This window comes from Rattus norvegicus, chromosome 7 (assembly GCF_021556685.1).
Source record: "Rattus norvegicus strain SHRSP/BbbUtx chromosome 7, alternate assembly SHRSP_T2T, whole genome shotgun sequence".
NCBI classification, from domain to species: domain Eukaryota; kingdom Metazoa; phylum Chordata; class Mammalia; order Rodentia; family Muridae; genus Rattus; species Rattus norvegicus.
Window position 1 is genome coordinate 64,030,748 of NC_141540.1, and position 72,089 is coordinate 64,102,836.

Genomic DNA, 72,089 nt, shown 5'->3' on the forward strand with positions numbered 1-72,089 from the left:
GGCTGGGCCCTTCCACAGCGTTCAGTAATTAGGAAGATGCCCTCGCAGACTTGCTTGTGAGCCGATTTGATTAAAACATTTCCTCAATTGAGGGTCCCCTTTCCCAGATGTCAACCTGAACAACAGTAAAGATAGAAGAGAAAAGACAATCTATGGAGACCTCAGTCTGTGTCCTTCCAAGCTGAGAGTAGAATGAGACAAAAGATAAGACTGAATACCTAGACGCCTTGCTCTATAGGACTTGGAGGTCTCCTCATACAAGTCTGAAGAGAGAGAGAGCCCCACAAAATGTTTATACCTCAAGAGAAGGGGCACAGGGTCATACCATCATTTCTAGAGAAAGCTGCACTTGGTCCTGATGGCTTGCTGTCCATTCCATTAATGGACAGCCTGCAGCCACAGGCCAATAGTCACAAAACGAAGTGAACAGGTTATATAGCTGGGGTTGTGGGCTAACATAGTTTTGCTCTGATTATTTTTAATATTTCGAATACATAAGTCAAATACATTGTGGTGGTTTGAATGAGAAATGAACTTCTATAGGCTCTGATATTTGAGCACTAGTTCCCCAGTGGGTGGCACTCTTTGGGGGTGGTGGTACAGCCTCCCTGAGAGGAGCATGTTTGCGTTTTGTGTGCTTTGTGTTTGTAGTCAATGATGAGATCTCTCATCTTCCTGCTCAGACCCCTTGCTGCCAAGCCTTCCTGACCATTTCTTTCTTTTCTATTTTTAATATTTATATTTAATTTAACGCTATAATATGAGTGTTCACCTGAACGTATATGTGGATGAGCACCACTTGTGTGTCCGGTGTCCATGGAAACCAGAAAAGGGCTTCAGATTCCCTGGAACTGAAATTATGGGCAGGTGTGAGCCACTTGGGAGCGAAGGGAGCAGAACCCAGGTCCCCTATAAGAGCAGTGAATGCTCTTAACCACCAAGCCATCCCTCCAGTGCCACCATTTCATTCTAGAAAGAAAAGAGATGAACAAATACGGACAACAGAGGCAACAACACAGCACCACCAGTGTTTTTTCTAAGAGAAAAGGGGCCACTGACATTTCTCACTCGTCATTCAAAGAACTGCCAGAACCACCAAAACATCCCCACCCGCCTTGAAAGCTGACAGTGCTGGCCAATATCACAGGAAGTGGAGTGAGCAGATTTGCCAAGTTCCAGTCCAGAAAACAGCTTTTAATCAGCTAATGTGCAATACGCCATTCAACTACCCGAAAACATACAGCAGTAAGATCTACAGAGTTCTGCTTAAGCATTCATCAGACTACCAATTGGCATATATATATATATACATATATATATGTATATATATGTATATATGTATAATGTGTGTGTGTGTGTGTGTGTGTGTGTGTGTGTGTGTGTGTGTGTGTGTATCATATATCATACCATGTTCACCAGCCAGGCTAGGAAATCATCGAATAAAACACTCAGAGGGGTCTTGCCTCTGTTAACGGGCGATAGATTAAAACTTACAGGAAGATAAATCATGAAATAAAAGACATCACCGTTGTCTTAATTTCTTTTCCTGTTCCCTCACAAAGGCAACTTTAGGGAAAGGGGGTTTATTTCGGCTCACAGCTCCAAAGGGAAGAAGTGACCACAGGCACCCTGGAACGGGCAGGAAGCTGGCTAGGTGCTGCATCCACGCTCGGGAAGTAGAGAGTAAACAGGAAATCAAGCCTTCCTATAAACCTGGAGGCCTAACCCCAGTGACACACTTCTTCCAGTAAGGTTCTACCACCCAAAGGTCCCACAACATTCCCCAGTGGCCCCAACACTTGGGGACCAACTGCTCTCGTATGCTGAGCCTATAAAGAATTCAAAGGACAACACTCTACAAGAATGCTGCATAAAATATCCTGAGAACTGAGCAAGCAGTTCTTGAAGACAGATTGTGATAAGCTCTAGGTGTGTAAAATCAAAGCACGCACATGTGTGCTGGCAAAGAGCCAGTATATCATAGGAAGGCAGGAAGTGGAAAAATAAAAATAACCCCAGTGAAGGGAGAAAGAAGAGGGGAAGGGAAGCAAATTACGTGTGGAATAAACAGAGAAAAACAGTAATGGCTTTTAGCCCATTGATAATCATGTTAGAAATAATTACGTAGTCTTTGAAACTGAGATTTGCAGGACTGTGTTAATAACAGCAAAACATACTAAGAAGCACACTTTACGCACAGCACAGTCACAAGCTAAATGGGAAATGTTGGAAAATACACACTGAAGTGTGTCCTTCCGACGACGCTGGGTTGAAACCCCAACTCTGGGTGGAGCATATTTGCATAGAGGCCATTAGTGGTAGATGAGGCTAGAAAGGGGGAGCTTTCTGCAGTATAAGGAGTATCCTTGTGAGAGGAGAGAGGTGCGCCCCTGCTTCTTTCCCTCCTTCTCCCTCTTCTATTCCCCTCCCCGTCTTTCTCCATCCTCTTTCTCCCTTTCCTTCTCACTCTCCCTCCTTTCTCTCTTTGTTACAATGGAGAAAGCTGTTTGAGAGCACAGCAAGAAGGCAGCCAGCGGCAAGCCAAGAAGAAAGGCTTCCCAAACACTGACTCGCACCTCACTCTCAGACTCCTGGTCTCCAGGACTAGGAGGAAAATCGATTCCTATTGTTCTGGCCACTGAACCAACCCTACTTAGTTATGAACTCCAAATATAAAATACATACAAGGCCAAACACAAGGAAGATGACTGGATATAAACGCATCAGACAAAGAATATATCATAATAAATAATATCATCTGGGGAAAAACAAACAAATTCCATAAAGAGAAAGAAGTCAATTGATTGCAAGTACATTACAACCTTAAGTGCTTATGTCCTGGTAGCATTCAATATACGTGAATTAAAGTTCACAAAACTGCAAAATGAGTAAACTAAATGGGTGAACTATTGACAGTCTCAATTACCAATAGAACAATAAAAAGAAAATTAAGAGACAGAAAGCAAAACCATCTGTGAACATGACCTAATTTGTATTTATAACACACTCCACCAGCCACAGCTGTCTACACATTCTTCATGTGTACATGGAATGTTTACCAAGATAGTCCGTGTTCTGGGCCATGAAACATGTCTTAATAAATACAAATGCACTGCAGTTCAAAAAAGTACATGTTCTATTATTCAGATTAAATTAGGATAAATAACAAAAAACGCCTTTCTGGAAAATACTCATAGTTCTGATTACCACACAAATAAATTTAAAAAGCTCAGAAGGAATATTGGAGAGTCCTTCGAATTAACTGAAAGTTCAAAAAGAACTGATCAAATCTTTGTGATGCCACTGAGGGATTGTGGTAGTTTAGGGGAAACTGAGAATAGTAGATGTCTTTATTGGGGAGGGGTGTGTGTGTGTGTGTAAAAGAGAGAGAGGGGGGATTTCAAGCCAATGACCTAGGCTGCCTCTTAAGAAGGCAGGGAAATTCATTGTAAAAACATCAGCAGAAGACGTTATAAAGATCAGAAGGAGGCTCAGTTAAATGTGGCTTTGAAGAACAATAGAGAAATCAGTTGGATCAGGGGTGAACAGAGAGCAGTACAATGGTGAGCCTTCAGACAGGCTGCTAGGTGTGCAGAGGTAGAAATAACCAACGTCAGGGAGTAAATGTAATTTCACTAAAGCTTTATAGACATTTACTGGGTAATAAAACATAAGAAATTTTAGACCAAAGTTAGATGGAATTAAATATTTTCTGAAAAGTGTAAACTACAAAAGTTCACTGAAGAAGAGGAAGAGGAAAAGGAAGAAAAATTAGGAGAGAGAGAGAGAGAGGAGACACCGATGACCTTACACCTATGATAGCTGAGTGTCTAGAAGGAAAACACCCTATAAAGGAAAAACCAAAACTGGAGTTTCATAGTAATTCTAGCAATTACTTAGAGAAGAAAAAATAACAATTTATACAAAGTTTCAAAATATTTAAGAGAAAAATTATTTTCTGACTCACTATATGTGGCTAGTATTAACTTCACCCTAGATGCATGCTTTTATATCAATTAATCAGTGGCATTAAAAAAAGAGCTACAAACTAATATCTGTCATGACACAATATTATATTGTTGCTTATAACAACAATATTTTAAGAAATGACATCCAGTATCACATAAAACGTCTGATACACAATTATGGGGGCTTATACAAAGGACATAGAGTTGGTTTAACACTCAAATATAGACATAATTCATCATATTAAAAAATTAAAAAGAAAAAATCATGATTATGTTAGGAGGCCTAGCGGGGGAAAACCCTGACAAAATCAGTAACAATTCCTAATTGAAAATGGAATTTACTTGCCGATTTGACACAGCCTGAGGTTATCTGAGAAGAGAGCCTCTGCTAAGAAATTAGCGAGATCGTACTGGCCTGTGGGCAGGTCTGTGGCGGATTGTCTCGATTGTTAATTGATGTAGATGGCCCCACCTCTGCTGTGCTGTCAATCTTCCCTGGGCTGGTTGGTAATCCTGGGCTGTAAGAAAGCTTGCTAAAATAAGCAGGACAGAAAGCCATCAAGCATCATTCCTCCTTGGTTTTGCGCACTTCCTCAGCTGCGAGTGAGTTCCTGGTTAAAGGTGATGCTGTGTGGAGCGGCAAGCAGGCCTGCCTCTAAGGCCCTGCTTGCGTTTCTATCCTGATTTCCCTCCATGATGGAAACTCCTCGGTGACTGGACCTGAACGCGTAAGCCAAATACATCCTTCCCTCCCTCAAAGTTGCATTGCTCATGTTTTAGCACAGCGGTAGGAGGGAAGCTAGAACATCCACTCACAGAATACATGAAACCTGCAGACAACACTTAACCGTGAAGAGTGCTCTCTTCTTGGGGGCACAAAAAGGAGTAAGACAGAATGCTCATTCTCAAAGCTTGAAAGACATCACATTGAAGATTCTTGCCAGTGCAAGCAGACAAGAAAAAGAAATGTAAGATATACAGAGTGAATAATGTAGAAAAAAACATAATGTGTATGTATTACTATATATATATGTATGTATGTATGTATGTATGTATATATGTATATCTGGAAAGGAATATAAATAAAGAAAACACTTTGGAACAGAATTATGGAAGATTTAGTGTGTAAACCCAATAATTACTCAATACAATTACTGAGACAAACTTAAGACCTAAATAAATGAAAGTCATGTACTTTGTTCATGACTGGGAAAACTCCACACTGGTAAGTTATTGGTTCTTTGAATTAGCCTACAAATCTAATGCACTCATCAAAGCAAGAAGCTGGTTCTAATATTCTTATGGAACTGCAAAAGATGCAGTGTGGCCAAAAGAACGTTGCAAAGAACAAAGTTGAAAGGCTTAACACAGTATGTCTTCCATAAGTCTTATAGGACTGGCAAACACTGTAATGTTTGTATCAAGACGAACAGGGAATCAGAATACAGGGTCCATGCACTAATCCATATGTATTTGAACAGCAGATATTTGACGAAAGTACAAAAAAAGTTTGGTGACGAAATGGCAGTCGTTCACCAGATGGAGCTGGAACAATGGCTCGTGCCTGCTGTGATGGTTCATATTAATTATCACTTCGACAGAATGTAGAATTACCAAGGAGAGAAGCCTTCAGGCACATTAGTGGAGAAGTAGCTCCATTGAGGTTAGTGTCCAAGGATGTCTATGAGCAATTCCTTGCTCATGCTCGTTGACGTGGGAACATTTATCTTAATTGCAGGTAGAATGATTCTTTGGTCAGGGGATTCTGTTCTGTATGAATTGGGGAAAGTGGGCTGGCAACTCGGATGAACTTTTTGTTCTCTGCTTTTGGTCGGTGGACATGATGTGACCAACGGCTTCAAGCTCCCGCCACCTTGATTTCCAAGCCATGACGTACTGTGCTCTTGAACTGCAGGACATGATAGACCCTTTCTCTTTAAGTTTCTTTGCCGGGGTATTTTGTCCTGACAACAGGAAAAGAAACCAAGACACCTGTTAAAAAATACGAACAAGATTTTTGTCCAATATTTAACCACGTGTAAGGATTAACTTGGAATTGGTCACAGATATAAACAAACCTAAAGCCATAAAACCCAGGAGGAGAATCTCTGTAATCATAGCAAAGATTATTTGAACAAGAGACCAAATTACAATTCATAAGGGGAGGGGCTAGGGTAAAGAAAAAAAACATTTTCTTCAAAAGATATTGTTAAGAGAACAAGCAATCCAGACTGAGAGGAAGTATTCATAAATCATATATTTGATCAAGGACTTGCATGCAGAATATGTAAAAGCAATAAACTTAGCTAATAGGAAAACATCCATTCAATTTTATAAAAATGCCCAAAGACCTAATTAGATATTTTTCCATAAAATATACAAATAACAAAAACATAAAAATATGATCAATAAAGATAGACACTAGGAAAATACCAATCAAAATAAGAAAGATATCTTATACATTATATCACATATATGATATATATTAACATATATGTGACCAAATCTCACCATGCACCTCTGGCTAGTCTGAGGTTGGCCATGTAGACCAAGCCAGCCTCCTACTCATAGAGTTCCAACTCCCTCTGCCTCCTTGGTAGGACAAGAAAGTGAAAAAGTGATGTATATACACACACATATGTATATATGTATACATATATATATATATTTAAATACTTCAAACGTTTACAGTTTTCATGTGTCAGTTATACCGTGATGAATTTGGAAATGATAAATATACTAATATAGGAAAGTAAAGTAGAAATACACTCAAAAGAAACTTACCTACTTCTCCTGAGTTCTGTTCGGTAGCAATAGCTGCTTTAAGTTTTCTCTCTGTAAAATTTCTTCTGAAGATTGCCTCAGTAGTCTGAGCATAATGACACATATTTCTTGATATGATATGTAGGGGTGTGTGTGTGTGTGTGTGTGTGTGTGTGTGTGTGTGTGTAGATTTTTGTCAAACTACTGTGTCCTTTTCCCAAATTCTACTCATTGAAATCTTAATATTGAGTTTTTTTCCTTCATCACCATCAAAAATATTCACATATCTCCTTCTACATACCAGGCATTATTATTCTATGATATATATTCTTTTATTTTCAGAATAACATGGTGAGAAACTTAGGATAAGAACCAAGGTATTAGAAAGCAATTTGTCCAAGTTGAAGTTGGAGTAAAATTTCAAATGGACGGATTCTTGCTGCAAAGAATTACACTCTCTATAAGCAAGGGTGCTGTGCTGCATCAACACCATGCTTTTATGATGAAAGCATTTAAGTAATGCACCAAGACCCTTACCTAGCCCTTCTAATGCAGACATACAGTTTCCCAGTTCCCTTCATGTTTGGCTACATTTCCTTCTCTCCAATCTTGTATCCCAGCATGCTATGATTTGATTTATAACTGCAATTAGTATTTGAGATATTGACTATAAATTTATTTTTACATTTTTAAAAACGATTCTTCAGTAGAGCCTCTGTAGGGAGCTACCTGTCACATAACAGCAGGCCTACTGAGCCTACAGAGAAGGTGTATCTTTACCAGGGTCTCCACTAATATAAGTAACAAGGGTCTGAGGGTTAGGAGGAACCATCTCATAAGGACCCTTGCCTCATCACACGGTCACTCAGCTCATGAGTCATTCATTTGCAGGAAAAACCCATGTCCTCCTGAAAGGAATTCTTCACCAAGCCAACAACTTCCAGTTACAACTTGGATGGGTGTCTCCTGTGTCTGTCTCAAGAGTTACCTCTCAGTACAAAGCTGAGAAAGATGCACTCCTCCTTGGGGCTGGTAGCTTCCTCTTGGATTCCCTCTCTGTTTATCTGGAACCATTCTTTCAGATCTAGTTTGTGGGTGGTCGATGTTCAGAGTTCTTGCATATTAAAAAAAAATGCCTCCTTGACTGATGGCTCTGCTAGGGAGAGAGCCTTGTGCTCAAAACCAGTCGGTTTCCAGCAGACACACTTCCTGCATCTTCTTCCTTTACTCCTACCATCGCTGATGCTCCAGCCAGTGGCAATCAGATTCTCATTTCCTGTCCATTACTTGCTCTGAGATTTCAGAATCTCCCCTTTAACCTCATTGTCTAAAATGTCAAGAGAGCATCTCTTGAGTCTGTTTTGTTTGTTTATCCTGCTTTGAATTTTCTGGTCTCTGCCACTGTGAAATCTGTTTTCTTCACGTCTGGAAATTGGTCTCTTCTTTTATTTGTTTTGTCTATTTGGATATTTCTAATATCATTTTTTCTTTTATCTTTGCTTTTTTTTTTTTCCTTCCTGGGCTGCCTCTTAAATTTCTAATTTGGACAATTAGCTCTGTGTTTTAAGGAGTCCATTTGGTTTCTATTGTTCTGTTTCTTGGCAGCCAGCTCTCACTCTGCAAATGCTTTCCACTGAAACGTTGTTGTTTCTGAAGGTACTGGATACAGTTACTTCAAAGACAGTTTCTATACCCGAATTACTTATTTGCTCCAAGGTGTGTGTGTGTGTGTGTGTGTGTGTGTGTGTGTGTGTGTGTGTGTGTGTCTTTTCTTAACCAGATCTGATCTTATTTTTCCCTCTGACTTTTTTAAATGATCAATGACTTTTGATTTCTACATCAACTGGGGAGGGCCAGCTTGTTCAACACAGCTAATGACTTTGTTGTGCGGGGGTCTTTCCTTTACTTACAAGGATACTTATCAGCAGCAGCCTTGGCTTCAGATCAGCCAAATGAGAGTGGAATAGGTTGCCCCTGCTCCAACCTCTCCTAATTTGTTGTTGTTGTTGTTGTGTGTGTGTTTTTTTTTTTTTTTTTGCAAAAATGGGGATGGGTTTGTTCAGGTGACATTCAGGATGAAGGTTCCTCCTCTTGAAGGCACAAGGCACGGGGAAAGGGTTGTGGACTGTGACTCACAGCTCTCTCAGTTGAATCCCTTCCAACCCTCCACTTCTCCAATGTTTGATCCTCTCCCCCCGCCCCCAGGTCCACTGCCAGGAAAAATAGCCTGAGCCCCTACTGCAGACTTCATTTCTGCTTTTAAGACATTTGTCATCCCCAAAAGAGGAGTTAGAGAAAGGACTGAAGTAGCTGAAGGGGTTTGCAACTTCATAAGAAGAATAAAATCAACCAAGCATATGACTCAGAGCTCCCAGACCTAACCCACCGTCCCAAGAGTACATTGGGAGGACCCACGGCTCCAGCATCTGTAGCAGAGGACGGCCTTGTCGGCATCGATGGGAGGAGAGACCCAGGGTCCTGTCAAGGCTCAATGCCCCAGTGTAGGGTGATGTCTGGGCCGGGAGGTGGGAGGGAGTGGGTGGATGGGTGTGGGAGCCCCCTCATAGAAGCAGGGGGGATGGGATAAGGGGTTTCTGGAAGGGAAACCTGGAAAGGGGATAACATTTAAAATGTAAATAAAAAATCCAATAAGGGGCTGGGGATTTAGCTCAGTGGTAGAGCGCTTGCCTAGGAAGCGCAAGGCCCTGGGTTCGGTCCCCAGCTCCAAAAAAAAAGAACCAAAAAAAAAAAAAATCCAATAAAAGAAAAAAAAAAGACATTTGTCTACCTCTCTAGTTCCCCAATGTCCCTGCTCTGAAACCCCTGTGTTGTCTTCATTCTGTGAGCCGGGTATGTGTATGGGGTGGGGTTGTTTTATATGTATCTGTCTGTCACCTCTAGCAAGGGTTCCCACTGTATCTCTGGACTTCTCTATGGCTGCTTCCTTACTTTTAGGGAATATACATATACACATGTGTGTGTGTGTGTGTGTGTGTGTGTGTGTGTGTGTGTGCTTTGCTTCTTCATTGAGTCACAGAGTCATGTGAACAACTTCTTGATGTTTCTTCTTCTAGTCAGATTTTCAAATACTGAGACCTAGTTTGATATTCTCCTGACTTTTCAAAGTTAAATATTCTTATTGTGGGCGCACTGGAAATTCAGTTCTATCTTTCCAGTAATTTTCTTCTGGATTTCTTCTGACTTTATAAAAGAGTTCAAAGCCATGTTGGGTGGCTACCTACCTACCACATCAGGCATCCGCAGAGTGCAGTTACTCTGACTCCTCAGTCCTGTACCAAGAAACCTAACTTTGTGTCTGCTGTAGCTGCTATGACAACTGTTCAATGATGATGGCTTTAAAAAGCTGTGAAACTGGGAGAAAGTAGACTTGTGGTCCAAGAACTCCCGGGATACTGGCGTGGATGGCTTCTAGTTTGTACACAGTTACATGTATCACCTGAACAAATGCTATCCAGACCTCTTAGATGTCTGCCCCTACCGCAGACTTCCCTCGTCCGTCTGATGTAACAAGTCATTTGTTTAACTGATGACAATGTGCACTGAGGACTAAGTTTGGGACACATTATTCTCACGTTGATAGAAACAAGCATCGAACTAACCTGATATTTCTTCAGCTGTGTAAAGGGCAACATCAAGGCTCCTGCTTATTCCTCAGGATCAAAAATGAACACTTTCAACAGCCACCTCAGAGTGCCATAAAGTTAAGAATAGGCAATACTTAGAAATTACTGAAAATGGAGAAGGTCGAGCATATTAGCCTGACACCTACTCCATTAGAGCAGGCAGTTTTAAAAATTAAGGAGGACAGCATCAGACAAAACTAATGTTATAATCATCAATTATCACAAAGATTTTCCTGTTGTTTGTAGTCCCTTAGAATATTCTCTGCCTCTGGTAAAAAGCAGACTTGTTACCAGTATGAAATAGGGTTCTTACAATCATGTGTAGATGTATTCTTTAAAAGCATAGACTGTGTGTGTGTGTGTGTGTGTGTGTGTGTGTGTATGTGTGTGTGTGTGTGTGTGTGTGTGTGTGTGTAAGAATGAAGAAATCTTTACAAACTACTCAGCAATGATTTGACACTATACTGGAAAAACCTTCCCTGTCCATTCTCATGGGCCTTGTGTGGGTAAAAGCTACCTGTTCAAACCTGTTGCTGTACCACCACCACCACCACCACCACCACCACCACCACCACCACCACCACCACCACCACCACCACCACCCCAGACTTTGGTTCAGAATAGTAGACTCACATTCAGTCCACATGTGTACTAACTTTTAGATACAAGACTCCTAGTATCTTTTCCACTCTCTGGGCACAGGGACTATGTCATTAACACTCCTGAACTGTTAGCCATGAGGACCCAGAGACAAAAACGTTAGCCGGAATCTATGAGGCCATCTCAGGAAAATTACTTCATTGTGCCAATCGCATTTTCTCCAGTCAACCAAGGAATGAAATACCCCAGTTTCTATAGGCATGTGGTGGTTGGCATGCCCAAGAGTGGGTGAGCCTTCAGGGTCTCCTCCCTTGACACTGGCTCTGTGTGGATCAATGCTCTTCCCAGCTAGCTATTCTCAGCTCACAGAGTGCTGTGCACCTTCACACTTCCTTCTCTGCCTGACACTGGCCCTGACCTGTCCTTAGTCGCTGGGGACCTCCTATTCCATTTTCAGGGCTCAGTTCCAGCACCGTTTCCTAGGGGAAGCCTTCTATGGGGCAATTCTAGCTCCGCGAAGGTGTAGTTACAATTTAAGAAAAAAGAACTGGGAAGTGTCGGGCTCTTGCTTTATAGGAGCATCTGGTTAGGTGAGCCTCCTGAGCCTTGTCTTTGTCTCTCTGTAAAACATCCGGTTGGTCTTGCAGCGCTTTCCTGAGCAACAACTGCAGTGGGGACTTCATGATCCCTCAACGGAGAGGTGAGCACGTGACCAGCCCTTGCTGAGTACCCTTCCCCAGCCTTCCGCTCCTTCCTCACGTCTTCTGAAAGGCAAAAACTTAGCTCGTAAATAGATTGACAACAGTCCATACTGTGAAACATGCGGATAACCATTTCAAATGAAAAGCAGGGTTATATAAACAAAAGTGTGCTTTAGGGTTTCTTCATTCTCAAAGATCCTTCCCGTGGGATCTAAAATAATTAGGGATCCACTTGAAGTGTGAGTAAACGGTAAGTCAAAAGGTCCTGAGGAGAAGAATGTACTGCATTGCAACCTATAAATGTGACAGAGGTCAATGTTGTGTCCTTAGTAATCACTGAGTTTCCAGCATCTACTTTCCAAAACTCTCAGGTAGGCCCGAAACAACAGTTCACCGACAATCGTGTATCAAATGTCATCATGATTTGCTGTTTTCCTTCAACATTTTGCAAACATTCATCACCCTCATAGTATCCTCAGTTAAGTCACATGTTTGAGTTTCTGGGACCACGTGCAGAAATCTTTGTCCTTACAGCAGAACCATGCTGTGGTGCTGGGTGTTTCCTTCTTGCTGATCGGTTATGAACATGAGGCTAAGGAATATGGGGTTCTGCTGTACAAGCCAGCAGTTTTTATGCCTTTCCAAGTGATTTTTATTCCCCACAAGGCAACATTAATTTTGGTCAAGTTTTCAGTCTGTTTTGAGAAGTTTGGGTATTACCAATGCCTTACTCCTCACGAACCAAGTATTTATGAAAACCGTGATGAGGAAGCACAGAATCTGGAGTAGAGAGAACCTGGGTACCAACTCCTTCTCTTCCACTTACTGGTGAGTTAGTTACATCCTCTGTCTATGGACTGAATGTGTGTCTCCCCTGCCTGCCCCTCCCACTTCCTATAGCAAAGTTCTCACACCCTGTGATGGGGTTAACACTGGACATCTCTGAAAGAAAAACCGATGTAGGCACTGTCAGGGGCAAAGGCTTCTCTAGTCCCTCTCCTACGTTCTCCATCACCCTTTTCAATGCCTCTCCATTTCTTAATGCTCCCAAAGAACCCTCTCCCTGTCTTTGGTGTATGAAGGCATAGCAAGAAGGTCGGCTGTTTGAAAGCAAGACGAATCGGCACCCTATTCTGTCAATGCCTTGGTCTCCAACTCCCTATCCCTAACATAAACGCCCCAGCTACCCATCCTTGGCATAAGCTCAGTCTACGCGGTAGCTTCCTTATCTGTAAAACAGTGGTAACAATCTTCCCTGCACTGGGAAACTACTGGTGGCAGTGCCCGACATCTAATTAGTCTTTCTAATTGCTAGGAACGAGCAGTGTTAAGTCGTATCCCTACAAGGCAATAAAGGAAGACAGGCTCTCAGCAAATATTTAGTAGATGAATAATGCAAAACCATACTAGGGCAAGGCCAGAAATACGGATTTTGGAACCCAGGTGGTTTCTATGAATGACTGATGTCAGAGAACAAAAATTTAAACATTCTTATGATTAAGCCCCAACAACATACTCATTTGCCCAAAGGCAGAAATCAAAAGAAATAATGTGTTCAACTGCCTAATGTCACAAAGCCTTCAGTGAAAGGAAGCCAAGGAGCTCTCTGCACAAATGTTCCTTTTGCAACTTGGCTGCAGTACCAACTGCTTCTTTTGTTTCTTTTTCTTAAATAAGCTTATGAACTTTGTTTAATTATTGTCCAAATACACTAGACTCCGGTGAGGTCATGTTTGGAAATATACATACCCTCCTTTACGTGACTCAAACCCACAGGAAACTCTTGTTGCCGATCAGCCAAACTGTGCTCAAAATCAATTCCGTGTGATGTAAAACTTGGGGGGAACGTCTGAGTTGGATAGTTGTCTTAGGTGGCCCTTATAGATAATAAGTGTACAGTGAATGGTTTGGGGGACACTATCATTAAGACCAATGACAGAGCCAAGCACTTCCAACCAATGGGAAAAGTAGTAACGCTACAAATAATAATAACAACCACCACCCTTAGGAACATAATTGTAATATTTACAACTGATCGCAAGGACATAATTATCTGCTTGTGTTTGTTTGTCTTCTTGCTTGAGACAGGATCCTGCTTTGTAGCCCATGCTGGTCTTGAACTCACAGCAACCTGAATACTTAGATTGTGCGCAAACACACACACACACACACACACACACACACACACACACACACACACACACCCAACACACACACTATCATGCCTGGCTTAAGAACATTGTTTTCTTGGAATCCAGTTTCAAATACGGTATTTTGAAGGTCCTTTAAAAGTATGATCCACGAAAGAGGCATTTAAAAAACAACTGTATTCTTTTTTTCAGATTAAATACAAACAACTGGCTCAATCAACACTAGCAGAGAGGGCTGATGACTTGAAGAGAGCTGGGGGTGGGGGCAGGGCGGGGTTCAGGATCACGAGGCTGCGTACTCTCTTGCCTTACTTTCCCAGAGGTGATGACATAAGTTCTAGGAACTCTGCATCCTTGGAAAGTTGATCCGTAGTAAGAAAAGGCTCTCCGGAGGTCATCACAGACAACAACATGTCTTTATCGACTGATAGAAACTGACTATGACTGGAGAGGCTAGGAGCTCAGGGAGAAAGGCGAGACCAAGTCTCCAGAGCACGTAAGGGAAGCCGGATGCGGTGGCACAAGCATGTAATCCCAGTACTCGGGAGGCTGAGCAGGGGGCTGTTTTGAGTTTTAATCCATCTGAACCATAGTGTCATTAGCTTAGGACAGCATGAGGTACAGGGTAAGATTCGATCTCAAACCACACACTAGACATCCCCGAACAAGCCACAACCCCCTAACCCAGTAAGATGTGTCTTAGTCTTAGGGTTTCCATTACTGTGAAGAGACACCATGACCAAGGCAACTCTTATAAAGGACAACATTTAATTGGGGCTGGCTTACGGGTTCAGAAGTTCAGTCCATTATCATCAAAGTAGGAAGTATGGCAGCATTCAGGGAGACATGGCACAGGAGGAGCTGAGAGTTCTACATTTTGACCAGACTGCAGCCTGGAGAGACTGTCTTCCAGGCAGCTAGGAGAAGGGTCCCAAAACCCACCCCAGAGGAACACAGTTCTTCCAACAAGGCCACACCTACTCCAACAAGGCCACACCTACTCCAACAAGGCCACACCTACTCCAACAAGGCTCCACCTCCTGAAAGTGCCATCCTCTGGACCAAGCATATTCAAACCACCACTCTGTGCTATGCACACAGTGTGCATGTGCCAAGCAACACACATTCACTACACAGCACAGCACAGCACAGCACAGCACAGCACAGCACAGCACAGCACAGCACAGCACAGCACAGCACACAGTTCCCTTGTCTGGATGTCATGGCTGCTGTTGAGACTCGGACTTTAACTATACTCCTTTTGTATGCCAGTTTTGCATTATCTTCATTTTTATCCTATTCAAATGGAGAAGTAAGTTTATACTTTGAATAATGTTCCATTTTGGCAAAGAGAGTAAAATAAACTGAAAGTGTGGCGTGCCATGCCCTTTGGCCCTGGTTCCTCTGTGTGGTCTCGCAGCAGCTCAGGTGGTGGCAGACAGTGTTCAGATCTGGTACCTTACTGATGGCCTCATTAGCTTATTTCACTTAATTTTTAAGGAGCAAATGAATCATCAATACAGGCTCATATTCCAAAGCTCCCCTTGGAGCCAGTGTACCCATGTGAAGGCCCAACAGGCTAAAATCTATTTCCTATTGACGCGTCTCAAGTCAATGACTCCAAATGGAAAGGTTTTTAAACAGCACAAGTTTATTATCCTACAGTTCTATAGGTTAAAGTTTGACACTGGTCTCCCTGGGTTTAATGGTTAATCCCCCATGAATGGGTTGGGAAATGTCTTAGGGTTTCTACTCCTGCACAAACATCACGGCCAAGAAGCAAGCTGGGGAGGAAAGGGTTTATTCAGCTCACACTTCCACATTGCTGTTCATCACCAAAGGAAGTCAGGACTGGAACTCAGGCAGGTCAGGAAGCAGGAGCTGATGCAGAGGCCATGGAGGGATGTTACTTACTGGCTCAGCTTGCTTTCTTATAGAACCCAAGACTACCAGCCCAGGGACGGCACCACCCACAATGGGCTCCTCAGCACCCCTGATCACTCATTGAGAAAATGCCTTACAGCTGGATCTCACGGAGGCATTTCCTCAAGGGAGGCTCCTTTCTCTGAGTTAGCTCCAGCTTGTGTCAAGTTGACACACAGAACCAGCCAGTACAGGAGACACCTATAAAATTAGTGCAGCATACTTCCAAGTTTGTTTCTAAGGATGTTTCCAAGAAGGACATTTAGTTCATTTAACTGAGTAGAGAAGGCTCTCCTTGAATATAGGCAGCTTCATCTGATGGGCTTGGACAAAAGAGAAGGGGGCATGACTCCTCTAGACTCGAAGTACCCTCTGAAGCTGCCCTCCTGGGCATTCATCAGACTCCACACTCTTCAGCCTTTGACTGTGAGTCTCATACCAGCAAATCTGTGTGAGGCAACTAGGCCCCTTGCTCAGTCCTGGGTCAGTCATTGCTTCCTGATGTTCCGAGGCCTCTATTTTTTTTTTAGACTGAGCTGCTTTTGGTTTTTTGGCTCCTCACCCTCTACATTGCAATAGTAGACTACGTAGCCTCAGACCCTGCAAGTCAACCTAATAACAGCCTAATTATATATGCGTTCAGTTGGATCTGCTTCTCCAGAGAACCCTGTAGGCTCTTAGATGGGGACTGAGGTGTCAGCAGACATGGATCCCTTCTGCCTCCTTCTACCTTTATAGACCTCCCCACTCCACCTGATTCTCTGCCCTCATCCCACCCACCAGTGTAATCTACTGTTGTGAGCTTTAATCTCAGCTCTGGCTGGCATAAGAAAACGCCTGGTGGCTCAAATGAGAGATATGTGCTTCATCATGTTTCTGCAGGTTGGTTTCAGTGGGGCTTCCCTCCTCTGCAGATAGCAGCCACTGCATGATCCTCATGGGGGTTTCCTGTGCTTGCCTGCTCTGGTGGGGAGCCTCTGCACGTGATAATGCCAGCCATGCTGTGTTAGCACGTCGCTCCTTTCAGTAGAGGGCCTGTCTCCAAGTGCAGCCACATGAGGGATTCAACAGGGGAAGTTGATGGGTTCAGTCTGTACGACGCATAACCTAATAATTCCCCCAGGTTGTAGAGGCCAAGAAGGACTTGGTAATAAGGTGTCATTAGTAGAACCCGGGTGAATGCTGCTGGGGTCAAACGAGGAAATGATGGTGAGACTGACCTTGGTGGGGCGATTAGAAAGAGGAAAGACGCTGTCTGGGATGGTTGCACTCTGCTCCCACCCACCCCCCAAGTGATGATAATGGAAGCTTGAACCCCTTCCAAGAGGAGAGCAAACCTTCTCTGGCTTAGGCTCAGGGGACGATCAATAGCAGCACTTACTCAGAGTAAATGGTGGAAGTGGCCACAGGGGCCAGGCCCTCTGGACCACAGGGCTATGACAGTTGCACTCCTGTAATGACTCACAGGAATCCAGAGATTAATCTGAATACTAATAAATGGTGTATGCTGAGCAGATGCTGGTCAGGGGGCCTGAGGGTCAAGCACTTTAGACCGGGTTTGAAATCCACATTGCAAGACAGCACGATGCGTGAAGGAGACAAGAACCAAGTTCAGTGTGCTGTTGGTTACAGAGGAGTGTGCCCAGCAAAAGTCCAGAGGGAGGAAAAAGTCAGAGGCAGGAAAAGCTTTTATCTTTATACTCAGTTCTTATCATCTGTGAAGGTCGTTGGGTTAATGGGCTTATTATTCACCATTTGTGATAGGACACAGAAGGAGGGGCCTGAGTCGACTTGAAGGCCTTACTGTTTTCAAGAGGAGAAAATAACTCAGGGTGTAGGAGATGCAGAAGCCCGGGCTGAAGGGAGACAGCAAGAATCTGAAACATGAGAACGACTCAGATGCAGCCTCTGTCCACCTCTCACCGCGAGGCTCTGCTTGCTGCCAGCCACTCACAAGACAAGCTACTGAAAATGTAAAAGGAAGGAGCTTATGATGAAAGGAAATGCTCTTTGTCCTTCCCCTGCTGTGCCAGATATACAAATATGCAGGCAAATGTAATAGTAGAGAATTAATCCATTATACTGAGATGAATACATTATGTTCCTGGCATTATGTTGGCTCCTAAAGAAAAAAGGGGTGGGGGAGCAATCTACTTAATTAAACCTTAACTAACAGCTAATATTAGCAATGTCCTGAACACATTCCAGGTGTCAAGACTAGAATCCAAGCAATAATTCTGAAATACAAAACTGCAGACACCTCTACAACCAGCCACTGTTTTGCCCAGCACAGACATTGCTAATCAGTCACAGCACTGTTTCCTACAGAACCCTAAGTAATTACCAATGAAAGATTCTAGGTAGCCACTGCCAAGCATCCAAAGGTTGGCTTTAGAAAGAATATCTATTGCCTTTGCAGCAAATATAATTTCTAATGTTTAACTTCTCCCTGACCTCATTTCCTCCAAACACTCATGATCCTCAGTTACAAACAGGAGTATCAATAACATGACAGTGATGCTAAGGCAGTAGAAAACACTCAACAAAACTCAGAAAAGTAGTATTCACACCTGTTATTTATCTATTTCCTCCAGTAGTATTCCGTCCTGGAAGGAAGGGGAATGTTTATAAGACCCAAAAAGGCTAAGGAAACTTACAAAGTTCAGGAAGTACATGGAACTTACCAGATTCATAAAGCCCCTCCTCAGTATTACATAAGCAGTAAACAGTTGTTATGAACGTGCTGTCCCAAGTCTGCTTCTCCCCCTCAGAGTAACCAGGCCGGATGCACATTATACCAGGTCTGACTGGAGAGAGAGAAGTTTATCCGGGTGCAGGCAGGATCTTGGTCAGCAGTGAGTGGGATGATAAGGAACACATACACCTGGGAACAGCTTCAGAGAAATGGTTCAGTTTAATGGGGGGGTGGGAGGGATCAAAGGCTATTTAAGCCTTCGTGGAGTAAGTAGAGGCTACCATAGTGAGTGTACATCACTGGCCTGGGCCAGGGTGTTGAGAATACTTCATTTGCATGAGGAAGTAGTCCAGATATTGCAGGACATGAATTGACAAGGGGAAAGGAAGTTTAACCTGGCTACCTGCCACGTGATCTCGTCTAGTGAGCCAAGGGCTATGTGCGGCAAAGCATGCAGGCCTCGGGCAGGTGGGGCCCAGGTGGAGGGCGAGAGGAGAAGCAGTCCTACTCCTGCTGATGTCAGGATGAGAATTCCAGGGTTTGGACATGCCTTGACTCTTGCTCCCTGGCCCAACACTGGCAGAGGAGACTGTCCTGTGGAGCGGGTTGTGAGCTAAGCAGAGAGATCCTGAGTTGCAGTTTCTGTAAGCAGTCTCTCACATGGGTCTAGTCTTCCGGGTCTAGTCTGTCTTCAGGTTAGTCATGCTCTTATAAGTACCTCTCGCTCATGTGTCTGCAAGTAACCCCAATAAATGCCTTGGCTCACCCAGCTGGACCTGTGACTCATTCTTCGGTCCATTGTCGGTGTTCCAGGTCGCAGAAAGTGGATTGACGGTGTATACAGATCGGTGTGTCTCAACAGGACCCGAAGAATGCAGCTTCACCATAACCAAAGTCCACACGTACTACCTGCTGTTACTTTATTGCCTTCTGCATACTTTAATTTGAAATAATGCAGTGTGTTTTTTTTTAAAAAAGTATACGATTAAAATGTGAATACTCATATTCTAAGTATGAAATGGAAGAAAACTAAAATGGAAAACAGATACTATGTTAGTTACTTCTCCTACTGCTGTAACCAACGGCATCACAAGGAGCAACTTAAGGGAGGAACCATTTACCTTGGGTCAGTTTGAGGGTGCGGTTCGTCAAGCAGAGAGAACATGGGGTCAGGAACATGAATGGGCCAAACTGTATGCAGCAAAAAATGACTGCTACCACTCAGCCTATTCCCTTTGATCCAGCCCAGGATCTCAGCCCTTGGAATAGTGCCACCTACCTGGTAAAGAGGTCTTCTCATCCAAATCAGCAATTCTGCAAACTCCTTCACAGACAGACTTGGACCTTTGTTCCCACAGTGGTTCTGAATCCCATCGAGGTGACAATCAAGGTTAAACATCAGAACTACTCATCCTAACGGCATCCCTTTGGTGAGGACAGTTCTCTGCCTCCACCTTTGGGCAAGTTTTGTGTCTTATTTTAGTTGTAGTGTGTGTTGTCATTTGGAGGTTTGTTTGTTTTTTTTTTTAAACCTGTTTGCTTCTAATTGCATAAAAACATAATTTATTTATAGTTTATTAAGCATAATTTATTAAGCAATCCCCAGTTGATGTATACAACTTTTTCCCAGGTTTTTGCTACTAGATAGGATTATTCTGTACAGAAATTGCGTGAACATTATAGATTTCTTGGTGACACATTCCTGAGGCCAATTGGCAGGCAAACTCATCCACGAACTCTTAAAGCTCAAGGGCAAACTGTCAAGGTGCTTTCCAGAAGGTTCTGCTAATTATACCCCCTGAAGCATCTAATGAGTACATTGTACCACGTGTTTTTGGAAACATTGATCATGGCTGTTTTACTGATTACCGATAGTGCACTGATGAAAAAGAAACCCGTTGTTTCTATTTACTTTGCTGTGATTCACAAGGAAGGTTCTCGATTGATTTGCTTCTCGTGTAACTTTTAAGAACCGGCTTTTGTCTAGTTTTTTTAATTTCTTGCCGTTTCTCTTACGGACTTGAAATGCCCTTGCTAGGTTTAATTGCATCCATGGAACTTGAACAGGCTTCTCAAGCTCTTAAGGTAAAAGCCTCCAAGGCTGTCCTGTGAATACTTGGTCTATTCCCCACCTCACTTCATTTTGTAAGAAAAACCCATGGTCTAGAAATGTTTTTTCCGATCAAGTTCATCATAGAAGCCGGGCACACATGATGCTCTGCCTCCGTGAAACGTCACCACTTGCAAGTGGTTCTCTTCTAAGCTTTCTGCATGAGAACTCAGAATGGCTGTTTAAATGACTACATGTTTATTGTGCCAATTGCTTCCTGGTGTGATCACAAAAACCTCAGCGTCCTCAGCATGGTCCATGTAGTCCTGTGCACACACTGGCCTCTCTCCCAAACCTTCTTGTTTCGGATCATCCAGGGCTCAAGAGGCACATGAGGTTCTCAACCTGTGGGTCATGACCCCTTTGAAGTCACATGTCAGGTACTGTGTGTTTCAGATATTTACCTTACAATTCATAACGGCAGCACCATTATAGTTATTAAGTAGCAACAGAATAATTTTATGGCTGGGGTCACCACAGCATGAGGGACTGTAGCAAAGGGTCTCAGTATGCAGAAGGTTGAGAACCAGTGCCGTAAAGCATCTTCTCCCAGAGGACCTTTATCGTGCCGTAAAGCATCTTTCTCCCAGAGGAGCTTTACGTTGCCGTAAAGCATCTTCTACCAAAGAAGCTTTACCTTCCTCCCAGTAATTATCCTTTCACCGGACATCTAGTCACTTGCTGTCCTGTGCTTTGAATAATTGACAGCTAACATTCTAATGATTACCCATTGATCACCCACCTTCAAGGCTAAACTGTAACCTCCAGAGACCCCTTGTGCTATGTGTCAGTATGTGCACAGAAGACATGATGGGAGGAAACTGAGAGGATGCTGCTGCCTTTCTCCTCTCATCATCACTAACCACACAGTGCAATGAGATCTTCCCGGGGAGAGGGAAGCGCCAGGTTCGGCTTCAGGGTAGTAGAACCTTGCCCAACTTCATGCCTCCCAGCCACACGGCACCTGTGAAATGTCTGGGACACAGTGCAGCTGAGGAAACCCTGCCATGATGATATGCACCTTCCCAAGAGGTATATGCTACACTCTCTCACTCTGCCTAGGCTAGCCCCAAAATTACACTGTCGCTCCACACAAGTTGGACAATGAACAAACCCTACTCACCTCCATGAGAACAATTCTCTTCTCTCAAAATGACCCTTAGCTCTGTATCCATCTGAATTCCATTGAGACCTGGCTGAAATGCCCCTTTGAAGCTTTTTATCCAGTACTAACATAAATAACCTTCTAAAGAAACAAACTCCTCCCGGTCAGTGTTATTATTGTTGTTTTAATAGACCAAGCACAGCAAGTACATGTACCATGCCCCATCTTTCAAGTGCCGTTATCAAATCTTATTTGAAATTTCTCTTTCCATGGTTTCAGTTACCGGATGTCCATGGCAGTCGGAAAATATTAAATGACAAATTTCAGGAATAAGTAATTAAAACTTTTAAACTGTCACCACTCTGAGTAGAATCTCATACTATACCACCTGGGCCATTGATACATCCCATATGTCCAGGGTATACATGTGCTACACATTAAACACCCTTCAGAGGTAGCCGTCTTGGTTATCAGGTCAGTCTGCACACTCACAAGGCTTGTGTTCGAGTGACATCAATTTTTGCAATAATGGCCTCAAAGAGCCAAAGTACTGATCCCCACCTGCCTTTAGTTAGGGTCTTATTGCTGTGAAGAGACACCATGACCAATGTAAGTTTTATAAAGGACAACATTTAATTGGGGCTGGCTTACAGGTTCAGTCCATTATCATCAAGGCAGGAGGATGGCAGCATCCAGTCAGGCATGGTGCAGGAGGTGCTGAGTTCTACATCTTCGCCTGCAGGAAACCAGGAACAGACTGAGCATCCTCAAGTAGGTAGGAGGAGGGTCTCCAAGCCCACCCTGCCACTTCCTCCAACATGCCACCTTCTTTTTTTTTCTTATAAAAGAAAACATTTAATTGGGGCATTGCTTACAGTTTCAAAGGCTTAGTTCACTAGCATCATTGTGGGGAATACGGGAACATGCATGGCACTGGAGCAGTAGTTGAGCGCTACTTTTTTTTTTGCTGCAGAACTATTTATTTATTTATTTATTTATTTATTTATTTATTTATTAACTTGAGTATTTCTTATTTACATTTTGAATGTTATTCCCTTTCCCGGTTTCTGGGCCAACATTCCCCTAACCTCTCCCCCTTCCCTTCTATATGGGTGTTCCCCTCCCCATTCTACCCCCATTACCGCCCTCCCCCCAACAATCACGTTCACTGGGGGTTCAGTCTTAGCAGGACCCAGGGCTTCCCCTTCCACTGGTGCCCTTACTAGGCTATTCATTGCTACCTATGAGGTTGGAGCCCAGGGTCAGTCCATGTATAGTTTTTGGGTAGTAGCTTAGTCCCTGGAAGCTCTGGTTGGCTGGCATTGTTGTTCATATGGGGTCTTGATCCCCTTCAAGCTCTTCCAGTCCTTTCTCTGATTCCTTCAACGAGGGTCCCGGTCTCAGTCCAGTGGTTTGCTGCTGGCATTCGCCTATGTATTTGCCGTATTCTGGCTGTGTCTCTCAGGAAAGATCTACATCCGGTTCCTGTCGGCCTGCACTTCTTTGTTTCATCCATCTTGTCTAATTGGGTGGCTGTATATGTATGGGCCACATGTGGGGCAGGCTCTGAATGGGTGTTCCTTCTAATATGCCACCTTCTAATAGTGCCACTCCCTGGGCCAAGCATATGGAAACCATCGCACCACCGTTTTGTCATCCTCTGGCTGTTTGTTGTCCTAGTTCATTATTAGCCATTTGTCACCTCTTTCTGAAGCTACTTTATGTAAATATAGCATCCAGTTTCTCAACAGCTTCACATGTTCAGGAAACACCGGCCCTGCCCGTAAGAGAGGGATATTACATTCTGTCTCTCAGACGCTTCATCTCTATGAGAGAAGCAAGGGGCAGGAGAGCAGTCTAGCCAGGGAGATTATGTTTGTTGGGGAATTGGGTTTAGCTGGCCTTTACAAACTTGCCCTTCGCCTGTGTGTGTGTGTCAAAACGATCTCTTTAAATCTGAAAGTTGCTCGGAATCCTTTTCAGTGGACGAGTAGGTGGGATTCGCTCAAAGGCTTCAAGTCTTCAGCAAACTCTAGTTCAACAGAACCAAACACATTCATCTTTGAGTCTCTCTGAACAAATAGGGTACGACAGTTGCCTTGGATTCCACGAGGCAGACTCGAACTGGCTGCAGTTACTTCTCACGAACCAACAGCTGCTAGTTCCTACCCTTCATCCCACCCCTCTTCTTCAAACACCCACTACCACCACCCACTCCTGCCGTTTCCTATGGATCCTTTCAAGTGGGCTTTCTTCATTGGCCACTCTTCTACAGACTGCCGAGGAGAGCCAACTTCCTTGTGGCATTTTCTTCTCCTGAAAAATTCCTCGGTGACTTCCTTGCACCCGAGATAAAGGACATAAAACATTATCACCCATAGACAGGGCTTGGCTGGGTCTGGCACACAAGTTGTTGCAGCTTCGTTTCACAGCAAGTTCCTTACTCTCTGGACTTCACAGCTCCTTTGGCTGCTCCCTCAGTTTCCTGTCACTGCCCTGCTCTTCCTCAGAAAAAGCTATTTCCTAGAGAAGCTGCCCACGGCCTATACAACACAACACGCCCACTGTGTCGTCGTGGTACGCACGCTCACCGCCACTCGAGTTTCCTTCACATTTCCATTGGATTTGCCGTTCTTTGTTCATCCAATCATGTTTGCCTTCACGATCGGTCTAAAAACTCCCCAAAGACAGGATCTGTGTCTATCCTATTTTGTTCAATATGTTCTATTTCTAGTGCCTGGGATCCAACCCCGCATATAGGCATTCAGTAAGGACTTGGCATATGAATGCGGTCTGCAGCAGATGTTGAAGGGAGTCTATGACTTCAGTGTCTTTCCTCTTAAGTGTAAGCATGCTCAGGACAAAAGCCCAGTAATTCTAATTCTAAAGAAAGGGGAAAATAAATAGGGCATTGCCTTTGGAGGACAAGGATCTAAAAGTCTAGAAAAACTGCTTATAATCAGTTACATACACACAAACAACTGAAAACTTATTAAGTGATCTATTTCATGGGCTTTGGTTTAATAAAGAATACTTCATTTCTACCAGTGAAGAAGTGGGTCTTGATGTTTAAAACTGCTCAAACGTAGGAGGTAAGTAGCCTGTTAATAGAAAGCAAGGAAAGACACCATCTTTTAGTTTGTAAAAACTGGTTTATTTACAATTTGGTATTTTAAAACTGTCTGAAACGTTTATAATATGTCCATATCCATCCCTGGGAAGTAATCTATATTGACTGAAATATACAGCCAAAGGGTAGAAAACCTGAATAAATCTCAATATAAGAGATTTATCTACTGCTAACCATCAGTGAATTTTAACTTTTAGTCCCCTGAGAATTAGTGTGTCAAAATGTTTTCATGCACTCAAGTGTAGGAAAGGAAAAAAAAAAAAAAACAAGTTTAAGACCACAGGAAATCATGAGCGCGCTACAGTCACTCTTCCCGCAAATGGCTGCATGCCTCGCTTCTGCAAATGAGTGGCTGTGTGTGCAGCTGCATCTAAATTTACAGGTAGATCTCAAGAGGCCAAAACATCCTAGTCTTCAGTATGTCTGTGGTTTCGCAATTGAAAAGGTATTCTCAGAAATCGGTAGCTAGCAAAACTCCCTTCGTTCTAGTCTTCTCCCTCTGTTTTTACAAAGTCTCTTTGGTGTCATTTCGTTTTCTTCAGCATCAGCTGGGGATAATTACAGCTCAGAGGAGTGTGTAACAATGAACGATGCTGGTGAGACACGGTGGGATCTGAGGGGAGCTTTCTCTCCTTTGTGGGAGGGAGAGATGATCCTGAACCCTGCCAAACACAATACAATCACACCTCTGCGAGTCCTTTCCGCAGTCAGCTAATGCTGCAGAAGAACCACCACCATTCCTGGTTGACTAAACTTCCCTGAGACGTAGAAAAAAAATTGGCCACTCCTGTCTCCCTCGCAGTTACTAAGAAGGCAACCACAGTTGATCCGTGAAGGCAAAGGGAAACCAAATGAACCAACCACTTGCATGAAGACACAATTCTGTCATGTACACACAGCACAGTGGTCAAATTTTCTTTGGGGAGGGACTTATGTACCACGAGTGACGAGTGTTTGTGTTAAGTCTGAAGGAAAAGAGGTGTAATTCAAACTAGAAGAGACAGCAAAGCCACAGATACCCATGGTTACGGATCTCTTCTAAAGCCCTTTCCAAAACAGATCAGTAAGCAAAGCCCTCCCTTCCTGGAAAGATCCGTGTTAGCGCTAACGAGGCTGGTTTGAAAGCAGCTTTGAAGCCCTTATTTCTGAATACTTATTTTTAAACCTGCTGATTCCAAAAGGTGATCGGTTCTAGAGGCTCAAACAGAATATAGCTAACCGACTTAAGAACAGACCTAGATTTGGTAAGAGGGGCGGAAATTGGTCTTTCCTGAGTCAGACAAGGGTGCTGTGTGGGTCTGCTTGAAATTTCATACACATCACACTCCTTAGTTTTGCTCACGTTTGGTGGATCAATTCTCTGTGTTGTGCTTTTTTTTTTTTTTTTTTTTTACACTGGATGTGGAATAAGCAGCCAGCAAAACAAGTCTGAAGACCTTTGCACTGTATGTGAAGACAAAAGCTGGGCTTAGGGGTCTCATGCTCCCTCCCCTCAGCAAATGCCACCTACCAACTATCGATAAGGTACAGGAAGCCAGGGAATTAAACAAATGTGTGCAGTAGTTCTCCCCGTGAGACGAATGCGCCATCTACGTCATGGCCCTGCGATGTCTGGCATATTTATTACCTTGCTTGTTGTCATCGGCCAAGTAAACTGAAGTTCGGCGTTAAGTAAGCTGGACACATCTTGCGTTAGCTGCAGCTCACAAGCCTTATTTCCTGACCCCACCATGTCAGGTGACACCAAATGTGAACCATGGAGAACACCAATGATAAAAATAGCAAACACACGCACGTTTTTGAAAGCCTCGGGTAGAGCTGGGCGCATCTTCAGATAACTGACCTGGGCTGGACTCTACTCCTGGGAATATCAGGGAAGACCTGAGCGCCCTGCTCCCTTCAAGACCGACAGATACAAGGACTTGAAGCTCTAGTACAGTGTGGAATGTAGCAGATACCATATAAAGAAAAACATTGGAAATTACCAAAGAGAAACATAATTACCTCAAGAGCTCTGATTCCCTAGGGGTTTCTTCCTAAAAACTTCATTTAAAACAAACAACAACAACAAAAAAACAAAACAAAACAAAACGAAAAAAAGAAACCCCTCTGGATCTGCATACTTATAGTGAGGAAATAATGGGTGGTCTTATTGTCTCACATCACCTGATGTGATAAAGCCTCCCCGGGTTTAACAAACCAGGAATAACCATACCGGAAACAGGGTGAGATTATCGTTAGAAAAGGGGTGAGAAGTAAGGTAGGACATTAAAATTTTATTCTGAAATTATCTCTGGCCACAACAATAAAATTTAACAAATATTCACTAAACAGTCTTTACTTCTGCTTCCGGCTGTACAATGCATACAGTATCATAGAACTGGCCACTAGGATTCAAACCCACTAGAACACTTTCCATGTTAAGTGGCAACAGCAGCATCTCACAGAAATCTGTACATACATATATACACAGTCCACATTCAACCATTTCACATGTTTTTCAGTACACACAGTTGCAGCATCATTATTAGTCACGTGTCTAAGTTGTTGCTCGATAAAAACCCAAGCCCCTGCCTAGACAGAACTGCAGCAGTTGAGCCGATAGAATTACAATGTATCATGTATCGTATATATGTCGGTTGCAGAGAGATGTACAAGCCCCTAAAAAACAGAGTCCACAAATACTTTTGTTTTTTTTTTTTTTTCAATGCTACCACAGCATCATGTTGGGCGATATCAAAACCTTTACCAACCGAATCAGTTGATTTTTTTTTTAATTTCAAAAAAAAAATCTTCTGCTTACCAGAAATATTCTTGATGAAAAAAAATTACAAAAATGAATGTTCTCTTTAAAATAATTCACACTTTTTAAGATTCCAATATGGCCCAATGCTACTGATGCCTAAAGTGTTTTTCCCAGCCTTCTGATGGAGTCACCTAACAGGGCTCCACATCACCCAGTAAGTTTAAAAGTGGCTTAAGTGCCATGCACCCAAATTGTAAAAATCCCTGGCCCTCCTTATTTGAGCCAGGCACATTAAAAAAAAGAATGCACTTTGGTTCAGACCAAATGCCCTGGGATTAATCACACTATAAAATTAAATGGTTTTGAGGTAAATTTTTACAAATACAGTTGATTTTTGTCTAGTGTTAGCCTAACAAAGAAAGTATCATTTAAAAAATCAGTCTGATGTTAAGATACAAGAAAGACCATCTTTAACCTCTTAAACATGGGAATTCCTGGTGTAGTTAACCAATAGTTAATCTTGCTCAGCGCCCAGTGACGACTCCCGCCTTATGGTTTCTATTAAGGCCTATAAATCTAGATATTTAAGACAGATGTTATCTTTGCAGAGGCGGCTTCCACCTTTACTACCTCTCATTCAAAGAGTCAAAGAGGCCAAAAAAATGCATGCCCCGTAACATGGCATTCAGAACAAAAGGCACATTAACACTAAGGGCACAATTCCTCCTCTGCGATGTTAATCTACACTGCCTCGCATCCCTGCGTGTTCCACCGTTGTGCTAAGAACACTCTGGTAGTGCAAGAAACAGCGCCAAGTGAGACTGCAACCAGAGACAAGACGACACTGTGCTATTCCTAAATCTGAAAACAGCTCAGACATCCCTAGACAATGGTAACCTGTGAGACCAAAGACTGTTTCCAAGCCAACTCCCAGTAGCCTATCAGAGCCCTTTATTTAGGTTAAGATCATGAAGAGGCAACAGTTTCATTTTAGACACAATAATTAAGTAGGAGTCTCCTCGAAGCAGCCGTATCAGTAAAAATGCTGAGACGGTTTTTATGAATAAAGGAAATTTCACTGTAGTTGGGGGAAAGGAGGAGAAAAAAAAAAAAGCCTTGTAGCACTGCACATAATAGTTTGCTTTAAAGTTTCCGGTTCCGTGTACGGGTAAAGCTCATGACAAATGGCCTGCTGGCATCCACGAAGAACCAGTATTGTGTGGTAGGGGAAAGACAAGCGGTCTTCGTCCACTTCTAAACTGTTGCAGGTCTAGTGACGGTCTAGGGGAGTTAGTAATGTCAGGCTCAGGTTCCCATAGCAACTAAGTGAGAACAGAGAAAGGGGGCCTTGGAAGGGGGAACAGCTTCCATTTTTAAAAATTTCTTTTAATGACCGAAAGACAATAACCATCATTAAGAGACTTGTAGCTTTACAAAGTCCCCAGACCAACTCTGTATATTTCTTATGCCTTTAAGCCAAGTTTCAAAAAATAAATACACAATTTTTAAGCCCTATAAGCCACTGATTGGGGGCACTGTCACATGAGAATCATTATGTAACTTACTGACGTATTATTGCACTTCACAGATTACACAGAACTGTGTATAGTATGCCAAAGAATTTGACTAAGGGAAATAAGCTACAATTTGCTAAGTACAGAGGTACAAATTAATTTATCAATGACATCCTTAAATAGTAAAGCAAACAGTGAGATTACTAACTTATTAATAAGCTAATCTTATTACTGATTTTTGGCAAATATTTGAAATAATTCCTGAGCATATTTTTCCACCATCAACTGGCAAAGCCTCAAGATAAGAAAAATGTTTTATTCAAAATGACACTTTCTATTTTTTTTCTTTTTCTATTCTTTTTTTTTTTTTTAAGTAAGAGAAAACAGAATTAAAAAAAAAAAACGTAACCAGAAACTTTCTTGGCCTCACTGGGGACCATGCTTTAAGTACTTGTAAATCGATTTACAGGCAATACAATAATATCTGTGCATATAAAAGATTATTTATCCTAATTTTTACTATCCAAAACCTATTGTCCAAACAGGCAGAAATCTTTCTCTATTAAATTGCACATACTAAAAAAATTCTTCCCACGTGCCTTGAAATTGATATATATCACTTCATACATTAGTGATAAAATACTGAAATTTTCACTGTGAAAATAATTATTATTCAGAGAAGAAAATATTCTTTTACCTAACTCTCAGTTACTCTCTCAGGTAAAGCGTCATTCCCCACCAAAAAAAAACCAAAAAAACCCCCCAAAAAAGCAAAAAAACAACAACAACAAAAAAAAAAAACCACTCAGTGCGATTCAAAAGAAAGTCAACTAAACAGAGGAACCATTTTCCCCTCCCCCGTGGCTCTTCTAGTGAAGGAGAGAATAAGTCAGACCATTTAACTTGACGTGGAATTTCTCCTCCCTTTCCAACCCCTTTTCTTTCTAACGAAAGAGCTGACGCTTCCCCAGGCTGAGGGAACCTCTGTGGCACCTGCAGCGCGGACTGACTCCAGTCGGTCGGCTAACTCTTCTTTGGAACTATGGGAATCCCCACCTTAGGTAGCCAGGCCGAGGTTCTTTTGGAAACTGGGATTCGAAACCATGACCATAATGGCGGCTCAAATGTGTCTCAAATGTGTGTTACCGGTCTGGGATGGACAGCTGAAGACCAAGGGCAAACTAAATGCGGGCAACAGATGTGTGTGGTGGAAGAGAAAAGGTAGCAGGGCGCAGTGTTGGGGAGAGGTCCTTAAAATGGGATGCAAAAGCAATTCCGTAACCAGAAGGCTTCCTGATCGTGACAGCCCCCCACCATCCCAGAGCCTCAAGGGGGGGAACTCACACATCTCGGACTCCACTTGGCCACTAAATGCTGCTGGGTGGCTTAAGAACATCAGAATGCTAAGTGGGCAGTTGAAGGCGGGCATTCCTATTTTGTAATCATTTGAAGAGACGGTGAGGAAATAGAAAATCTCTAAAGTGCAGTTTTCCTTAAGAGATTTTCACCCCTGACCCCCTTCCTCCTCCTCCGCTCTGACCCAGATTAATTCATGGAGAACTGGGCCAAGGTGTGCGGCTTCCGTGGGAACCTGGAGCCAGGAGAGGGAAGGAGGGCCTCTGGGGCCACCTCCCTGGGGAGCAGGAAGAACCATGAAAACAGAGTGAATGAGTTTGACCAATCTGTAAATGTGTGGCAGTCATGAAGAATCAATGGCCTGCCACCGATGTGATTACTCTGCCACACTAAATACAGTAAGGCTCATCGTATTTTTTGAACACAAGGAAGGAAAACAAAAACAAAAAAAAAAAAAAAAAACAAAAAAACAAAAACAAAAAAGGTTTCAGAAAGTATAAAAACTTAAAGCATTGTCCCCGTGTATTTTATAAAAACAAAAACAGTCTTACATCAAGTGCTGAAAAGATACAAATGAGTCGAGTTATTGAGCAAATAAAAACAGGTCTGAGCTACACCTTTTCAACCCAGTAAGGCTCAGCTATAACGCGGTTTTCAGATTGCCAGCATCAGGGGACTGGAGCTCAGCTAACGAGTTTCGGCAACACTGTCCTCTGCTGAATATTCCCATTGGCATCTGTCATCTGTGCCAAATTAGTCCTCAGCTTGGAAGCTGAGCTGGAAGGTGGAGGTAACTTGGAAATGGAGGTGATAGCACCAGTACTCTCTGTGACCCTCTTCACCGCAGTCTTCTCCCCGGTCGGAGGCTTTGGCAAACGCCTCCTAAGCCACGGGTGCCGTAGAGCCTGTCCCGGGGTCATTCGGACCGCGGGATCCCACTCCAAACACTGTTTTAAGAAGTCAAGGAAAAGAGGATCATCACATCCCTTCAGTGCATTCCCCCACTCTCTGCTCTCTGGCGGACCCCTCAGTTTCCCTCTCCGGGATCTGCCTCCGTTGAGTACCACAGAGCCATCCGAAAGAGTTGTAACAGTGCAGTATCGGGGGTAACCCTTAGAGCTCACGAAATTTTTGGCTCGTTTGGAAGCATCCAGGAGTTTTTGAGAGGGCATGCCCAAAAGCTCGATCATACAAGCTAGCTGGTCCCCTTCATCCTCCCCAGGCAAGAGGGGGTAACCCGTCAGAAGTTCCGCGAGGATGCAACCCAGGCTCCACATGTCAATGGGCATGCCATACCTGGCTCCAAGGATCACTTCCGGAGCCCGGTAAAAGCGCGACTGGATGTACGTGTAGACGCGCTGGTGCTCATAACAACTGGAGCCAAAGTCAATCACTTTAATACTGCTCCGACCCTGCTGCTTTAACAAAATGTTCTCGGGCTTAAGGTCACAGTGGATTATTCTGTTTTTGTGCAAAGCATCCAAGCACTGCAGAATGGAGTGGGCGAACTTGCGCACCAGAGGCAGGCTGAAGCCTTGGAACTTATTCTTCTTGATGAGCTCATAGAGGTTCATGCTCAGCAGCTCGAACGTCATGCAGATATGGTTGCGGAAGGTGAAGTTCTCCAGCATGTGAATGACGTTCATGGTGTTGTCCTTGTCCTGCTTCCGTAGGTGTTCCAAGATCCGGATCTCCTCTGCCGCCTGCCGGTGGAAGCGCTTCTCGTTCCGCACCATCTTCAGGGCCACGTGCTGGTGGACTTTGTGGTCATAGGCCTTGACCACCTGCCCAAAGCTCCCCTTCCCGATGACTTTGAGGACCTCGTACCTGTAAGCCACGTGATCGTGGGGCACCTGCACGTATGATCCCTGGTCGTCATCATAACCGCCATTGTTGGGTCCACCTGTCATGCCTTGGCGCTTCTTTGCATTTGGACCCAAGAAGTAGATTTCGGGGTAGCTGAAAATCTCGTGGTGTTCGAAGGCTGTGAGTTTTTGAATGTATTGCTTCATCGCTTGTTCAGGTGTCATGGGGCTGGCTTTTACCTTCCCCATGCCTTCCATGGACTTCAGAGAGGTGGAACTCCCCTGCCGTCTGTGAATGCTCTCCAGCTGCCGCTCAGGCACCACAGGCAAGCCCGTCTTGCCCACCGTCGTAAGCCCATTGGGTTGGGTTGTGAGCACTGTCCTTTTGTTACTGTTGTCCTCGAACAGCTGCTGAACCTGGATCTGTCCGTGGCTGTGGCTGATGTGGAGGTGGTCATTCATGGTGTGCTTACCGCCGCCAATCTGGAATTCAGACAAGAAGCATAAACAGAAAGGAAGGGGCCCCGTCTCTCCGAGGATGACTTTAGAAAAGCCCCCATTAACCCATTCCCAGCTTGACAATATCCGATGTGGCGTGAACAAACACCCACAACCGGTTTTACTAAACTGAAAGCGATGTGTACCTACGCCATCCCATGGACCAACCAGTAGAGGGAATGAGTAGAACAGTAAAAAAAAAAAAAGAGGGAACGGTAGATCGGGCACGGTTAGGACACACAGGACAGCCCCGGAATGCCACCCCTATGTAGCCTGGGTCCGTGGAGTAAGTTTTCCTGGAGCAAGGATCAGGCGTTCATGTTACCATCCCGCACCTAGTGTTTAATAACAGGCCTGGCACATGGCAGGTGCTTTGTGCCATATCTGATCTGGAAATGAAACCGGTAAAGCACAAACAAGTACCATGTACCGTGCTGCCCACGCCCAGACCACAGTGTCGTCCACACTTCAGTTAGGCATTCTTTAGTAACAGGAGGATGGGGAGTCCCATTTGTCCAGAGCTCTCGTACGTATCTAGAACTCCTCCCAAACCACTGTGTTTCCTTCTTCCCTGGAAGTTATAATTGACCTAGGAACACACATAGCAACAAACAAAATATGCTTCTATTGACAGAATCTCACGTAGATACATGTGGCCCTGGTTACCTCGAGAACTTCAAGCCCGTTGTTTACAGTTTCTGGGCGTTGGTGACTTTGTAATCAGTTAAGGCCATTCTGTCCAACAAACTGAGCAACAGCTATTCAGTTCGGGGCCTCTGGTCCACAACTCAGGAACCATGCATGCATTTTTACAGGCTGCTGGTATACTCAGCTTTTCAACATGTGATGTGAGACTGCTGCCGTCACAGGATCTAGAATCACCTAAGAGATAAACCGCTGCGCAAGTCCCTTAATGAGCTGCAGGTTAACTGGGGTGGGAAGATCCAGTATCTATGTGGTTGCACTTTTCCACGGGTTGGGGTTCCGGACTAGATAAGCAAAGTGAGCCAGGCACTATCACTCTCTGCTTCCCTGCTGCAGAGGCAGTATGACCAGCTGCCTCAGGTTCCTGCCACCATGCCTTCCCCACCATGACAGTGTAGCCCTTCTTAAATTGCCAGCCAAAATAAACCCTTCCTCCTTCAAATTGGTTCTTGACAGGTTATTTTCTCGAAGCAGAGACAACAGTAACTAATACAAACACAAAGTAGCAATTTCTATTTCTGGCACACATGCCATCCCGGAATAGTCTCTTCTAAACAAAACTTGACAAGGCAAAGGAAGAGCCCTCCTTTTCCTTCCCTGAATCGGCTTGGGATTTCCTCCAAACAGCCTGCTGGTGGATTCTTACTTGAGACCTCAAGGAATCAACTTGTCACCATAATCTACCTCTCATTCAACCCGTATTCATAAGAGACAGGTTACAAAGTGCTGGGAACTCTGCCTATTGGGAATTTACAATAAATAGGATGAGTCCTATTTCCTTGGTGCAAAGTCCTCTCTTTAGGGTTGTTCAGACGCACTCTGTAGGGTACCATGGTAATTCAAGAAATGGTTTGGGAGCCGCTGGATTATGAAATGAAATCCCCTGATCTTCTTTTTTCTTTTTAAACTGACAAACTGCAGGCGTAATGACCATCTATGGAGTGAGATTCTGCTTACTTCTAAAACAGAAGTAAGCCAGTACTTGGGACTATGACTTTACACAATCGGGAGTTTTATTTCTCAGGGAGACTTTCAGATTTCTCTTATCAAACTCATAGGTGACTTTATCCACGTAAGGTGACTTCATGTTCTACTCAGGGAATTGGTATCTTTTTTCTTTACTTCAAAAGCAAGACAGTCCATAAAACACATCAGAAAGCTTTGCACATATTAAAAAAAAAAAAAAGTAATCCGAATGTGTGCTCCTTTCCTTCCCTTTCCCAGGTTTCTAAGGTCCCAGAAGTGGCCAAGAACTTGCTAACAAATGCTAGCCTTGGGGATGGGGGGAACCAATGCTTCCACCACCTGCCTCTAACATGCTAGGTGCTGCCCTACTCCACTGTGCCTCCGTCTCTCCACTGCTTTTCTTTCAAGCTTCATTCATCTCATTACCTCCACAGTCATTCAAGTACCAGGAATGAAAAGGACTCAAGATCTGACATCTGTCTCTTCTGGGCCAGAGAGAGATTACTTCGGATCTATCCCCTCAAATCCATGCTAGATGACTCATGAAGGGTAAAGTCAACCTTAGGATTTTAAAGATTCCTAAATGCTAGCCCAAGAAGACTTTCTGAACATCAAGAATTTACTCCAGTTTAAATTTTTATTGTTACTTTTTGTATAATCCAAAAAAAATTATTTCAAATATTTTAGTGGTCAGAAACAGAGGTTGGTCATACATTAGTCCGTCCACCATCTCTCTCTCCAACTGCCTTCTTTTGGTACCCTTTGCGGGACCAACTATGTCCCCTTGCTGATAGGTAGATCCAAGCTTCAATTCTCTGGCTTTTTCACTCCTATAATTTCCTGGTCAACGCTGAACACAGCTGGGAAGTCGGGAGCTCCTACCATTGGCTGTAGTCTACCTTCTCCTCTAGAAGACACACCTACCCATGCCTCCTGCACTCAAGCCCTTTAGCTCAGTTGTTAATGAGTTTCTGCTCCCACAGGCTACTCAAACAAACTCCTAACTTTTCTTTATAAAGTCAAATGTTTTCTTGTTATCAGTCTTCAACTTTAAAACAAATAAACAGTGATAAAAACCAAAACAAAACAAAACAAAAGAACAACCTTCTCTTTCCAAATAATCAATGGGGCTGAATACCTGGGAGTCCCTTGACAGTGTCCACCTGGGAAACCCTCAGGATCTGCACCCTTCCCACACTGTCGTGAAGCTTCCTGTGTCCTGTCTCTCATGCCTTTTCTAACAGCTACACTTCATGTTTTCCCTGGGACAACTGAGGTGGGTATGCAGGCAGAGAAAGACCCAGACACACATATACCCTGCTTCATGGCCTAAACTCTCCAAACTCTTCTTGCTTTTGTTTGTGGCCCATGGCTACATCCCACCACCACAGCCAAAGCATGCAGTAAGAACACATCCGGCCTGAGCCCTTCCGTCTGATCTATCCATCTCAGGGGATCAAGGCTGATCCAGGAATCCCATGCATTTTCACACCCCCACTTGTTGATGAAGGCAGTTTTTTCAGAGCCCAGAGATTTTCACATATGAAGTGAATGCAGCTACCCCAGTTACTGTGTGGCCCTGGGCTGAACTGCAGTGTCCTTGTGTGTAAAAAGTTCCCAAGCTACTTCATTAGGGCTCTTAGGGAGATTAGAGCAGCTACATGTGGAAAGTGCTTGGTTTAGTACTGAGCAGGTAACAGCTATGACCACTACCCTTTTCAGTCGCTGCTTTGAATCTCCTTCTTTCCACGGTCCAGATGATAAACTCCTACTCATTCTTCAAACCCCAGAGCTCTCAAGTCCTCTAATCTATTAAATCTCTTCTTCTGTACCTAGTGTGCTCGCTGCTTCATTTTACTCTGGTTTGACAAAAACTGCATCCATCTGTCTGGACACTGAGAAATTACAGCGAGAGGGTCACTTCCTATTTATCCTACGTCCTCGACAACAAACTCAGGGACACAGTGAGAATTTAATGAATATCTCCCAACTAGAAGCGCGCACATCAAGAAATGTCTCTTGGAGCCATTCTTCAGCAATAGGTGTTTGCATCTTCAAAAGAAAACATGAAGTCAACACTGAGGGAGTTGGGAAATATCCCAAGAGGCCCAAGTCACAAGATCTTGCTTGGGCCTCCGAGGCAAAGGACAGCTGGTTAAAAAGTACCTGAGGCAGACATCTTAACAACACCCAAGAGCCTTACACATTCCAGGAGTTAAAGATATTTACTTGAAGGTTCCAGTAAGAAGAGGACTTTGGGCAGGACCCTGAAATCACAACCAAAATCAAATGCACAAAACTGAGAAATGGGGAGGGGCCCCCAAGAAGGTCAGACATGCCAGGACCAGAACACAAGCTGGAACTGAGAGGTAATGTTTTACCTCTCCACAAATGCATGCATTAAAGTGGAGAGACCCATCAAGCCCTCCCGGAAACGTAGTATTAATATTAGTGCAGTAGTTTAGTATTGAAAATTCTATCAGACAACAGTAAGAAGTCTAGCGCTTTATCACCCTCTTGCAGAACCAAAATGGCAAGCGACAGATGCTCCTCGAGCTAAGACTTCTGGGTGTGTTAAAGCCTCCCCAAATCATCTTAGAAATGTTGTGTGGTGTTGTGGGAATAAAACTGAGGAGTGGAAAAATAAATCACGGATGAGTAATTTAAACATTAAAAAGTTATAAAGATATATACCAATATCTTGGAGTTGATAGAAACGAAAAGGTTTCCAATATTTTATCATTTCCTATATATTATTTTTTAAAAAAAAGCCGATGAGAATTGAGAGACTTATTAGTTTGACTTTTAGGACAAGGTGACCTAAAACTAAATTGCTATAGTATACAATAAAAGTCAGAAAGAAAGACGAAAGAAAGAAAGAAAGGAAGAAAGAAAGAGAGAGAGAAAGAGAGAAAGAAAGGAAGGAAGAAAGAAAGAAAGCAAACTACCATGGGAAATTCCAAAGTTCATATTCCAGACGTGTGCTTAAGGGAAAAGGTGGGCCTGCTCTGCTCATTTTTCTTACTAACCTTTCTCCCTCAGTCATTCCTCCACAGTTCCTGCCAGGTGTAGCTCCAGAAATAAACACACAAACACTTCTGAAAGTGTGGAAGGCAGGGGACTCTAAATCTGCAAAGATTCTAGTATTTATAACAAAGCTAATACTGGTTCCCTGAACCAGTAGTCCCAAGTAGTACATTAAATGAAGAGTTGGGAAGGTGTGTGACTGACGATACACATTCGAGCTGTCCACGGACTCCTGACAGCTCAGTTAACTTGTGGAGTCTTCATTCCCATGCAAACATGCACAGGAGCCGGATAAACTCTGTGTTCCTCAACGCCCCTGAGCCGGGAAACCTGTAGAGTCCTACGAACCACATCAAAACACTTGAAACATAAAGCTTCACTTTCAAAACGGAGCGTCCAAGGATGCGGAGCAACTGAAATTTACCCTTCGGTGTATAACAGCCATGTCACACACAGGCCACAGCACAGCACAGGCATCTATGCCGAAATCACCTTCATGCCTTTTCCTTTCCGGTGCCACACAGGCTTTCCACTTGTGGCAGTTTTCCCCTCTCCCAATTTCATGACATATTTCAGTTGCAAAGAAGTTCTGATCAGGCAAAGGCCATCCTTAACAAAACTTGGAAATCGAATGCAAATTGAGTTATTCCTTGTCCAGTTCACAACATGTAACACGATCACACCAACACATGGGGGGGAAATGGACGCTGGGTTTTCCAAACTGTCAGATGATTCTAAACCAGCCAAAACCACAGAAAAGCCAAACCTCCAAAACCAACGATGACTCCTTTCTAGGATGCCCTTGTGGCAGTCACATCCCCACTACCTGCAGGCTCTCTTTCCCAGCGAGATAGTACGACCCAGATGAGTTCATCCCTGTGTAATGAATCCCCAGCTCCTAGCATAGACTCACCGAGAAAAACAGAGAATAACAAAACATGTCTATGAAATTGTCTACCTCTCTTGTACGCCTCCAGCACAGCTAACGTCGGTCTCATCTCCCGTGATAAACAAGTTTCAGTCACAAATGACTCCCCTTCTTCCCCCCAGAGATGCTCCCTGCAGGCCACAAACCATGGGTGGGTACTTTCAAGCAACTTTCACTTAGCCACAAAATCCTACATCCTGCAGGCAACCTCACACAGAAACCATCCTAGGTTGCTCACATTCCCAGAGAGCCTTTGGGAAAGAGATCTTTAAAACCATCACCTGCAAGCGCACACCTCCTTTAGGCTCATGGTCACCATCCAAAGGCCATCGCTAGGGGCTGAGGAAAGGTACAAGCTGAAGTCAGCCCAGCTCCCCAGTCTCTGCAGCCACCAGTCCCAGGCTCCGCACTCCCCAGGGCCTCAAGGGACTGCACAGCCCTTGTCAGGTGCCCTTCCCTTGCCACCTACAAAGCAAAGCCGGCCCTTTCCTTTTGAGTCAATATCCACGCTGAGAATCCTACAGTGGTGGTTGTTTTGTTTTGACTACTGCTGTAGCTCTTATTTTTGTTAATGTTAATTACAATTTCTGCTGTGCTCAAACCTGTAGCTCTCATAAAACATGCTTACACACGCGGGGGACAATTGGCGGGTGCTCCCTGCTGGCTGCAGCCAGGCCTCTGAGGCTCTTTGGGGGATCGATTTTCCGGGCAGGGTAGCCTAGCTGTCCCCTAACACATACGTTTCTATAAATATCCACTACCCCTGGGGTTGGGAATAGATGTTTACCGGCCGGGGAAGGGAGCTCTAGGAAGCACAGATGAAAAAAGGGGGGAGGGGGCGCAAGGAGGAAGTTCCCAGGAAAAGGAGCTCTGGTGTGGGCGAGCTTCAGAGGGAAGCGAGGGGCCCACGCCACGAATCTCTTTTGTGGCAGCAGCTCGGGGCTCGCCCAAGTTACAGAGGGCGGCGTCGAGGACAGGCCCCTGCCAGGGGCGTGGAGATTCGGCCCTCTCTTCCCACAGCAAGAACCCAACAAGCCAGGGGTCTGCCCGGCGCCCTCCCAAAGCCAGGTCTCACCGTGTGGGATGTAGTGGTAGCGTTGCTGGCCCGGAGAGGCGGCAGGGCGATGGGGGAGGGTGGGCCGGTCCCCACTCCGCTTCGGGGAGCCCCCGCGCCGATCCCCGGGGAAGCCTGAAGCTGGCGAACGGCGGTGTCCCCTCCTCGGCCTGGGAGCCACGCGCGGGAGGAGACAAAAGAGGGTCAGGGTGGGGAAAGAGAGCTACCCAGACCCCCGCCCCCGCCCCGGTGGGCAGAGAACCCCCTCTTCCAGGGAGAAGATGGAAGGAGACACCCGGCCCGGGAAAAGCCGGCGGCGTGCGGGAAAGGAGGGGGGTCGGGACGCGGCTCCCCGGCGCGCACCCGCCAGCTGCAAAGTTAAGTTCGCGACCCGGAGGGGAGCAGCGCTGGGCCAGAGCTCCGGAGCCCACGTCGCCGGGCCGGGGGAGGGGAGGGCGGGCCACCGAGAGGGCGCTGCGGCGGGGTCGCGCTCCGGATGCCCCTCGCTCAACCCGCCGGGTTCAGGGATCCCGGGGCACCAACACGCGCAGCCCGCGCCCCGTGCCGCCGACAGGGTCCCGGGGCCCTTACCGGTCGGGTAGGCGGCGGGAGCGGCGGCCGAAGGTTTCCTGGTTAACATGGCCGCGGGAGAGGAACGTGCATGGCAGTGCTGCCCTCGCCGCCGGTCCCGCCGCTACTCCTCGCCGCCGCCGCCGCCGCCGCCGCCTCCTGGTCGCCCCTCACGCGGGTCCCCCGCGCCTCGTCGCTTCCTCTCTCCCGCTACAGCCAGACACACGCAGTCCACTGCATCCCCTCGGCCCGGACCCGCCGCCGCGAGCCCCCCGCTCTCCTCCTCGCCTCCGCCGTCCCCCTCGTCCTCGGGCGGCTGCTGTACCCCCCGGCCCGTGCACATGCCTCGCCCTCCCCTGCCGCACCGCTGGCCTCCCCGACTCCCTCACATCGGGGCCGCGGGGAGCGGGCTGCGGCCGCCGGGACCCACTCGCTCGGGAGCCTCCTCCCGGGCCTGCGCGCGTTCGCGCACACTCGCACACACGCTCGCCCCCGCGGCTCGCGCCCGAGAAGGCCAGCCCCGCCCCCGCTGAGGCCCCGCCCCGGACTCCCCCGGCCCCAGCCACACAGGCTGGCGGCCACCCCACCCCCACCCGCCACCCCGGGAGTCCCACCCTCTCCGATCTTCCGCAGAGCCGTCCTCCGCTCCCAGGAAAACTGCGGCTCGGGCTCGCCCTGCGCCTCCCCTGCGGCCATCTGCCCTCTCCCCGTGTCCCCCTCGCCCCTGCGACGCCCCTCCCTGCCCTACCGCGCAACCTACCGCGGCCGGCCTCCTCCCGAAATTGCTGCAGAGACCCCTCCCTCTCCCATCACGCCCCTAAACACCGCCCCTAATGGCTGCTCCCAGACAATACTGCGGCCCCCCAGCCCCGGCCCCTGTCCCTGTCCCAGTGGCCCAGCCAACCCCTCTCCCCAGTTTTATCATGGAGAGAACTTAGTTGTATGAGGGTCACCTCGGAAAGTCAGGCCCCGAGGAGGGACTGCGGCTGAGCTTGGTGACCCAAGCATGGACGAAGGAAGGGGCTGCCCTTCCACTTCCATCTCGGCCACGCACGCCCTCCCTGATTCACTGACACCGAGTGACCGCTGCCCTCCAGTCTCTAGGACAAGGGGAGGCAGACAGGCGCCTGTGGACCGCAGCTGAGGTAGCAGTTGGCTGTGGGTTGCTAGGCAAAAATAAACATCAGAGACGCCTCCCATTTCCTTACAACTCGAAGCCTTTCCCCAGCGCGGCCACTGAGACAGACACACCTTCCTTTCAGCTCTCTGCTGCACTGGGGCGACACCTCTGATTCCCCACATCCTCGGAGGAAAAGATTCTTTTTTTCTTTCCCTTCCCAGACACGTGGAGAATTTCCCTGCCCTATTCATTCGTGGGCTACAGCCTCTGCTTCCCAGAAAGAACAGCATTTGTTTCTCTGTCGCACACCTATGCTTTGTCGTGCGTGGCACACTTGGGCACCTTTGTCCACTTGAACAGTCAGGTGTGGAGCGAAAGCTCGAAAAATCCCCAGCAGATAGGGAAGAAAGTTGGACCGCGTCCAGGCATGCACTTCCTTCCTGGGAGGTGCCTAGTTTCTGAACTGCTCCTGGAGTCCTGTGTCCATCCCTTATTGCCCTGCTCCTTGTGTCTTCTCCAAGTCCCAGAGTGCTGGCCCCAACTAGAGCAGACTTCAGTCTAGAGGGAGCTACCTCCTGCAGAGTTGTACAGGCTATGCTGTTGGCAAATTGTCATAGCAACCTCTTGCAAAGATCACCTCAGCTTTAACCAAATGCCAAAAGGACGGGCCCACATTACAGTGTGACCCTCTAGGGCGCCTACAGAGTAATAAGAGGAGGGCACACTCCACCTTCGAAGAGAATGACAGAGACAGAAAGGAGAGAGACAAACACAGGCAGAGACACAGAGAGACAGAGACAGCCTAATTTTCTTCCTTTTGCAAGAAAGTAGGGACGCAGTAGTGTATTAATAATCGGCTCATATCATAACCTAAATTGCCCCTAGCAAGAAATTCCTCCGTGTGATGATCACCTTCAAACCCACACAGGAAGGCTTGAGTAGCATTCAGACTTAACTAACAGAAAGCGGGTAGTAAGGAGCGGCTACAAGGCTACAATGTATCTGAGATTCCCAGCTTAGTCTCACTGTTGCTCTGCTTATAGCCTGTGCACTGTCAAGAAAACTCGGGAAGTGTCCCCCCCTTACTCTTCTAAACAATTATTTCCTTCCCATCTTACTTTGAGTACTCAGCATATGACTAATGTTTCAAAAAATATTGTTCTTAAATATCAATTTTGGCATCAAGTTATCTGTACAGTATTTCAAACACCATTGCTTCAAAATTAAATGAATAAGAAAAATCATAAATAAGGATACTAATAGTACAGGTATGTTTTAGCTCTACTTCCAAATTAATGATATTAATAGATTAAACATGAGAGAAAAGGAACACTTTCTTTTTACAAGGAAAATGATTTGCTTTAATTAAGGAAAAAGATATATGTCTCATTTAATGAACTTTAAATAAAATACCTTTTACTCTTTGACAGTTTCATAACAGTGTATTTTGATCATACCCACCCCAACTCTCCATGCCCACCACACACTCTCTCTCTCTCTCTCTCTCTCTCTCTCTCTCTCTCTCTCTCTCTCTCTCTCTCCCCCTCCTGGAGCCTCCAGCAACCCCCAACATGGTTTGGAAGGTGGAAGATCACAACTCTCTGTCTCCCTACACACACACACACACACACACTCACACTCACACACACACTCACACACACTCACACACACTCACACACACTCACTCGCACACACTCACACACACTCACACACACACACTCACTCACACACACACACTCACACACACACACACTCACACACTGAGAGACACATACACACACATACACACACACACTCACACACACTCACACACACACACTCACACACACACTCACACACTGAGAGACACATACACACACATACACACACACACACTCACACACACACACTCACACACACACACACTCACACACTGAGAGACACATACACACACATACACACGCACATTCCAATTCTCATTGAACTACACTCTATGAGATATTAGAAACCACGTAAATCTAAAACGTGATCTAAGCTTTCAAGGAGCTCCTAGAACAGAGCAGGACCAGAAAAGTCACCTTTAACAAACACATCAGTTGGGGTTGAGGATTTAGCTCAGTGGTAGAGCGCTTCCCTAGCAAGCGCAAGGCCCTGGGTTCGGTCCCCAGCTCCGAAAAAAAAAAAAAAAGAAAAAAAAGAAAAAAAAAAAGCAAACACATTAGTTACAAACTAAAGACACTTCCTGTCTCTCAAACCCACTCTCTACTCCTCTACCCACTCTACTGCAGGAGCCGAAGACAGCAGCAAGGGATCTCTTGCCCTCTGGTTACCAGTGGATTGGATAAGCAAACACTACTAGCCAGAGGTCGAAGGGCCCGAAGACAGTGATGTCAACCGTCTACCTCTGGCTCCTCCTGAGACACCCACCATAAGTCATTAGTCATCTTCCATGTCATCTTTTTCCATATGCTAGGCCTGGAACCCAAGGCCTTGTATATATCCAGCTAGAATTTTACCACTAAGCTGTTTTCTAGCTTGGATGTGCTCTTGGCTGAAGATGTTAGGTCCTGTTAGACAGGCCTCTTCCACAACTGTCCATTTTCCCTCAGAGTTTGGGAATCCATCCCATCCTCCTGTCCCTTAAGGCCCAGTGGTAGCAAGGATTTCTTGCCATCACAATCTCCAGGGCTCTTGGTTTCTCTATCAGTTCACCCTGCCGTGCTGTGCCGAATCCTTCCATAAAGCTCTGTTACGTTTTGTCACACCACGTTCTGTCTGATACTGAGAGTGACTCACACAGTTTCTGGTATGGGATTTTTTTCAGCTTGATGAAGGTGCAAAAGTAATATCAACTCAATAGAAACTGAACTTTGATCTTTTTTTAAATATATATATATATATATATACATACATACATACATACATACATACATACATACCCAGGATAGTGGTATGTGGAGTTATTTTATCAGCAGAATGCCAGGAAGCCATGAGATCTCAAGAGGAAACCACTGATACTGTACAAGGCCCAGCTAGGTTGAGCTTTTTATTGGAGGAGTACTAGATTAGGTAGCCTTAATGTGTCTTTTGACTTACCAGTATTTTCAGTTTAAGAGGGGTTTATCTGATTTTGCCCTCATAGTAAATCAAAACACCTCTAAGTACTGTATTGTGTAGATCACAGAGGCTAAATACCAGATAACTACAAAAGGCTGGAGACTCTGGATTCATTGGAAGAGTCAGAACAGAGTCCTAGAGGAGCGGGGAATTGCATCTTGCCTTAAGAAAATGGGCAGACAGGCTTTTTTCTGCACAAAATAGAGCACATTCCAAGCAGAAGGAACAACAGAGTGACTCGAGAGAAGTCCAAGTAAGGATAACAGGAGGTGCCTTAGTTAGGGTTTTACTTCTGTGAACAGACACCACGACCATGACAACTCTTATAAAGGACATTTCATTAGGGCTGGCCTACAGGATCAGAGGTCCAGTCTGTTATTATGGTGGGAAACATGGCAGTGTTCAAGCAGGCACAGTGTTGGAAGAGCTGAGAGTTCTAACTCTTGTTCTGAAGGCAGCTAGGAGAAGACTAACTTCCAGGCAGCTAGGATGAGGGTCTTAAAGCCCACGCCCACAGTGGCATACAGCTTCCAACAAGGGCCCATCGACTCCAACAAGACCACACCTCCTAATAGTGCCACTCCCTGGGCCAAGCACATTCAAACCACCACAGGAGGTGAGGGTGATTTCTTCAGTTTTGGATATTTCAATCCCTGATCAATGGCCCTGTAACTTTAGGGCCGTTGTGGCAGCATCACGTGGTAGAGCAAGGTAGAGCATGTCATCACAAAGAATTGAAAGACCAGAAGAAGACGGAGCTGATGTCTCCAGTTTTCCTCCAACGGCATGAGAACCTCCCACACGGTTCAACCTGCTAAGAGCTGCTACCCGTTTCTAACATTTTCTGAGAATGCTGTGTAGGAGGCAAAGCTTGCAATATGGACCATTGGGGACATTTAAGTTCCAGTGTGGAGGTGCACATCTTTAATTCCAGCAGTTTGGAAGCAGGGGTAGATGGAGCTCTATGAGTTCAAGGCCAGCCTGGTATACACTCTGAATCCAGGATAGCAAAGGCCACACAGTGAGACTGTTATCAATAAACAGAACAAACAAAAACCACACACACACACACACACACACACACACACACACACGCACACACACACCACTACACTGTCCTAAAAGATCTCCACTATAGCACCCCTAAAGTGGAGAATGGCCTGAGAAAAGGGATACTGAGGCATAGGGTAAAAGGTTTCCAGGCCCAGCACAATAAAAACTGGAGAGAGGAGCCAACTCATGACGTAGGTGGAGATCAGAGGCCACTGGAGCGTTCTGAGCACTGGGCTGACAAAAGAAAAATGTAGAACATAGATTGTGCATCAGTTCCACTGCAGTGTAAGGAAGGCTGGACCAAAAGCATCAGTCTGGAGACCCGTTTCAGGAAGAGCTGAGGGTGGTACCCAAGTCAGTGCCACTTATTTTGATACTTTCTCTTGAGTGCAAAGTTCCACCCACACTTGGAAGCAAGGAGAAGTCTGAAGAGGTGGAGTGGCTTTGATTTTGTTTCCTTTTGGTTTTGATACCATTTGCTTTTAAGAACTGACTTACTTCAGAAGGCTACTTAGCTAAGTAAGAGTTTGACATAAAGCTCACTGACATGGGCAGCTTATATGAGATACAATTGCAAGACAGCGAGTTACAATATTAGGCAGTGACTGTGGCTGAGAGGGAGAGTGACTGTCTGGCATGGGTTTGACAACCCACAAAGGAAAGAAAAGAAAAGAAAAAAAAAGAAAAGAAAAGGCATGGAAGGAAAAGAGAAGGAAAGGAAAGGAGGGGAGAAAAAAAGAAAGGAAGGTTTATAATCTAAATTACCCTGCTAATTACATCCTTCTCTAGTATCCTAGGCGTAGATCTAACAGGATGAAATATTATCACAAGAAGATGTTACGAAAAAAGGAGAAATCACATCCCCTGGAGCCTTTCTGGATCCCTGAATCACGTAGAGAAAAGACTGGTGTACTAGCTTCTGACTGACATTGTAGCTAGAATTTTAAATTTTAAACTATAGAGTTAATGCCATTAAAAGAATATGCAAAAAATTAAGACTTTCCTCTACATCTTGTTGTTCACAGAGCTAAAGGAGAGGCAGGATGGAGGAGATTCAGGAAGCGTAACATTCTTAGAGCAACCCTGTTTCTCTGGAAGCCCCGGACCCTAGAGTCCCCACTGCTTGGGGATGTGATGTATCCGTGGGTTCTCCAGCTCCAGGCTTGCAAGGAAACACAAGAAACTTTGAGTCACTGTACCTCTACTCACCAGGGGTATAACCCAAGATTGCTGATATATATATATATATATATATATATATATATATATATATATATATATATATATATATATACACATATCCTTCATAGTTCTGCTTGTAACCATGGGCTTTTCACATGACTTGTTTGTACCCAGAAATAACTACTCTTGAGATTTAATATTTTATGAGTAAATGCATAGGCTAAAAGCTTAGGTTTGTTCCCTGACTATCTCATAACTTAATTATCTGTTTATTCTATTCTAAATTCTGCCATGTGGTTAGTTACTTTTCCTCAGTTTTGTGTGACCCTTCAGTGTTGCGGCAATCTCCCATGACTGACTATTTTTCAGAATCTGATCTCTCCCTGCCAGATGTCCCACCTTCCAATCCTGCCTCAGCCCATTGGTCATAGGCTTTTTTATTGACAGGCGATGCTTCCATACGCTACACAAAAAATTTCTCTCTACATCTGCCTTTAATGACTTAACTTTTAACTAGGATTCCCCTAAAAAAGAAATGATAAGACAAAAAAGAGCATCAAAATAAAGGTCCAAGTGTTTAAAACATGAACTTGTTGGGGAAGGGGTTTTGTGACTGCTTCCTCCAAGATCAAAACATTCTCTTCTGCAGAAAGTTCCTTAACCAGAAAAGTAAACAACTCAAAGTAGCTTCAGGAAGTACCTAAAACTGACCAGATTCACTAGGTTCATCTGTGCCATAACAAAAGCTGAGAGTCCTTTCAAACTGAAGAGAGACAAGCTGCAAAGCTAGAATAATCTCAGAGTAACTATGTTTACCCAGAGGGTTTTCAACTGATACTAAGTCATATGCATTGTGCTCTTTCCATATGCTCAGTTCTGTCCTGACATCAGAAATAGATAGTATTACTTAAGCCTCATAGGAAGGCTGTGAAGAAGATGATATTTTTGGAGTTGGTCCCCAAATTTCTCAATAGCACATGACATAGTTGGTCGAGTTTGTGATGTTTTGACTTTGGGGAATGGTTCCTATGATTCCCCCAAATTAGACTCCAGTTAAAAAAAAAACCAGCTAGATTTATAGACACATGTTTGATGGTTTGTATATGCTTGGGCCAGAGAGTGGCACTATTAGGAGGTGTAGCCTTGTTGGGGTAGGTATGTCACTGTGGGCATAGGTTTTAATACCCTAGTAGTAACTGCCTGGAAGTCAGTATTCTGTTAGCAGCCTTCAGATGAAGATGTAGAACTCTCAGCTCCTCCTGCACCATGCCTGCCTGGATGCTGCCATGCTCCTGCCTTGATGATAATGGACTGAACTTCTGAAACTGTAAGCCAGCCCAAAAAAATATTGTCCTTTAGAAGACTCCCATTGGTCATGGTTCCTGTTCAGAGCAGTAAAACCCTAAGACAACACGCAAATATGAAAGTGTCTATACATACAAACATTAAATCTTATCATAGAAAAGAATTCCCCCTATGCTTGAACCAAATGGAGAAGAGGTCTCCACAGCACTAGAAAGCAAGTGTTCTCTACCAACATGGCCTTTGCAGAGTAATCTAGACATCAGAGACATGGAGAACTGCTTTTAATGAAAGCGTACGTCTGTCCATATGGACATTCTCCTTCAAGTAAAGACATAATTGACAGTGTTATGGCTTATTTACAATTAGCAGCTAAAATCAAAAGCTCAGCCTTGGGGGAAACAAACCTATGTGTTCAATTAGTCATGAGCAAGAGAAATTACCTGTAATGACTAAATAAGTTGAGTAATTTGAGAAACATGCAAATATAAATATACATATACATATATATATAATAGCCCTAGATAAGTCTTCAAACTCTCCAGTATCTCTTTGATCAATCAAAATTTACTTCAAATATCATTACAGATAATGTAATGTCTGTACATGCATATAGTACAATGTCTGTAATGCTTGGCAGTTGTCCTTCGGAAGTAATGTTACAACACCCATTGTTCCCAAGTATCACTCTCGGAGGAAGGTTTGAGGCACAGAAACACTTGCATTCAGCACGTCTGGAGACAAAGGGCCCCATCGTCATCTCCAGCTGCCACAGATATTAGAAATTAGCTAACAGGTAATGAACCACCAGTAGGTGGAAAATGAAGAAGGGGATGGAAGGAGTTTGCCGAGTGAGTACTGCTTCGGGGAAGACAGAAGAATGAGATCTCTTAGGATTCGAGGAAGGAAAAGACAAAGTAACGGGCCGTCTCTGAAGAACCACGCTTTAAGAGAAGGGAAAGAGGAGAGACGTCGTCTGTGGGTACTCAACAGAAGGAGGAGCAAGAATATTGGCGTAGGTGGAGAACGATGTTAGTAAGGGGAGCTTTACAGAAATGTTTGTGAGGAGGATGAGACGTCCGATGAAGTGCCAGGTGAGGTCCTGCTTGAAAAGCCAGAGCACAGGAGAAAGGTGACTGGAATTGGGAATTGAGCTACTTATCATACACCTTGCCTGGAGCATCCTCATCTCCTTTCCTGGCAGGCAGTCTGTGTCCACTTTCTCACTAAGGATGTGGCTGTCTGTCTCTGCCTTCTCTTCCCTTAGTACCTGATTGCCCTTCCTGTGTAATTAATCCGCAGTGAGGAATGAACCCACCCAACCCGTCCTGTAATGCATGCTCGAGGGAAAAATTCCTCCCTTGCTTTATTCATGACTTACTTTGCTGGGCTCTGGGTGAAGTGTTTAGCCTGATCCACCCCTCGTATTTTCACAACCAGCCAATGAGGCAGACATATCATTATCCTGACTTTCAAGACAAGGACTCGCAGATTGAATGGCTGGGTGGCTTGCTAGTAATTGGCGGTGAACGCATTTGAATTTGGGAAAACCTAATGAAGCTCATGCTTCCCCAAAGAGCACGGGCGGCTTGCTGTTCAGGTGCCATGGGGCACAGGGACTGACAGGCCCCTGTCTTCTGCTCTCTGCCTGCTAATTTTTGTCTGACTTAGCAGTGCCCAGTGCCACCTTCCTCCTTCCCTAAAGGCTGAGAAGCAAGAAGTTAGAGTCCCTTTAGAGGAAGTCCTGGGTCAGCATGCCCCACGCAAGTGTATCAGGGTCAAATCCTCTCTGTGTGTCGGTTTGCATGGTTCTATTTTCTAGCGTGTTCTCGATTTGCCTTTACTAATGTGCTTACCTCTCAGCAAGAATGGCCATGTGGTCTATTGTGTGAGTCAGGGTTCTCTAACAGAACTGATAGAACGGTTTTATATATACTCAAAGGGGATCTATTACAGTGGCTTACAGGCTATAGTCAGGACGGTCCAACCATGGCTGTCTCCTGGCAGAAAGGCTCCAACAGCTGTCCAGCCATCCAGTCCATGAGACTGGATGCAGTTCCAATGAAAGGGTTACCTCAGGAACAAGACAGATGAACTTGCTGGTCAGAGTTAGGGCAAGCAAACAAAAAGCAAAAGCTTCCTCATTCCGTGTCCTTTTGTGTGGGCTGTCATGGTGAGGTGTGGCCCAGATGTAGGGCAAGTCTTCTGATTATCTGGATTTATTGCCTGCCTCTCAACTCAAATAATCCAACCATGAGAAAGTTCTCATGAGTGTGCCCAGATGCCTCAGTTTTAGCTGATTCCAAATGCAGTCAAGGTGACACCCAAGACTAGTTATCCTAACAATCAAGACAATGTATGAAAAAGTGAAGTTAACCCCAGGGGCTTGATGTACATACTCAACCGAAGGTGAAAGCTTCTGGACTCAGTCATTTCCTATACGGTTAATCCAAGCGTCTTCAGAATTGTACATTGGAATGTTGGTGAATAATGGAAATTGCTTGCAAAAAAAAAGTATTAATGGCCAAGAATCTAGGGCCATTTTTCGAATGTTTGAAATAAAGCACGTGTCCACATGGCATTAGGTGAGCCCTCTCTTCTTGAAAAGTAAACAGTAGACATAAACTTGTGATGAGATCATTATATGAATCCCATTATATGACTAAATACCAAAATCCAATTATTTCACAAGTCTGGAATAATATGATGGCCTTGTAAGACAAAATGTTCTCGAGACAATAGAAAAGAGAGAGGCAGTGGGTTTTCTTTCCTTAAGAATAAAAATGTAATAGACAGAGATCTCCATGAAGCCAATGGGCAGCAAAACGAGTCTGAAAGAACTGTTTATAAGAGTAAGTCATGGGGAAACACTAATACCCTGCAGCCTAGAATGTGCCAAAGAAATCCATGGGGCTGCATATGGCTGGACGCAATGTCAGCAGCTTTCCAACTCTCCAGGACATAGTGGAAGAAAGGAAAGCATTTTAAAAATCTAAATAAATACAGCTGGTACAGCAAAGTCCACGCACTGTGATCCAGGCATCTTATTAATGGAATACTTGTTCATCTCCTTGCTTCGTGTAAAATATAGTACCCAGGTCTCATGGTCTAGGTACCATCATGGCTCAGCTATGGACTAATTGTATGTCCATTTGCCTGTTTCTCAACTTCTCTAGGTTAGCAACCTCTTGGTTCCTAACTCCTATACCATTCTCTTCCTCACAGCCTGCCTATGAAGCTTAAGTAATACAATCTATTTCTGTCAGAAATATAGGACAGAACCTAGCACATAGAAAGGGAAGGGTACAATACACATGACTTAGTATCACTTGATGATCCTCTGGTTAAACATAGATACTCTTAGATTACTATGTCTTACAAACCAAGAGAGGTAGAAAGGTGTCAGTAAAATATATACCCATAATCAATATAGGGAGCAGATAAATTATTTTAAAACCAGGACATAAAAGAATTATGGCCTTTCAATTCTTGAATTTGAAATATCAAATGATTATATACAACAGTTTGGCATGGAAGTCACAAATCTACTTGGAAATATTGCAATCATTTAAATAATATTTGTTATTGAAGACAGGTGCCTTACCCTATAACAGGCATAGAAAAATCTTTCTTCCTTCCAAGACTGTCAGCTCATTCAAGGAATGGATATGGAACCCCACTTTGTCCTGTCTCTTTGCAGCCCCCTCTTTGTGCATTCAGAGTGAAGGTTCTGTCTGAGAAAGATGGTGGATAATATCCCAACACCTACAGTTCATCCCCTGACTGTGGTAGCTTCTGTTGTTATAGATAACCTTGAACTTTTAACTGTAGGGAAAAGGAAGCCACTTGCCCACCTAAGATGGTAGCTATAGGAATTGTAAGAACTAACTCCACTCCGGCATCTCTTCTCACAGTTATTCGAAAAGCAAAGCACAAAAAAAGAAGAACCTGCCTTCCAACTGTATAGGTAAGTGTGGAAATAAAGCCACTCCAGGGCAAAGGATCTCCAAGATTTCTCTGGACGATGGAATTCTTCCCAACTGTCTGTGTGTGTGTGTGTGTGTGTGTGTGTGTGTGTGTGTGTGTCTGTGTGTGTGTCTGTGTGTGTGTCTGTGTGTCTCTGTGTGTGTGTCTATGTGTGTGTGTCTCTGTGTGTGTGTGTCTGTGTATGTATGTGTGTCTGTGTGTGTGTGTGTCTGTGTATGTGTGTGTGTCTGTGTGTGTGTGGTGTTTTCCTGTGATAAAACATCTGGACAAAAGCAATTTAGGGGGTAAGTAATTTATTTGGCTCACAGTTCATGCACAGTTTATTATGGTGGGGAAGTCAAGACACCTGAAACAGTTACTCACGTTACATCCACAGTCAAGAACAGAGAACAAGGGGTTTATGACTGCACAAAAGTACTCAGCTCACTTTCTCCAGTCACAGAGTCTGTCTTTCACTGTCTAGGGAATGGAGTCACCCACAGTAGGTGGTCTTCCCACTGGGATCAATATAATCAGAATAATCCCTCGCAGACACGTGCTTATCTAATGTAATCTAGACAATCCACATTAGAACTTCTTTCTTAAATAAGTCTAGATTATACTGAGTTGACCATGAACACTAGTTCCCCTAGGGTCCTGAACTAGGGTCCAACCACCTATTGGGGAAAAAAAAGGTTAAGTGTCCCACAAGGCCTATTTCGTCTCCTTGGATTCCTTTTTTCAGTGAAGATTTCCAGAAAAAAAAAAAAAAGGAAAACTATGAGAAACACCCAGGGGCATAATAAAAATCCTTTCCACCATGGGTTGAAATGCAGTCAGTGACAGTCCTTTGTCTTCAACCTCTCATGACTATTGAAACGTCATTTGAAGAAATATTTCATGATGATCTTCCAAAATCTCAGCCTACTTTGGAGTTAGCAAAGCATGGCTCTGTCTTGTTCTATACTGTATGGGCTTAATGCAGAAAGCTATAATCTGAGAAGTTCTTACACAGAAACAATAGGAAAGCTGATAACATTCATTTTAAGAAATCTTGAAAAGGCAGGGAATTATGAATATTGTATTAATATTATTATTATGCTTTTACTCCTGGATGTGTGAATATTAGCACTTCATATGGGAATAAAAACTTCGCATTATAAGTAAAATGAATGGTCTCCCCTGTGCAGGAAAAGTGATTGTCAAAGCCGTGCAGGGATTTAATAGATCCGCTCAGTCAATAATTAAAACTGTTTGCATGTAACTGGCAAATTTAGAAAGTGAAAGTCAAAGGCCATGAATCAATAGCATTCTGCAGATATGTTGTGTTTGGCTTTCACATGGGGCGCTTTGAAAATGTGAGTGCAAGTTCAGTCTTTTAAAATTAGACTTCATGAATGTACACGTGTTTCTGGTTCTAGAAACAACAGAAAATCAGACTCCATTAGCCTCCCTTCCATCTTTCATAATAACGGCATACAAGCCTCCCCATCTCTACCCCCACCCTGGGCCCTGCAGAATACCGCAGTCCCTACCACTTCCTGTTATTGTATGTGGTAGCGTCTTTACTTTTGGTGGTACTTACTCCTTTAGCCTGTCAGTAACCCCATGAGTACTTTAATTAGTGAAATTTCTTCACCATCATCTTTCCACAGATATGAATGCATCTCCCTGCCCCCTACTCTTTCCTCTCTCTGTTTATTTGGGTATCCATTTACACCAAGACTGTTCAAACCAGTCTTGTGTATAAACACAAATCTGGAATAAGAACTATCGTTTTGCCTCTAGGTTAGTGGTGGAGACGTTAAAATCATAGCTTGTTTGAAATCCACCTGAGGTGACCTTTGTGTCAGAGCTACTGCAGACAGCTCTATGGGGATTCATCATACACTGTAAACACATACATTGTTTCCTTATAGTTTCCAGCTTGCTTTGTCTGGAAGTAGTTAAGGTCCTGAAGTTTCCCTAGAAGTTCACAATCATGTTTTGAATAGGGCGGAAATCCCCCATGTCTCACTACTGTGGAAGGGTCTGGGTGAGGAATACATTTAGTTTACCAATGACTCTTGAAATAGCCTGCTTATTCAATAGTGCTGCATACTAGTTTGTATCTGAACATATCATCGCCGGCATTAAATGCCAGACTTCTACCCTTCCAAAGTATTTCCCCCAATGTGTTTCCCGTCTCACCACAGGTAACTTCCGGAACCACAGGTCACTTCCGGTGTTCTGGTCAATCATCCCAGGTGCCTTGAAGCACTTCAGCTAGTTAGTTTTATTTGTCAACTTGACACAACCCAGCGTCATCTTGAAAGAAGGAACCTCAATGGAGGAATTCCCAGATCTCAGTGGCCTGTGACCGTGTGTGTCTGTGACAGATTGTCTTGGTTGATGGTTCATAAAGGAAAGCCCAGGCTGCTATGCATCTAGGCTATATAAGGAAGTTAGCTGAGCATGAGCCAGAGACACCTGTTTCTGCTTCAAGTACTGCTGGAGATTCTGTCCTCACTTTCTTCTGTGATAAACTGTGACCTGGAAGTGTAAGCCACATAAACCCGTTCCTCCCCAGGTTACTTCCGGCCAGACTGCTTTATCACAGCCACAGAAAATTGAGTAGCATGTGGTTCTTTATTCTCCTCTAGCGCTCATCCATCCCATCATCTATAAAACCTATTAATTTTACACTAAAGGAACTCTACCAATCACTTGCTTCTCGTTATCACTAATATTACCATAATCGAAGGCAATATTACTGCTCAATCACATCGTGAGAACAGTCTTCTTACTTAGTCGTCATCGCTACTTTTATTCTCAACAAGGCAACCAGGGGGATCCCTTCCAGATGATCTTTCAGATGTTCCCTTCAGATGTCCCTTTCGGATGACCCTGTCGTGCTGCTTCCCCTGATGCCTCTCCAGTGGCCAGAGTGAAAGCCAAAGTTCTTGGAGTGGCTAAAAGCTCCTAAATGATTCTCACCCTCCCTCCTCACCTTGTGAGGCTAAGCACCTCCCTCCCACACTTCAGCACTACAAACCTGTTGTTGCCTCGAAAACATTCCTCACTGTGGGCTGAGAAGGAGATGGAATGGGTAAAGCACTTGCTGTCCAAGCATGAAGGCAGGAGATGGGAACCCGGCACTCATAAGATGGCTAGCGTTGCAGTCTTGCTTATAATTCCAGCACTGGGGAAGAGGGTAGAGGAGAAGGAAGGGAGATAAGCAAGGGAGATCCCTGAGGCTCACTGACTATTCAGTCAGCCTAGCCAAAGGCACAAATGGTAGGTTCAGTTATAGAAAGACAATCTCAAAATCAGAAATGGGAGAACACACATGTGTGCATACATGCATGTATATGACACACACACACACACACACACACACACACACACACACACACACAGTATGCCACACTCACTCGACACCCAGAGCCTTATTTGCATCAGCTCCTTTGCCTGCAATGTTCTTCCTCTAAAAAGGCCTCACCTCTTTCAAGCCTTTGCTTCATGTTGCTTGTTTGCTGGAGTCATCCCTAGTCCACTGAATATAGTACGCACCCTAGAATGTACACACACACATGTATATACACATATATCCACATACATACATACATACATACATACACATGTGTACATATACACATGCATTATATACATATATACACACATACCACATGTACACACACATATACACATGTATACACACACGGACATATATATACACATATACACACATACATACACACAGACACACATGCACACATGTGTACACACATTTATACACATGTACACATACACACATAACACCTTTTTTATGCTCTCACCATCTGGCATGTCATGTGTCTTTGCTCAATTGTTTTCTCTTTGTTTCCTACTTCTAGAACACATGCTCTGAGAACAGGGACTTTTCCTGGTAATTTATTTCAACCTGCAGTTTTTTAGTACCCAGAATAGTTCATGGGAATGAGAGTTTCCTAGTGAATACTTAATGAATAAATTAGGTAGAAATGGCATTATTTAATTTTTAAGTATATAAATATTTAAATTATTTAAATAAAATCTGTAAGGAAAAATGTATGCATCTAATCATGAGTAGGTTTATACAATTTTATGGAGTATAGCAGCCAAAATAAATTTTTTATTTCTCATGTTCTTTTGACATGACCTACAATTTCTGGTTTATCAAAACTAAGCACCTTTGCTCAGTCCCAAGCATGTGGAAAGTCTATAGATGAAGAAAGAAAAGTTCGTACTTTGAATTATGCCCTAAGGGCTGCAGCCTGATACCTCAGTGGCTGCACACCTGAGCCAGCCCCATTGAGGAGTCTCAAGCATTTGAAAAGGCTCTTCATGGGCCCCTGTGGGGCGAGGTGTGGCTCTCAGTCTGGGTTTGTGGATCCTGCACCATCACTCACAAGCTTGTTTTAACCTCTTCCCAGAAAGGTGCTGCAGCTCTTGGGCCTAAATTACTCAAATGCACTTTACATCTTCTGAAGCTGAAAAAACAAAATTGTAAAAAAAGAAAAGACTCCTGAAAAATGTATTCAACTAGGGGACTTTAAAATTTTTATTTAAAGGCAGAGTATTCGGCAGGAGACACAAGGTAGTGAGATTTGATCATATTATAATAAAGTCTGCCTCTTGCACAGTCTGAAGCACTGTCATAGCCAAAATTCATAACAGAAAGAACTCTATATACCAGAGCTTCTACGCCTTCCTAATGCTGCAACCCTTAACACAGTTCCTTATACTGCGGTAACCCCAACCATAAAATAATTTTCATTACTCCTTCATAATTGCAATTTTGCTACTGTTCTTAATTTTAATGTAAATATCTGATATGTATGTTATCTGATATGTGACCCCCCCACCATGAAAGGGCTGTTTGACCACCAAAAGGGTTGCGACTCACAGGCTGAGAACCACTTCTATGTAATATAACTCTAGCTATTTTGGATTTGAGATAAAAGGATCACAAGTTTAAGGCCTACTTGGCTCCAGACAAGGCAACCTACAGAAAAACAAAACAAAAATACTAACAAGCAACGATGCTTTGTAATTTTGTTTTTAATCTTGCCCTTCAGAGGAAGAATGGTGCCCCTCCCCCCTGTATATACTAGTGAGAGTCAAACATCCCCACTAACATATCCTGAAATGATGTTTTGTTGACAAGCTGTGCATCCCTCAGCCCAGTCATGCACATTAAAATTAACACTATAGATTCATCCCCTCTCAACTTGGCACCCATGTTTATGTACTTAAACATACTTCATCCCCACACAAAGACAATAACAAGATCACAACATCATCTAACATGAAATAAACTTATTTCACACAACCAAAACTACACTAATCCATTTCCCAGGAAAGAAAGGGGAGTCTTAAGAATCATGTTGACTTTTTCCTGAGAACCAAAAACATAAACGCCCTGATTCTAAATAAGCAATATTCCAATATATAAATAAGGTCAACACGTCTGGAGAAGCCACACAGTGAGGGGATATGAGAAAAAAAAAAGAAAACAAAGTTATTTATTATGGATCTATATACAGAAACATATACAGAATAAAATGAGGAAATACATATGACAATCATAGCCCTTGTGTTTGTAGCTTGTTACATGGTGATTAGCAGGCATTTACAGTGATCTTGTACTACGCATCCTGTATTCCCTTTGCCTTCAGAAGCATCCCATCTGGATTGGGTTGATTACCTGGTTAGGATGACCAAATGTTCATTTCTGAGGGTCTCAGACACTTGTAGACCTATTTGCATCAGATCACAGTTTTCCAATGGTCTCAGGGTGGATGATGATCATAGATGGTCCCACGAGGTGTTGCCTGTATTCCAGACAGAAATTCACTGTGGGATGCTAGTCAGGTTGGCCACTACAGTGATGTCATAATTCCCCTCTTGGCCTGTTGATTCAAGGCACTGAGGAGGTCAAGGTGGCTAGGTAACAGCCATGATCCAATGCAGTGGGATGGCTGATGTGCCTCCTGTAGGGAGTGTTTCTTCCTCAGTGATGGAGACTTTGGTCTATCAGACTGCAAATAGGAATAGGAAACACTATTTTGCTAGTCAGTTTCCAAGAGTAATTGGCGGTCATGTTTTATCTATGTATGAGTCCTGGCTATCAGAGACTTTTATCAATGTACCTTGGCTCCCTGTCCAGGACATAGTCTAGAGACTCTTACCCAGCCCAGGAAGATATTAAAAACTAGCTGAGTCTGAGCCTTTATCAGGCCATCCTACGCTGACAGGAACCAAATGTAGATCTCTCCTGAGAGACACAGCCAGAATACGGCAAATACATAGGCTAATGCCAGCAGCAAACCACTGAACTGAAAATGGGACCCCCGTTGAAGGAATCAGAGAAAGGACTGAAAGAGCTGAAGGGGCTTGAGACCCCATATGAACAACAATGCCAACCAACCAGAGCTTCCAGGGACTAAGCCACTACTCAAAGACTTTACATGGACTGACCCTGGGCTCCAACCTCATAGGTAGCAATGAGTAGCCTAGGAAGGGCACCAGTGGAAGGGAAAGCCCTTGGTCCTGCCAAGGCTGGACCCCCAGTGAACAGGATTCTTGGGGAGAGGATGGGGAGGGGAATACCCATATAGAAAGGGAGGGGGAGGTGTTAGGGGGATGTTGACCCGGAAACTGGGAAAGGGAATAACATTTGAGATGTAAATAAGAAATACCCAATTTAATAAACATGGGGAAAAAAAAGAGGCCATCCTACCATTCTGGTGGGGTTAGTTCTATTGGGTCAGACCTGTGAATTCCATGGGCACGAGCCCTTTGCCATGAAATAAATTCCAGAAGGGATATATCTTGGAATGCTATGGTACTGCATAAGGCGTTCTTTCCATCCACTGTTGAGTAGATTTTTCAGAATCATTACCAACAGAGAAGATAAATTTATGTATAGATAGTATATACCATGGATAGGGAGGGAGGGAGAAGGGCCGTAGTGAGACCACACAGACCGGGCTACCCTATGCATTCACTTGCATCTTTAGGAGTTGTTGAGCTCTGGTTATATGATGGCTATTTCTAGCTGTCAACTTGGCTACATCTGGAGTGAGCTACAATCCAGAAATGGAGAGCATACCTTTAATACAGATCTTGAGGCTGAAAGACACAGGCTTCTGACCCGGATCTTGACATGGAGATCTTGAGGCGTAGTGGTCATGAAAAGTTTAGACCCAGGCAAGGTAGTATATGCTTTCAATCCCTGGAGATTGAGGCAAGCACATCACTTAGTTCAAAGCCAGCCTGGGACAAAGCAAGTTCCAAATCCAGGCCTGGTGGTACACACCTTTAACCTGGACCACCCCTTCTGCTGGACATAAGGACACTGGAAGAAGAAAGACTTACCCTTCTTCAACTGCCTGCACTTACTTTGGGGCTGTTGAACACACAGAAGTGTTAGGAAGATGGCCTGCACAGAAAAGGCAAAAATCTCTAAGCCCCTTCATACATGGTGCTCTGTAGACATCTTTGACTATTTCTCTTTATCCTTTGCAAAGGTGAACACAAGTAAAATGTTTCTTAGAGTTAGTGAACAATCCAGAAAATTATTGAGCAGGAAGGAGTTCAAGATCATGAGAACTTCTAATACATAAGCAGCTAGCCAGAGGTACAGGTCATAACCTTAAATTTATGATTGGCATTTGAAGTGGAAGGAAGTCTCACAGGGACTGAATGAGAAACCTATAGGGTCTATAGTAACTCCAATTAGTGTCATCATTGAATTGAATTATAGGACACCCTACTGGTGTCCACTGAAAAATCACTGGTAGGGAAAAGGGGCACAATTCACCCAACAGATGTGATCTGCATGAGAATCCAAGAGGAGAAAGGAGATTTCAGTGCGTTCTTTTTTTTTTTTTTCTCCTTGTTTCTTAGAACAAGAAAAATAGGGCAGTCGGGTGGACATTACTGAAAGGGTGGCCTTTGAACACTTTGTCCCGTGTATGATTTAGGAGAGGAACGCACAGGCAGAAAGAACTTCGAACGCAAAGGCCAGATCCTCCCAAGTATAGCCCAGAGGCCATCCTGCCTGGAGCCCAGGGAATGAGGACCAAGGAAGTGAACAGAGGGAGATGGCAGAGACGAGCGACGAGCGTATTCAAGAAGGTTAGAAAGGATGACCCAGAGGAACTGTGAGCTAGACCCTGAGCTGGAGAGTAACAAGGTTCAGCTAATACCTGAATAGAAAACTATGACCTGAGGAACAAACTCTATTTTAGTAAACAAGAAGACAATCTTTCTGAATTGATAGTTTCCTTTCTCATATTCCTTGGACACTGTGTGTGTGTGTGTGTGTGTGTGTGTGTGTGTGTGTGTGTGTGTGTGTGTTCTATACTAAAGGAAGCTGCATCCTATATGTCTGAAACTTATCTAGTATTTCTTAACCAAGACTTAGTCCTGGTTCATAGAAACATGTTGACCTCTAAACAGGATATTTTATAATGCACGACCAACTTAATTTCAGAAGACTGTCCTATGTGTTCTAAGACCAAATAAAAGAAAAGAAAAATAATCTAAAGTTTTTTTTAATTTAAAATAAGTTTTATAAAAGATACACCAGATTCAAGGTGTGGTATTCAAATTTATTATTACAGCTGCAAGATGACCCTATAAAACGTTGGCACATGACTCTTTGCTCCTGCCTGTTCCAGAGACAGCCGCATCTCCTGGTGCAGCACTAGCCTCGTGCCTTAGACGCAGTGGTGAAGGTTGGTGGACTGCCAGGTCATCTGGCAAAGTATAGATTGTTGACATTACTGACCCTTTCACTGATGTCAACTACATGGTCTACATGTTCCAGGATGGCTCTACCCATGGCAAGTTCGGTGGCACAGTCAAGGCTGAGAATGGGAAGCTTGTCATCGATAGGAAGCCCATCACCATCTTCCAGGAGCGAGATCCCGCTAACATAAAATGGCTGGTGTAGAGTATGTTGTGGAGTCTACTGATGTCTTCGCCACTGTGGAAAATGCCATGGCCCACTTAAAGGGTGGGGTCAAGGGGCTTTTATCTCTATCCCTTCTGCTGATGTCCCCATGTTTGTGATGGGTATGAACCATGAGAACTATGACTACTCACTTCAGATTGTCAGCAATGCTTCCTATACCACCAACTGCTTAGTCCCCTGGCCAAGGTCATCCCTGACAACCTTGACCTCATGAAAAGGCTCATGACCACAGTCCATGCCATCACTGCCACTCAGAAGACTGTGGGTGGCCTCTCTGGAAAGTTGTAGTGTGATGGCTGTGGGGCTGCCCAGAACATCCACCCTGTATCCATTGGTGCTGCCAAGGCTGTGGGAAAAGTCATCCCAGAGCAGAACAGGCAGCTCACCAGCATAGCCTTCTGCCTTCCTATCCCCAAAGGGTCTGGCTGTGGATCTGACACTCTGCTTGGAGAAAGCTGTCAAGTACAATGATATCAAGAAGGTGGTGAAGCAGGCATCCGGGGCCCACTAAAGGGCATCCTGGGCTACACCGAGGACCAGGGTGTCTCCTGCAACTTTAACAATGGCATCCACTCTTCCACATTTGATCCTGGGGCTGGCATTGTTCTCAATGACAACTTTATAAAGCTCAGTTCCTGGTATGACAATAATATGGCTACAGCAACAGGGTGGTGGACATCATGGCCTACATGGCCTACAAGGAATAAGAAATCCTGGACCACCCACCCCAGCAAGGACACAAGAAGCAGAGAGAGTCCCTTGGCTGCAGAGGAGTCCCTATCCCAACTCAGCAGCTGACAGTGAGCATCTCCCTCCCAGTTTCCATTTCAGACCCCCAGAATAACAGGAGTGTCTTTGCAGAACCTACTCTCCTGAATAACATTGACAGAGTTCACGGCAAAAAAAATGTCGGAGCACCTTGCAGTCAGATGTTGTGTGCAAACATGAGGAAAACGCATTCTCCCCCAACTCTTACTAGATTTTATTAAATAAAAAGGGAACTTGTAAACATATGGGAACTGGTCCTAGAAGAGTTTTGTCATCAACCAAAGGAGAAAGCCATTTTCAAGCCACTTCAAGAGTAAGCTAGGGAAATGTTTGATGTGAAACCATTACAAATGGCTCATTGTACCGATAAAACACATTTTAACTGCATGGGTGATCGAGGAAATGCAGAGCAACCCCGAGGTGTTGGAAATTAATTTTGAGGAAGGAACACAAAGCAAAAGGAAAGAGAATGTTCGGGAAAGAACACTGGTGTTGCATGAGATAGAGTCTCGGGTCCCTGGCCTTGGGAATAGGGATTAGTCTGCCAAGTTGCTGATGTGGTTTTTAGTGGAGAATGAGCAGATCCAGGTGATGGTGAAGATCGTATCCCTACGAAAAGATCGTACATCCTGTCCTCGTATTTTTACTCCCAGGAAAATTTACTTAGGAAATGAAGCAAAAGGAAATGTAATCACAGAGTTAATTAACTAACTATGGACAGAAAATTGTGAAGCTGGTATCCAACTCCTGGGTTCAAGAAATCCTCCTGCCTCAGCCTCTCAAACAGTTGGGATTTCAGACATGGAATATTTACTGTACCTGAGTATACCACCGCCGCCGCTGCCGCCACCACCACCACCATCACCATCGTCACTATTATTATTACTTTTATTTTGTTTTTGTTTTGTTTTGTTTTGATTGAGACTAGGTTTCTCTGTGTAATAGCCATGGTTGTCCTGGAACTTAGTCTGTAGACCAGGCTGGTTTTGAACTCACCGAGATCCACCCACTTGCCCCTGCCTCCTGAGTGTTGGGAATAAATGTGTGTGCCACCACCACACCTGGCTCATCATCATTATTTTAAATGAAGAAAAATACATATCTCTCAACAGAAGAAAGGTCAAATACTTTAAATCCATATTAAAAAGTAGATACGGAATATTGTCTTTCGACACCGGCGGATCCCGGACCGCAGCAGCTCTCTGCTCCCAAACCCCGTGGGAGAGAGACCTCACCGCCTGATCAGGTGGGCACTCCTGAGGCTGCAGAGCGGAGGAGACCACCAACACTGCCCACCCCTGCCCACATCCCTGGCCCAAGAGGCAACCGTATAAGGCCTCTGGGTTCCCGTAGGGGAGGGCCCGGGAGCGGCAGGACCCCTGCGCCTGAGACACTGCCGGAACCTGAAGGAAACAGACCGGATAAACAGTTCTCTGCACCCAAATCCCGTGGGAGGGAGAGCTGAACCTTCAGAGAGGCGGACACGCCTGGGAAACCAGAAGAGACTGCACTCTGTGCACATCCAGGCGCCAGAGGAAAACACCAAACGCCATCTGGAACCCTGGTGCACGGAGGCTCCTGGAAAGAGCAGCGCAGATCTTCCCGGTTGCTGCCACAGCGGAGAGGACTTAGGCAGTACCCCACGAGCAAACTTGAGCCTTGGAACTGCAGGTAGGACCAACTTTTCCCCTGCAAGAAACCTGCCTGGTGAACTCAAGACACAGGCCCACAGGAACAGCTGAAGACCTGTAGAGAGGAAAAACTACACGCCCGAAAGCAGAACACTCTGTCCCCATAACTGGCTGAAAGAAAACAGGAAAACAGGTCTACAGCACTCCTGACACACAGGTTATAGGACAGTCTAGCCACTGTCAGAAATAGCAGAACAAAGTAACACTAGAGATAATCTGATGGCGAGAGGCAAGCACAGGAACCCAAGCAACAGAAACCAAGACTACATGGCATCATCGGAGCCCAATTCTCCCACCAAAGCAAACACGGAATATCCAAACACACCAGAAAAGCAAGACCTAGTTTCAAAATCATATTTGATCATGATGCTGGAGGACTTCAAGAAAGACATGAAGAACTCCCTTAGAGAAACACAGGAAAACATTAATAAACAAGTAGAAGCCTACAGAGAGGAATCGCAAAAATCCCTGAAAGAATTCCAGGAAAACACAATCAAACAGTTGAAGGAATTAAAAATGGAAATAGAAGCAATCAAGAAAGAACACATGGAAACAACCCTGGACATAGAAAATCAAAAGAAAAGACAAGGAGCTGTAGATACAAGCTTCACCAACAGAATTCAAGAGATGGAAGAGAGAATCTCGGGAGCAGAAGATTCCATAGGAATCATTGACTCAACTGTCAAAGATAATGTAAAGCGGAAAAAGCTACTGGTCCAAAACATACAGGAAATCCAGGACTCAATGAGAAGATCAAACCTAAGGATAATAGGTATAGAAGAGAGTGAAGACTCCCAGCTCAAAGGACCAGTAAATATCTTCAACAAAATCATAGAAGAAAACTTCCCTAACCTAAAAAAAGAGATAGCCATAGGCATACAAGAAGCCTACAGAACTCCAAATAGATTGGACCAGAAAAGAAACACCTCCCGTCACATAATTGTCAAAACACCAAACGCACAAAATAAAGAAAGAATATTAAAAGCAGTAAGGGAAAAAGGTCAAGTAACATATAAAGGCAGACCTATCAGAATCACACCAGACTTTTCGCCAGAAACTATGAAGGCCAGAAGATCCTGGACAGATGTCATACAGACCCTAAGAGAACACAAATGCCAGCCCAGGTTACTGTATCCTGCAAAACTCTCAATTAACATAGATGGAGAAACCAAGATATTCCATGACAAAACCAAATTTACACAATATCTTTCTACAAGTCCAGCACTACAAAGGATAATAAAGGGTAAAGCCCAACATAAGGAGGCAAGCTATACCCTAGAAGGAAGAAACTAATCATCTTGGCAACAAAACAAAGAGAATGAAAGCACACAAACATAACCTCACTTCCAAATATGAATATAACGGGAAGCAATAATCACTATTCCTTAATATCTCTCAATATCAATGGCCTCAACTCCCCAATAAAAAGACATAGATTAACAAACTGGATACACAACGAGGACCCTGCATTCTGCTGCCTACAGGAAACACACCTCAGAGACAAAGACAGACATTACCTCAGAGTGAAAGGCTGGAAAACAATTTTCCAAGCAAATGGTCAGAAGAAGCAAGCTGGAGTAGCCATTCTAATATCAAATAAAATCAATTTTCAACTAAAAGTCATCAAAAAAGATAAGGAAGGACACTTCATATTCATCAAAGGAAAAATCCACCAAGATGAAGTCTCAATCCTAAATATCTATGCCCCAAATACAAGGGCACCTACATATGTAAAAGAAACCTTACTAAAGCTCAAAACACACATTGCACCTCACACAATAATAGTGGGAGATTTCAACACCCCACTCTCATCAATGGACAGATCATGGAAACAGAAATTAAACAGAGATGTAGACAGACTAAGAGAAGTCATGAGCCAAATGGACTTAACGGATATTTATAGAACATTCTATCCTAAAGCAAAAGGATATACCTTCTTCTCAGCTCCTCATGGTACTTTCTCCAAAATTGACCATATAATTGGTCAAAAAACGGGCCTCAACAGGTACAGAAAGATAGAAATAATCCCATGCGTGCTATCGGACCACCACGGCCTAAAACTGGTCTTCAATAACAATAAGGGAAGAATGCCCACATATACGTGGAAATTGAACAATGCTCTACTCAATGATAACCTGGTCAAGGAAGAAATAAAGAAAGAAATTAAAAACTTTTTAGAATTTAATGAAAATGAAGGTACAACATACCCAAACTTATGGGACACAATGAAAGCTGTGCTAAGAGGAAAACTCATAGCGCTGAGTGCCTGCAGAAAGAAACAGGAAAGAGCATATGTCAGCAGCTTGACAGCACACCTAAAAGCTCTAGAACAAAAAGAAGCAAATACACCCAGGAGGAGTAGAAGGCAGGAAATAATCAAACTCAGAGCTGAAATCAACCAAGTAGAAACAAAAAGGACCATAGAAAGAATCAACAGAACCAAAAGTTGGTTCTTTGGGAAAATCAACAAGATAGATAAACCCTTAGCCAGACTAACGAGAGGACACAGAGAGTGCGTCCAAATTAACAAAATCAGAAATGAAAAGGGAGACATAACTACAGATTCAGAGGAAATTCAAAAAATCATCAGATCTTACTATAAAAACCTATATTCAACAAAACTTGAAAATCTGCAGGAAATGGACAATTTCCTAGACAGATACCAGGTATGGAAGTTAAATCAGGAACAGATAAACCAGTTAAACAACCCCATAACTCCTAAGGAAATAGAAGCAGTCATTAAAGGTCTCCCAACCAAAAAGAGCCCAGGTCCAGACGGGTTTAGTGCAGAATTCTATCAAACCTTCATAGAAGACCTTATACCAATATTATCCAAACTATTCCACAAAATTGAAACAGATGGAGCCCTACCGAATTCCTTCTATGAAGCCACAATTACTCTTATACCTAAACCACACAAAGACCCAACAAAGAAAGAGAACTTCAGACCAATTTCCCTTATGAATATCGACGCAAAAATACTCAATAAAATTCTGGCAAACCGAATTCAAGAGCACATCAAAACAATCATCCACCATGATCAAGTAGGCTTCATCCCAGGCATGCAGGGATGGTTTAATATAAGGAAAACCATCAACGTGATCCATCATATAAACAAACTGAAAGAACAGAACCACATGATCATTTCATTAGATGCTGAGAAAGCATTTGACAAAATTCAACACCCCTTCATGATAAAAGTCCTGGAAAGAATAGGTATTCAAGGCCCATACCTAAACATAGTAAAAGCCATATACAGCAAACCAGTTGCTAACATTAAACTAAATGGAGAGAAACTTGAAGCAATCCCACTAAAATCAGGGACTAGACAAGGCTGCCCACTCTCTCCCTACTTATTCAATATAGTTCTTGAAGTTCTAACCAGAGCAATCAGACAACAAAAGGAGATCAAGGGGATACAGATCGGAAAAGAAGAGGTCAAAATATCACTATTTGCAGACGACATGATAGTATATTTAAGTGATCCCAAAAGTTCCACCAGAGAACTACTAAAGCTGATAAACAACTTCAGCAAAGTGGCTGGGTATAAAATTAACTCAAATAAATCAGTTGCCTTCCTCTATACAAAAGAGAAACAAGCCGAGAAAGAAATTAGGGAAACGACACCCTTCATAATAGACCCAAATAATATAAAGTACCTCGGTGTGACTTTAACCAAGCAAGTAAAAGATCTGTACAATAAGAACTTCAAGACACTGAGGAAAGAAATTGAAGAAGACCTCAGAAGATGGAAAGATCTCCCATGCTCATGGATTGGCAGGATTAATATAGTAAAAATGGCCATTTTACCAAAAGCAATCTACAGATTCAATGCAATCCCCATCAAAGTACCAATCCAATTCTTCAAAGAGTTAGACAGAACAATTTGCAAATTCATCTGGAATAACAAAAAACCCAGGATAGCTAAAGCTATCCTCAACAATAAAAGGACTTCAGGGGGAATCACTATCCCTGAACTCAAGCAGTATTACAGAGCAATAGTGATAAAAACTGCATGGTATTGTTACAGAGACAGACAGATAGACCAATGGAATAGAATTGAAGACCCAGAAATGAACCCACACACCTATGGTCACTTGATTTTTGACAAAGGAGCCAAAACCATCCAATGGAAAAAAGATAGCATTTTCAGCAAATGGTGCTGGTTCAACTGGAGGGCAACATGTAGAAGAATGCAGATCGATCCATGCTTATCACCCTGTACAAAGCTTAAGTCCAAGTGGATCAAGGACCTCCACATCAAACCAGACACACTCAAACTAATAGAAGAAAAACTAGGGAAGCATCTGGAACACATGGGCACTGGAAAAAATTTCCTGAACAAAACACCAATGGCTTATGCTCTAAGATCAAGAATCGACAAATGGGATCTCATAAAACTGCAAAGCTTCTGTAAGGCAAAGGACACTGTGGTTAGGACAAAACGGCAACCAACAGATTGGGAAAAGATCTTTACCAATCCTATAACAGATAGAGGCCTTATATCCAAAATATACAAAGAACTCAAGAAGTTAGACCGCAGGGAAACAAATAACCCTATTAAAAAATGGGGTTCAGAGCTAAACAAAGAATTCACAGCTGAGGAATGCCGAATGGCTGAGAAACACCTAAAGAAATGTTCAACATCTTTAGTCATAAGGGAAATGCAAATCAAAACAACCCTGAGATTTCACCTCACACCAGTGAGAATGGCTAAGATCAAAAACTCAGGTGACAGCAGATGCTGGCGAGGATGTGGAGAAAGAGGAACACTCCTCCATTGTTGGTGGGATTGCAGACTGGTAAAACCATTCTGGAAATCAGTCTGGAGGTTCCTCAGAAAATTGGACATTGAACTGCCTGAGGATCCAGCCATACCTCTCTTGGGCATATACCCAAAAGATGCCTCAACATATAAAAGAGACACGTGCTCCACTATGTTCATCGCAGCCTTATTTATAATAGCCAGAAACTGGAAAGAACCCAGATGCCCTTCAACAGAGGAATGGATACAGAAAATGTGGTACATCTACACAATGGAATATTACTCAGCTATCAAAAACAACGAGTTTATGAAATTCGTAGGCAAATGGTTGGAACTGGAAAATATCATCCTGAGTGAGCTAACCCACTCACAGAAAGACATACATGGTATGCACTCATTGATAAGTGGCTATTAGCCCAAATGCTTGAATTACCCTAGATCCCTAGAACAAAGGAAACTCAAGACGGATGATCAAAATGTGAATGCTTCACTCCTTCTTTAAATGAGGAAAAAGAATACCCTTGGCAGGGAAGGGAGAGGCAAAGATTAAAACAGAGACTGAAGGAACGCCCATTCAGAGCTTGCCCCACAGGTGGCCCATACATATACAGCCACCCAATTAGACAAGATGGATGAAGCAAAGAAGTGCAGACCGACAGGAGCCGGATGTAGATCGCTCCTGAGAGACACAGCCAGAATACAGCAAATACAGAGGCGAATGCCAGCAGCAAACCACTGAACTGAGAATAGGTCCCCCGTTGAAGGAATCAGAGAAAGAACTGGAAGAGCTTGAAGGTGCTCGAGACCCCAAAAGTACAACAATGTCAAGCAACCAGAGCTTCCAGGGACTAAGCCACTACCTAAAGACTATACATGGACTGACCCTGGACTCTGTCCCCATAGGTAGCAATGAATATCCTAGTAAGAGCACCAGTGGAAGGGGAAGCCCTGGGTCCTGCTAAGACTGAACCCCCAGTGAACTAGACTATGCGGGGAGGGTGGCAATGGGGGGAGGTTTGGGAGGGGAACACCCATAACGAAGGGGAGGGGGGAGGGTGATGTTTGTCCGGAAACCGGGAAAGGGAATAACACTTGAAATGTATATAAGAAATACTCAAGTTAATAAAAAAAAATAAAAAATAAAAAAAAAGAAAGTACAGGAAAAAAAAAGTAGATACGGTGGTAATACCCTACAAAGATAATGATATGGGAAAATGTTGATGACATAAAGATAGGTCTGATGCAGAGCAAAGCAAAGTTCAGGGGCCTCTTCTTGAGTGACACATACACATATACGTGATAGAAGTGAAGCCAGGCGGACAGACAGCCAGGTGGCAATGATGATTTTACACAGTGAGGTCATAGGGAAGCTCTCTGGTACTGACTGCCAGCGATTTACCTCTACTGAATTATTGACCAAACTGGCTTATTAAAGGCGATGGGTTGAGAAATAAGCAACACCAGGCCTTTGAGCACAAGTCAACAAGGAACGTGTGAGACTCTAAATTATGTGTGCCAGCAAGCTGCCTTGCTAGGGCATGTGGGAGACCATGGTGTAAAGTAAATTTGTAACCCTCCATGGAGTTACCTGGATCTTACACACTGGGGACAAAGAAAGAACCGAGCCCCTTCCCAATTTTATATTCTATTCTTCTAGTTATTTTGCTCAGGACATCCTGCCCTAATGTCAGGCTTACAACACACACACACACACACACACACACACACACACACACACACACATTGCTTTAGGTTATCTTTTCCCTTTTGCTCACTTTTTTTTTAATTTGATGAGGAACCAGCATACAGGGCCTAATACAGTCAGCCTTTCTAAATAGATGCTTTCCTTGGTTATTCACGGGTGCTTTGCCTGTGTTTGCCTGGAATTCCCTCTAGCTAAACTGGAAAAATTACAACTGTGATATTAATTCATTACAGCACACATGCCTTAAAGACCTTAATATCAAGAAAGTACTTTATTTTTTTAAGAAAGTACTTTTAAAATGTGTTCGATTTATGGCAGTTTTGTGGGAATCCCTCAGAGCTAGATAAAGAAGTATAAACATTATACTGAGAGATTTAAATAAAGTCAAACAGAGCAAGAAGGAGCTGACTTTGTGTGAAAGGGTTTGTTCCAGGGTTCAAGTTGCTGCTGGCTTCTCTATTACATCCCTCTTTCCCCTGGGTACCTACAGCGAATCACAAAACAGTCTAGAATCTGTGTAAAAACTCTTGGGGCTAAGTAACTTACATTACTAATAACCCGTTTTCATAGACTGGGAAAGTGAGGTTAACAATTAAGTTGTTTAATGTCAAATCGACTTCTTATTTTTTTCTCACAGCCACAGGTTGGGGCTGCTTTCAACCTTGGCTGACAGACCTTCATTTTGCAGTAGGCAGAGGCTACTGGAGGCAATTGGTGAAAATGTTAGAAAGTGACTGTAGAGTGGTAGGTTTTAAATGAGATATCCACAGTGTGTGTGTGTGTGTGTGTGTGTGTGTGTGTGTGTGTGTGTGTGCGCTCGAGAGAGAGAGAGAGAGAGAGAGAGAGAGAGAGAGAGCACCCAGGGAGCATCAAAGGTGAGGGGGCAGAGCATAAGAGGGAGGGGCTGGAGACAGAGACAGCACTGTGAAATGCTGTCCCCTGGACATGACATGACTACTGCATAAGCTCACAGCAGCTGTGGTTACTTGCCAGGCAGGATCCGTTCAAGATTAAGCTCGCCAATATTCAAACAGGGACGATCAAGGAGCTCACAAGCCCCGCCCCTCCCTCAGGAGCTATTGGTCATTAATGGTTGTTGCAGAAAGAAGTCATTTTCTTCAGTGGAGTAGCCACTAGTAAGTAGCCCTTGGTCCAGTAAATAGCCCCCATGCATGTTCACATAAGGAACCCTGACTAAATTCAGTGGGTCGGAAACGAAAGACCTGAAGGTGGTGTGGGGGTAGCTTGTTGGAAAGAAGAGGGCTCCAAGGGAGTGGGAGGGGACAAGAAAGGACAAAGGAGGTGAATGTGATCAAAATATGTACACAAGGCAATTACTGAAGAATGAATAAAAACACTTTTAAATTAAGCTTTCTAGCTTTGAGCGTACCAATTAGTGGCTAGTGCAGGGTTAAAACAGCATTTTGTGTTTTTAAGTTCAGCACTTCTGGGGTTGGGGATTTGGCTCAGTGGTAGAGTGCTTACCTAGGAAGCGCAAGGTCCTGGGTTCGGTCCCCAGTCCCGGGGGGGGGGGGGGGGGGGGAGTTCAGCACTTCTTTCTAGGACAGTAACTCCTAAACTAGCGTGATTTCACTTTTTAATTTTCTTTCCCTGTAAAATGACCTCTACTCTAAGAAATAACTGGCTTTTGCAATTTTTTTCAAAGCATAGATGTTGATGACCATTTTTATCAAGATCTATGTGGAGGGGTTGCTGGTTTTCCCATCAGGCAGTTGGTGAGACTGTCAGAGTTCCCAGCCTGTCTGGGCTATCCTGATCTCTGTGTGGACCATTCCTTTCTGAGCTTACTGGTGTAAGTTTCTATCCCAGTCACTCCATAGAATTTCAGCACAAAACTTCATGTGTGTTATTTCTGCCTAAAGCTCAGCAAAGCTAAGAGCTCTCCAGCCTAAAAGCATGGATACCTCTGACAGTGACTAATTTGTATCCTAAACTTGAAACTAGATTGCTAATGCCTTCCTTTGTTAGTGATTTCCCAGACAGCTTTTGCAAACTGTTCCCACAGCTTGTAAGCCATACAATGTATCTTTCCCTGTGGACTACACCAGCCCCTTCTGAGAAGGGAAAGGGTAAATGATTAATTATTGACATCATGGTCTAACTAATCCATAATTAGGAAGTTTCTTCTTTGAGACTGTATTCCTTTTAAAGGGTGAAGCTAAGTCAAAAGCAGATGTTTGCCTCAAAGCACTAGGGATCCTATGGATAGTAGGATCTCTAACACAGCACAAGATTACGGGTATGGAAAGCGACTTTAGGCAAGGAGATGGCATGGCTTAAATTACCCGAGGGGCTCTTTGGGCTTTGGGCATGAAATCTCTGTAATAATAACAAGCGTCAGAGAATGAGGCAGCGGGGAATCTAACTCTCCTCTGCCTACATGGCTGACGTAGAGTACAAATGTCAAATCCTAACTAAGAAAACATCACAAACTGATGAGGCTAAAGCCGAGGCATTAGGTGGACAAATTTCAAGACAT

General features: G+C 44.0%; 1 protein-coding gene across 2 annotated transcripts; it reads right to left on the reverse strand.

Moving 5' to 3' along the window:
* Window positions 1-27,045: 27,045 nt before the first annotated feature.
* Dyrk2 (dual specificity tyrosine phosphorylation regulated kinase 2) lies at window positions 27,046-57,571 on the reverse strand. Of its 2 annotated transcripts, none has more exons than XM_087557276.1 (3): window positions 57,385-57,571; window positions 54,712-54,858; window positions 27,046-32,693 (listed from the first exon to the last, which is right to left on the reverse strand). In XM_087557276.1, the coding sequence occupies exons 2-3, from the start codon at window positions 54,730-54,732 to the stop codon at window positions 31,089-31,091; spliced, it is 1,626 nt and encodes a 541-aa protein (XP_087413402.1). In that variant the 5' UTR covers window positions 54,733-54,858; window positions 57,385-57,571; the 3' UTR covers window positions 27,046-31,088. The 2 variants fall into 2 exon arrangements, with proteins under 2 accessions (XP_087413402.1, NP_001101570.2); NM_001108100.2 differs by lacking the exons at window positions 54,712-54,858; window positions 57,385-57,571 and adding exons at window positions 39,410-39,558; window positions 39,980-40,430.
* Window positions 57,572-72,089: the final 14,518 nt, after the last annotated feature.

Bases quoted from the DNA above. Each gene is read 5' to 3' on its own strand.
- Dyrk2 (NM_001108100.2), bottom strand. From the start codon at position 40,028: ATGTTAACCAGGAAACCTTCGGCCGCCGCTCCCGCCGCCTACCCGACC. The intron at 39,559-39,979 runs GTAAGGGCCCCG...CGTGGCTCCCAG, and splicing joins TCCCGCCGCCTACCCGACCG to GCCGAGGAGGGGACACCGCC. The intron at 32,694-39,409 runs GTGAGACCTGGC...TCTGAATTCCAG, and splicing joins CTACCACTACATCCCACACG to ATTGGCGGCGGTAAGCACAC.